Genomic DNA, 69,836 nt, shown 5'->3' with positions numbered 1-69,836 from the left:
ATAAAGTAAAGTTCGAGGTCGAGGATAACTATTGAGAGATCCGAGTGGCGGGTGCGTCAATTTCGCTTTCTTTCACGTGCTTGGCATGTGCGTCCGGTTAACTGTCAAGAGGGCAAAAAAGTCATTATGAAAAGAAAGTGACAACTCGTCTTTGACGAGTTGACCCGAAATACCGGCCTTCACAATCCGACATGTCGTGTCACTTGCCATTTTCATTTTTAATGAACGATTAGAGCGCGTATTTGCTTCAATCCGAAACCAAAACGCAGTAAAACATCGCCGTAATAACTTGAAATTGCGACTGAAAAACAATTGACTTGTGTTTATAGTTTCATCAGAGATTTAAATTTTTAGTTCAGATTGTAAATTATCAAAAAAAAAAAAAAAGGAAAAAAAGAAAATGGCTTCGGATCCTTCGCTTCAACCGGAGATCGGACCTGATGGTCTCTCGCGAGAAGCCCCTGTTATCGCCTACACCGAGAGGGTCTCTCTCTTATCTGTTTACGTGTGGATTTATGATTTATAATTTCTATTATTTTTTAATTAATTGTTAATGTGGCTGAGATTTTTGTGCTCTCTGTATCAGAAAATTGAAGAAGAGCAGCTTCAGTTGAGAAAGTACGTTCACATTTTCGTTTAATTAATATCTTTTTCCCACTGCAATTTGTTTTGATTCTATATCACGCTAGACAGCAATGTACTTAATTTGCCACAGCTCCCAGCTCTTGGTTTAGTTACAGTGAGTGTTGTAATGTTTGAAGATTCTTACAATTGAATATATATGCTTTATCAAAGTCTTCTTAGTAATTGAAGATAGTTGGATCTAGAGAAATGGAGATGATGTTTAGTCCTTTGTTTGGATATTTTGTCGGTGCTGAAGATTTTTATTTTTCGATTAGATGTCACATGATCGAAGGAGTTGAAAAATATTTTTATGGTTTATAGGAATTCTCAAATGCATCCTATTTATATAGCTGTTTTTCCGCTTTTGCATTCGGTGGTAATTATTATTTATTTGTGAGAAAAGGTGGTATCGGTTGGAAGGTTTTGGAGTTGGTTGTAAGTTGATGATTTTATCAGCTGTTGTTGGTAGTGGTGATATGGTTGGTCGTTGATAGAGTCGGGATATTGTACAAGCACACTGGACTTGATGGAGGTAACCCAAGAGATAAAGTATATTGAAGGTTATGGTGATGTTGACATTGATTTTGGCAAGGTGTTGTGGGCATAGAAGTTGTGGTAACAGAGTTGGTGCAGAAATCTTGAAAATAATCGATCGTGGTGATAGACTTATAGTCTGCTGACATGATGGCAATGACGGCAGGAAGGATTTTGTTGTGATTACATGTTTTGAGTGGTCAGTGGTTTTCCTGTTATATAAATTGCTTTCATTTATGCAATTTGATAGGAATTCAGTTTCTTTTTTGATTGAGTTAGCTCTGGTTGTTAAAAACTACGGGCTGTTAAGAAGTTCATTTCTTAAGAGTTATCTAAATCATTTTCATTCCAAGGTTCAATTACTATTATGTTGGATAGCTCTTGCCTCTGTTTCCCGACTGTGTCTTATATTCATTTTGCTGAATTTATGCTGATTCATGACCCTCATTTTTCTGTATCTTTCTTTTTACTATTGATTTGTGGAATGTCTTGCATGATCTTCTCTGGCACATGTTTTCAGATACCTTGAAGATAATTATTTTAAAACACGTGATGTTGAAAGAGAGCTGGCAATTATTTGTTTTGCTAGATTCATGCCCCTCATTTTTCTGTATCTTTCTTTTCACTGGTGATTCGTGGAATGTCTTGCATGATCTTCTCTGGCACTTGCTTTCAGATTCATTGAAGAAAATTATTCTAAAATACGTGATGTTGAAAGAGAGTTGGCAAACCTTACGATGGAGATGAAACTCACTGCTGGGCCAAAAAAAGCAGGTTGGTAATGATCATCATTACTTTTTAAAGTTCCAGCGCTGTGGAATTTTTTGTCATTAGTTTTTATGGCTGAGATACTCTGCCATTGCTGTGACGTATGGCATTTTACTTAAGCACTCGAACACTTGAGAAAGAAAATAGAAATGTCAACTGAGAGAATTCGTGTTGCCAAGCAGAAGGAAGAACAAGCACAGAAGGTTTGTCCCCCCGATTAAAACTCAGCTTATGTTATTGCCAAAAATATAGTTTCACCTTTTGGGTATGTCCTTGCATATTGACTGGGAATGATATTTGTTTGAACTCCACAAATTATTGTTGTGCTCCGTCATTTGGACCTAATTTTGGCTTATTTTCGCTAGATACGAGATTGCAATGCATGAGTTTGTATTACACGATTCCACATTTCTTTTGGATCCATATAGCCAGATTCCTTCTCGATTGAGAATCATTTCACTGAACTAAATATACCTTAATTCCAATATAAAGCTGTTTGACCTGAGAAGGGGATTTACTACTTGGTGTTATGATTTTATGTATTTTTTCATTTTCACTTCAGGTTTGGGAAGCAGCATCACAGGCTGTGAAGGATGAAGAAGCAATGAAGCAGAAGCTATGTGAAGATCTAAATAATCTGGTATATATTCGCTAAATGTTGATGTAGAATGTCTGTACTTTGTGAAATTACTTATAATGTTATTATGTATGATAGGTTAAAGAAAGCAGTAGCACCCAGTTTTCGAGACTTGAGGAGTTGAAAAGACGACTGGAAGCTTTGAACCCAAGTAGAGCATCTGCCCCTTCTCCTTATGTAAGATATCTCTTATTTCATTTTATTTATCTTCTGTGCGTGAATAAGTACGACCTAACATTCTGCACCAAGCTATGTCAGTGAGCATGGCCCTTTTATGAAAAAAAGAGTGATATTTGATGCTGACTTTGGGACTCTGAATTTTTTCTTTAATTCATTGATAATTTATACTGTTTCACCATTAATACACTTGCTTTCTGATCCTGTTCTCCCCCCCTCCCCCCCCCCCCCCCCCCCAAAAAAAAAAAACATCAATAGTTTAGTGATTTGCTTTATGTTGTGTGCAAGGAGATTATTTGTTGTTAACAGCTTAACACAGTGCAAGAAGATATTAATTAAGTAGTTCCCTTCACTCTCACTTATTTTAAACTTGAAACCTTTTTAGTAATTAACATTCGTGCTATTCCTCCTTCAAATTGACCCAAATCTCATCCGGAATATTTAGTTGTGGGACCAAAATGCCCACTTTGTCTAGTGACTTTCTAATTTGGCAACAAATTTCCATTTTCTTGTTTATATCATGCTCTTCCGGTAATAAAAGAACTTCACTTTTCATTGGCATGTTATTAGGAAGTTGTTTGAGATTTTGGACCTGGATTTATCTTTAGGATGGCAAACTGATGGGACCTGCACAGATCAGTCTAGTTTCAGACACTCCTGCCCTCCCACTGTCAGGAACGGGTGCTGGGGTGGCCCAAAATGCTACATCCAATCAAGGAGACGGTGGAAATGCTCCAGTTATGAGTGGGCACAATCAACATCCTACTGTCGAGGGAGAAGTAAAAGGAAAGAAGAAAACCCACTTTCAGGGACGAGGGAAGGGAGTTGGCATTGTGCCCGTGCCCAAGGGTAGAGGAACTGGAGCACCTGGTTGGACAGGTGCTGGCTTTGATGTGGATGGTAGATCTTAGAAGCATAGTGTCTAGTTTCTATGTTGAAGCCATGGTGCAACTAGACAGAAGTTTTGCTCATTTATTTGGTATATTCTTTAATCCATCCTATTCCCTATATTCATCAGTTGATGTTTTTTCTTGTGTTCTTTCAATCGGCTAAAGCCTGTTGATATCAAGAAAAAGGAAGGCCATCTGACCTTTTTGACTTTGCACTCTTTTTTTTGTCAGCTTTTGAATGTTTCAAGTACTGTATTTCAAGCAAGCAATTGTTCAAATATACATTTTTCCTTTTCATGTTCCTTACTGTTTTGTGTTGAATATGTGACCTGAATCTCTAAGACAAATTATGCCCTTCTCAAAAATCATAACAAACAGGGCATAAGCATGGCTCTTAGTTATTATCTTTAAAATTTGATGTGGGATTGGGGAACATTCTTAATAATTGACTTCTGAAATGCCACCCATTTTCATTAAATCTTTATCAAAACCTTTGTGCAGTATATTATTTTTACTGCTGATGAGACTTTAGCAATAGTTGAACCCTGCCTTTCTTGAACAATGAAAGAAGACCCGTCTGGGATTTTTTTTTTCGGTTAAAAAAAAAACAACAATTTTTTTTTTCAAAGTGAGCAGAATCATTCTAAATTGGGAAAGGAAAAATATCTTGTGCTTTCTTTTGTATCATTTGGGTTTAGAGTGACTGTTCCTAGATTCTGAAGTTTAGGACTGTTCCTAGATTCTGAAATTTAATGGTCTATCTAATCTTGTAATTCTATGATGTGACATGGACTGTGCCATGTCCAAACAGTTCTTTTTCCCTTCATATAGTTCTTAATGATAAAATTGCTTATATTAATGCCAAAGACAGCCTAAAGCAATCATATCATATCCTTGAGGAATGATGTTTTAATGGATTAGATCATTTGGAATTAAAGAATACAATCAAAGGCATAAGTTGGTTGTACTGGTTGGTGTTAGCTAGTGTACCGCAATATTGTTTGTCTTTTTCTTCTTTAGACGATTACAACTTATATATTTTATACTACACTAAACTTGATTGACATTCACTTTTGTATATTTTGTCATGTTTTATGATTCTTTCTTGCCATGCACATAGCTTTTTCTTTTTTCCTTTTTTTTTTTCAATCATAGGTTTAAGATGTGGAACAATTTACTGTCTCAAATTCAAAATTTGAAAGTTGTAAGTTCATGTTTTGGCACATAACTGAAAATGTCCTAAGATGTTGAAATGATGAAAGCAATGATCTTGACTGTGAAACCTAGCTTTCTTATCAGTCTTTTTCAAGGTGGCAATAAGAAAATGCCAAACAAAGAGACAGCTAACCTCATCTTCTTGTTAGGTAAGCTGGATTTTTCTCAATATGGACAATTTCAACAATTTTACGTACCTTAAGTGAAAGAGTGTTTCCAGTTTTTCTTTTAGAAGGTTACTGAATGTAAAACCTAAAGGATATGTACTTGCATGGGATGGTGAAATGAAGATCAAGTGAGACACTGGAATTATTTAATAGCTAGCTGCCAGTGGTCTACGAACTGAATTGGTTTACCTGGCGGTCTTAGCAGATGAGCATTGTACAATTGGAAACTATTGGTTGCAGGCTTCAGCTACCTAATAGATAGTTTTCAGGTTACTCAGATTGCCATTTATAGCCTAACTTATTTAGTAATTGAGTTATTGAAACCAACAATTGTCTGCTACATAGTTGTTGAGTTGCTGAATTTCCTACCTCACAGTATTTATGTATCAAGTATTTGAAAGCCTGGTGAGATTTCAAAACTACCCGCCAAATATTCTGAATAAAAGATAGCCTCCAACCAAAAGTTCTGCTAAGGCTGTGATACATTTAGAGATTTAGTTTAGTACATAATTGAACTTGTGATACATTTGGAGATTTAATTTTGTACTTCATTGAAGTTGTGGTACATTTGGCGATTTATTTTTTTATCTTGCCGAAAATAGAGTAGGAATCGAGTTGAGTCATTAAGATTCTTGAATCCTTTAGAGTTGCTTGTTTAGATATTAACATCTTAGTAGTTTCTTGATTACCAAGGTTGTAGGTTACCCATTGGATGTTAATATCTCATTAGTTTCTTGATAATTATGTCTGTAGAGCCCTGTAGTAATACCCAAATTACGCATTCCTTGTGTCTTTTGAGGGCTGGCTAGTGGGGTGAGCTTCAGTTTCCTACAGACAAATCAGAAAACATTTGTGGACAAGCTTTAGGTGTTTATCATTATGCATTAAAGACCTAGAAGAAGAGAAGGACATGACTTTAAGAATTGTATTGGAATTACTTAGACAATTGGTGGGTCAAGTTTCAGTGAAATCAAAATTTCCATTCATTGCCATTATAATTATTGGCAGCTACTCCCTGTTGATGAAGAGTCCTTGGCACTAAGCTACCACACTGCCACACTCCGCACAGATTTCTCCTCAGTTTCTGTGTCACATCAGTAACTTAAGTCTGTTTCTTAGTTTTGTGGTTTTGATTAAATGAAGTGATAATGTATTGTTCTTGAACACCTACAAGTTAATATTTGCCGAATTGAGACCCCCGACACATGTTTTGATGTTATTATACGAAATGTTGGAAGCGACTTTCCATATAGATGCTACTACAAAAGGATATGCTTAATTCCCATAAAAAATTAGGACCACTTGGGTTTTTTAAACTCAGAAACTCTCTAACTCCTCAAAGGACATTCAGAAAAGACGAGTTGGCCAATCAAGAAAGAGAATAGGAACATTTGAGGCCATGGCTGTGGTCCCTGACCAGTAGTAATCTAAGTATCACTAAGATGAATGCGGACAAGCCTCAATTTTGATAATTTTGATCTAGTGGGATTTTGATTATCTGTTGATAGGGAGGGTGAGGCTCCTTCACCTTCAGTATTACTGTTTTCTCCCGAAAAAAAAGCTTACATACCTCCGTCGGGGAAACCTAGACACACACAGTATACCTAACCTTCTATCACATGGTGCACATAGGTCATGGCCATGGCCCTCCCTCATTTGGGTCCTTCAAATTCGGAATCATTAGGACATCTTAACGTCAAGGTGACTTTATTTTCTTGTTTGTATTTTATGAGAACGACTGCATCCCACTGTTATCTCGCACAGCAATTCCCAACGGAAAAATTGGGGGTTTAACAAACTTACAGAAGTTTTTTTTTTTTTTTGGAATAATAATATGTATATTACATTCACATCTCTACTGATATTTATAATCACAAGTCTATTGTGGCACAATTTAAATTTTTACTCTCACTAAATTTAGAAAGATATTAACTACATCTCTATCTAATTATATAGGAATAAGATGAGTCTCTAAGAAGGGCTCGAACCATTACCCTCATTAATGGTTCTCACTTTAGTGAGGACAATGGTTCAACATTCGGCCAAAATACTTGAATGTCATTTTTTTTTCTTCCATCTGTACCAAGAAAACATTGCGACTATCATGAAGTTTGGTCTCTGCAATCACTTAATTCTCTGGGTTTCGTACGTTTTCCTATGCTGAAGGAAATACTTGGAGAATGGAGAATATTTTCAATTCATCTCTAGCCAGGGAACTGTGCTTGGGAATAAGTCGATTTCTCAATCATGAGGAGAGGGATGTTGGCGAGAGTTTTTGTCGCTGGGCTTTGGCGTTGGCAGCCTAGAATATCAGGCACAGTGGTCTATTCTAAAAATGCAACTGCTACCGCCTGAATAACTCCAAAATAGTAGCGTTTGATTTTGAAATAGGAACACAACTACTTGATTACCTGGAGGACTCATTTCAAAGCAGATCTTTTTGAATTTCTTCTGTTCAAACTGTTAAGGGGGATGTGATTTTTTTCCCCTTATTCTTTTCTTTTTTTAAGCACCTAGTTTTATTAGATGATACCGCTTGATATTTGAAAGACGACTTTGGCAGTGCTTTTGCATCTAATTCTCTCTAAATCAATCAATCCTAGGTAAATTCTCATGTAGTTCCTAGAGTTATATGCGTCCGATCCTTGTATTTTTAAATATAACCTTAAACATCAATGTTGTCGGAGTAATGGCAAGGATGTTCCGTGTTGTTTTCAAAAATACGAGAAACATTTATGAATTAGTGCCCAAATCTAGAGTTCGAAAGAATTTTGTCCGACGTTAGTGTCTTCAAGACGAAACGAAAAAAAATTACACCTCCTATAAAAATATGCCAATATTTTGCAATCAAACACCCCATATAAGCACTTTCATATGTTTGAATAGTTTTTGCTTGGGGGGAAATTTGGATGTTGATTGGACTAATAGCTTAATGACATGTGTAAAAAAAAGTCAATTAAAATAAAGTCAATACATTTGACTGAATGGTCATGAAGTTCTCAAAAGATAGAAGATAAACTCCTTAGGAAAAAGAATGGATTTGGTAAATATACCCAAAATTAATGGGTATTATCATAACTCAAATTTGGTGGTTAGAGCAAACACATGAACAATGCACAATATCACGGGAAAGAATAAAATATCTTTTTTTTTTTGGCTAAAAAGAAGGGGCCAATAAGAATAAAGATTCTTTAAGTAAAGTAATAAAAGAGAGTCACGTCAGCTGTCCTTTTGCTACCCCTAAAAAGTAATAGGACCATAATACTGAGAGCTTGTCATGTGTCTAGTCGTGGGGGCAAAAAGAGGTAGAAGGTTTTCTTGCCTTTTAAGCTCATAGGTGTCACAATTAAAAGACAAAAGTAAAAATATTAAAATAACCTCACCTAAAGAAGGTCGGCTAATAAATATATGCTACTTGTCAAAATAAACCAAGATAATCATCAAGTAAAACTGAAGATTTTCTCAAAATGATAATACTTTTTCCTCATTCAAAATAAACTTGTCTTCTTCTACCTAAGAGTAAAAATATCATTATTAAAGCTTCAAGGTCCCTTAGAAATTTGAAGCCACCATTGTATTACTCAAAATCTTACTTAAGCATCATAATGTAGTTGCAGGCCATCGTTGTCTCCACTCTAACCTCAATTTGTTTAATTTTACAGGTTAACAAAGCTCAAAGGTTAGTGATTTCATCTTCATTTTCATCTTATTTTCACCCCCTTCTCAAACACCCCAACTCCTAGTTATCTTCCACCATCTTGCGATAGCACACCTAAGTTTAGCAATCCTCTTTTAAACAAATTTATTTGTTTTAACTGGATCCACCAAAAGTCGGTTAAAATAGTATTCATACAAAAGATAAATGGTTCCCATAATTAAACTAGAGCAAAATAATAATAATAATAATCCAATCCTTTGAAAGCAGCCCAATCCCCCTCAGTACTCTGGTCAAACTTTAGGCAATAGCGCCCATCAGTAAGGTTAAATCTTAAACTCATCAAAACCAAAAACCACCACACTCCAGCCGTGCAACCCAAGTTAGTGGGGACAATGAGCTTAAAAAATTAAAAAGCCGACCATATTCAAATTTGATTCAATCTTCTCATAAAATTATGGTTTAAAACAGAGGATAAAACGTCATCTATAATCACATTACAGATCCCCAATAAAACACACCTCGTACTTCAAACGCCAGGGTGAGTGTGTACAGTGCGAATCACATTGTGTAAGCTGAGGCTGAACAGCAAGCACAATACACCCACGAAGAGAAATAGATAGTTATTATATTATTGTTACTTATAAGAGAAGTGCGTGGCGTCATCCTTTTCCATTTCTAAATTTCTTTAAATAATTTCCAATTCCCGATGAGAGTTGGTTCTGCATCTGCCTCTGCCTCATCTCATGGCCCTGGTAAAACTTGGGAGTGAGTGAGATATTAAATATAATTACCATACTAACCAAACCCACAAGCACCCTTTTTGTACTTCAATCCTGAAAATCAAAATGAAGCTGATTCATACTTCATGGATCCGCTTTTTTCGCTTCAACACCAGCGTCCTATAAAGCCTTTTCAGCTTTTCTTCTTCCTCAAACTTCACTCTTTCTACTACATTATTGATTCTTCTACACACTACACTAGTCCTTAATTCTTCTGTCATTTCCACTTTCTTTGTCTCCAAGAAAAAACTGCTTACAACATGGGCAAAGAATGGTATTGGGGTGGTAGCAGCAAATCCTCCACCTCCAAAAGAGGACGGGAAAAAGATTGTATTAGTAACAGTAACACTACTGCTACTACTTCTGGTTGCATGAGTGCTGTCTTTCAGTTCTTTGATTTTCACCATTTTCAGTTTCCTTTAAAACATCACCAGGCTTCTTCTTTCAAGGCCACCAACGATTCTTTTCTTCCTGAAGACCACTCTACCCTCAAAGGAGCAGAAGCTCCTAGGAATAGCTTGGAGTTAGAGGAGCCTCCATTCTCTTCATCTTCAACTAACTTGAAAGAAGAAGAAGAAGAAACTTCAAATATCCGAGTAAGTTTATTTATTTTATGATATGATATATTTATTTAACTAATTAATCTTTTCGGTTTCCTAGCCTAGCTATTTTTTATTTTATTTTATTTTATTTTAGCGTTTCCAAGATTCTTTATTTTGAAAAGTGAGTAATCATGATGAAAATAATGATATTGATATGTAATATACTATGTTAGTAATTAATCTTAACTAATCTTGGTTTTGAAAATGTAGAGGGGCATTCAAATCAAAACAAGTGGTGGTGGGGGGAAAACAAGATCATCATCATCAAAAGTTGATTCTTCTTCATCCTCCTCAGAAATAAGCTCATCTCCGGGAGCCAAGACTCCGAATTTGGTAGCAAGGCTGATGGGTCTTGATCTTCTTCCGGTTAATGAAAGCCAATCCCCCTCTTATCCTTCATCATCATCATGCCATGAAACCCCAAAGTCAAATATCCACCACCATTTTCGACCGAGACAACACCAACATGGCAAGCTTATAATTAGCCACAGACGCTCCTTGGACGTTGATATGACAACAGTAGGCACCCGTTCTTTGCCGGAGACCCCAAGAATCTCTTCGGCTCGAAGATCAGACGTTGATTATCACCCCCGCCTTTCACTTCAAATCAACAAAGAAAATGGTAATGCTGGAGAAGAGGTTGAGTTCTCACGCTTCTCATACTTGAGAAGGAAGGAACTCAAGCAAGACGACGAGTACAGAAGCCCAAGCCAGTATGCGAGGCAAATAGTGAACCAAGTTAAAGAAAGTGTTAGCAGAAAAGTTGGTCTTGACATAACAAACACTTTGAGAAGCAGCAGAGGAGCTGAACAAGCAAGAGAAATAGAGGAGCTCGTTAGTCAACTGAAGGCCAAGAAAAGTTATTCCAAGGTTTTGAGCAAAGTTGTTGACCGATCAAGCCCTGGTAAGCACTCAAGTAGTACTCCTTGCTCCCCAAGGCTCAGTAGATTCTTGGAACCAAAACAGAAAGTAACCACATTAATCACAACCACCAAAGAAAACATTACTCCTCATCAGCAGCCTCAAAAATTTTCGTGTGAGGCACAAGCAAGTAATGTTATTCAGCCACAACAACCCATCAAAGTTTTATCATCAAAGCCCAAGCTGCGGCCTGTGCAAGAGCAAGAAAAACAACACATCATCAATGAGCAAAGACCCGCCAAGAAATGTAAGAAAGCCACCGCCGGTGAAAGGTTCAGTACTTCAAGGCTTAAAAAGCCTCCGCAAACCACAGACATCATCAGAAACAGGCAAGAGGAGTCCTTCCTCCGTCCCTCAACAGCCAACAGAGCCCATTGCTCTGACAAAAATTGCAAGCAAACTCCATTGTCAAATGGCCTTCTCAATATCACAGTCCCCACTCTTCTCCCCGTCAAGAAAGACCCTTCTCCTCCGGCAACCAAATTACCTCAAAAACAGGTAACTTTTTTACTTTAATTTTTATAACTAGTGCAACGTTATATGGTTATTAAATTTTTCGTTTACATTTTTTATGCTGTGCATTATATTTTAATTTGCATGATCATGTATTTATCTTATTATTTTGCGGACGTATTGCAGGTATTTAGTGCACAAAACTCGAGACATAGCTCACAGTTATCTAGTAATACGTGCCAGACATACAAACAAGAAACGTCCGTCGCTGTCCAAGGCAACATCAAGGAAAGACTTAACGTTGCCACCACCACCACCAATAGCACCAACACCAGCTACCCCGTAGGAGAAGCAGAAGAAAATGAGTATGTTACTGGAATACTAAACCGTACGGGCATAAACAAAGACACCCCAGTGACACTCACCAAATGGTTCTCCCCTTTTCACCCTTTAGACCCTTCAATTTTTCATCACCTCGAAAACACGAACCACCCCATCATAATGTCGGGTCAATTGAGTCATCTTTGCAATAGAAAATTGATGTTTGGGCTGGTTGATGAAATTTTGGTGGATATTTTGATGCCTTATATTAAGATGAGGCCATGGGTCAGTCCAAGCGTCACTGTTGGACGTGGTCACATGCAAGGGTCAGAGTTGATAGACACGTTGTGTATGCAAATTAGAAGCTACCCCCGCGCTGATTGTCGGGTTCTTGAGGACATTGATGGTTTAATTGACAAAGATTTGCCGCCAATGAAGTCGCAGAAACGAATTGCATTTGAAGAAGAAGGCGAAGGGGTGGTGACGGAGCTCGAGAGGGACATTTTGGACACGTTGATACTCGAAGCTGCTGTGGAGTTTCCCGTTGGCCGATATTGGAGGCGAGATGAAACGGCGGCATATTGCGGGTGCAAGGGAAGGGGCGGGAACTAGGCAGCAGAGAGACAGGAAGCAGAGGGGTCACATGGGAGATTCACGTGATCAGATGCTAGTCGTCGGGGGGTTTTGAGGTGGACCCAGCTGATTGGGACTTGTAAAACTGGGTGTGTGTATTTAGCTTTGGTTTTTTTCTTCTCATAGAATTAAAATTTAAATTAAAACAAAAATGATGGGTCGAAGATAGCGACTGTTGGCCCTGACTGGACTCGCTTTCTGATTGGTTCTTAAAAGACAAAATTTGACAGAGGAATCCCATTCCCTCTCCTTCTCTCCCCTTTCGTCCTTTGTACATACGCAGCTTTTTCTTTTTTCTTTTTTTGTTTTCTTTAAATTGAAGAACTTTGAAAAAGTCATTAGCCATTAGGTTTCCTTCAGTAACTTGGTGTAATTGCTATCGCAATTTCTGTATAATAATTAATATTTTGATTGTTTCCCATGTATATTCCATTTTTTCTTTCTGGTATTTTCTTTTCTTGTTGGGATTACATTGGATAATAATTCTAAAGTTAATTGAATTTTAATTAATGTGATAGAGTAATCGTATGAATATGTAGGTGCACAAAACATAAGGTTAATTTATGATAAGTTATACATTTGGTAAGTCATATCATGTGTCTAAAAGTACAAAATTAGAAAAAAAATTGACAAGAATTAGAATGTAAGTCATACCTAGTCGAATTGTTCGAGGGGAACTTAATTCAATAATAGAGCAAAATTTAAGTGGAACTTATTTATTTCCCTCCAAAATTTCAGAATAAAAATAAACTTATCATATTCTCGCATTAACCAAAATGAATATAAATTAGATCTTATGAAAGTACCTTAACATTTTATATTTGTCTTATAATCCTTTTGAAGCAGTACAAAAAGCACTTTCTATCACATTTTCTTTCATTTTTCTTACCAATAAAATACTGACTTAAGTATCGAAGTATCTTTTATAAGTACCAACCACCTGGTGCTTAAATATTTAAGAGCTAAAAAACGAGTGAAAAATCAATCATTTCAGATAATGGATCAAGATCTCGGCACTTGAGTATTATAAAGAAACAAACTATAGTTGGGAGAAGAAAATTATACCATTGTATACAGGAAGAGTGAGTTTATGTTAGTCCTTGATGCTTATGTCACACTACATGGAGTCGAAAAATCAATGCACTGCCACCAATTTATTATACGAACTCGTGTTTACAACTTTACATCGTGGGGAATTCAGAATTTATTTATAAAAAAAAAAACAAATGCCATTTTTTATGTAATCATTCAATGATAACTTTAAATTGCTAAGAACGGAAAAAAAGATCTATTTTTCAAGGAACTAAATTATATTAATGAAATAAAACTTTTTTAGCCTAAACAATGTCTATCACGGGGTCCTTGTACTAGATCTCAAATCGATTATTATCAATTGAATGATTATTTATTGTCGTGATAGAAAGAGGACCACACGTTTTTTTTTTTTAATCAATTCCGAGACCTAAGCATATAGTCATGATGTCAGTTTTTCCATGCATTTCCATAAATCATAATAGCAAGCAAGAATATGTTTAAAAATCGAAAATTTTCAAAACAAAATAACATATTCAAATGTAAATTTTCACCTTTTAATATATATATGAATACAAGAAGTAGATGCCCATAAGAAGAATCCTACAGATTTGATTCTTTAATTTTCGTGGTAATTTGAGCTCATAAAGTAGTAAAAAGACAATACTCAAAAGATGGGTTTGCATGGAACCAGACACAACGTACGTGGATTTTAAAAAAGCACAACATAAAGTTACAACTACACGGCCAAATGCTTATGCAGACAGGATACCCCAAGTCAAAAATTTGCATAAAATGGCAGCAAAAAGAAGGAGCTTTACATCTTTTTGTCTACCATATCAAAATATTTAACTAAATTTGTGTAACTATAGGATCTAAAAATTGGCCGATGCTTTGTCAAACAATTGATATTTTATTATTATCATTTTTATTATTATTTTTCAAACAAATCACATAAATTATGTGGAGGAGTGGGCAAAACTTCCGAAAGCAAACTGACAATTTGATAATCGAATTGAACCAAACCAAATTCTCTGATAATCAGGTTCGGAACAGATGTGGTTCAATTGATTTTTCCTTGACCGAGCAGACATTTGCTCATGAACATATAATTTGAAAATTGAAAAGTCGTAGAGAATCAATTTATAGAATTCACTGTTGAATCAGCATGGGTTCTTAAGTTGGCCGCTTCTGAAATTGAATATTGATAGCACATTGCCATACTTTTCATTTATGATCACACCATATTCTCTGGTCTCCTTCTTTTCTTTAAATTAATAATTCATGGATTTAAATTGAATAAGGAATGAAGGACAGGACTAAGGAGGAGAGAAATAAAGATAAGGCAACACATACATGTAGGGGCATAAATGCAATGTGATTCCTTTAGATTTCGAGACCAAGTGAATTATTGCATATCAGGAGGCCCGTCATTGATACAATTGAGTGGAAAGAAGAAGAAGATGCAGAAGCAGAAGAAGACAAGAGAATAAATTGATATGATAGAGAATAAATTGATAAAATAATAATGTGATAAGAATAAATTGTAAGAAAGATTGATAGGGTTGTTGCACCATCATGAGCAATTCTGTTCATAGTTGACTCCCCATTTGTTTATATATGCTTCCATTTATGGACTCGGAAATTTAGTTGTAGACCTAATCATTAATACTTATTTCCTTGTTCAAGATTTAACCAAGGATCATTTGAAAAATATTTTTGATACTATGAAAAGGTTTTTGAGATGGTTAAAATAATTTATGCCTCTACTCTATATTATATGATGAGTAATATTTGGAAAGTATTTTAATTTTTGTAATTTGAAGTGAGATGACATTTATTCATTAAATGATGGGATGAAATGACAAATAATTTTATAAGTCATAGAAGTATTACTAAGATATTTCAAGGGAAGCCTAATATTATATAATGATTTAATGAGGATACAAATGAGGCTAAATAATTTTTTTTTTAATATACACACTTCTTAGCCGGTACGAACATTTACTTTTTTAAAAAATATATATATACGTTCAAAGTTAAATGACAAAAAAATATGAACTCTGGTACATTGAGGGCGGGTTTGACAGGTTCGCATTGCAGTTGCAATAGTTGATTTGCATGGATGATGAAGGCAAGTTTTGCACGAGTCATGGACATATGTGATGTGTGTGTCATTAATCTTTCACAAATTTTAAATAATTTTTTTACATTATCTCCTTATCCACTTGATGAATCACACTAATTAGAACACTGATGAATGACAAAGCATAGATTCTTTTCCTTCTCCGCTGTTAATAAATCTCTCTGCCATTCGCTGGACCTAATTTAGTGATAATTGAATCTTCACTTGTTTGATAGACTTGTACTCCAAGTACACTAGACCAAGCATTTAATTATGTACCTTTCTCTCATAAATATTTTTCATCCTCATTACCACGTACGCTCGTTGGATAGAACGGACCCATCTCGTTTCAATTCTCTTTAATTTAGAACTTACTAATTCAGCGAAGTTTGGTGATAATTGTATTACATTTCTATAATAGTCCTGACTAACCCCACTGGCCAGGAATCATTATTTTCATTTAGTATTCCAAAATTTTACATGGCTCCTACTGCTGCTTCAGAGATATATATATATAAAAGATATATATTATTTTCATTCAATATTCCAAAATTTTACGCGGCTCGTACTGCAGCTTCAGAAATATATATAAGATATAAATTAATGCATTTAGCTATGATACAAGGAACGTATATACCGATATGGGGCTTAAAACTTCAAATTGAAATTTGAACCTAGCTTGTAATTATGTGTCTTGCATTTGCACAAAGTACCATTTGTTAAGTAGTCGGTTTCTTTATCATTTTAAATTTTAGTTACATATATATAGTAAATTTTACTATTGTTATATTGCATGCCACATCAATCGAGATGCTGACTCTATATCTTAACGTTGTATGAATGATATTTGCTCAGTTGTCAAACTATTATACCAAACATTAACATTGTTATTTCCATGTGGTAGCCCGATAAGGTAGCGTACTTCTAATAACATAGCAGATAACTTGAAAGATGTAACAAAAGAATCGAAGGCATTCAAACATACAAATATTTTCGCATCATGTTTTTATATCAATGCCTAATATATTACGTTATATACATAGGAATACAGTATGCCAGCAGTTGTGTATATGTTCAAATAAGTAGAAACTGAGCGGGAAATTCAAAAGTAAATGCAAGAAGGTTGAATCACAACCAGTCACATGTGAAGCGGAAATGGGCAATTATGGCTGTTAATTATGAAGGAGAAGTGAAAGATCTGAGAGCTGATGCTGTTGACTGAGTCTATTAAATGATGTTGGAGCTTTTTGGAGTAAGAATTGGGCATATAGATCTGGCTTTTCCTATGCATGTTCTCATTTGCTTTCTGGGAAATGTGATACCCAAGTTTGTGAAATTTTGTTCCATTTGATCACCATTTTAGGGGATTCAATTTCAAGGCCTATTTAATGCTTTGTTTCGGGATTGATGGTAACAATGACATTAAATAGGGTAAACGCCATTAGTGCTGGATAAAAAGACGTTACATACCTAATCGGGTGATTGATTATATTAAATGATTAGTTTTTATATTAATTTTACATACCTACGTCTCTATTGACTACCACAAATTTATCATTAGATCCCTAACTCTTTTAATATTAAGGCTCAATTTTCCAACATAAGGGTTGCATCCAGTTTTCGGAACAGACACAATAGGCAACGATATAGAATTATGTATATATATGTTCGAAATTGCTTGCAAGATAGAGCTTCTGCGATCCCCTCTTGTTTTTATTAGTTTATTTGTTTCAAAATGGGAGATCAAGTCATATTCAGATTCAGTGTTTGCGCAAAACTTGGCAGATTCCACACTATACAATATTCCTGACGACTTATAACACTTTGAAAAACCCTAGAATCTAAATTGAATCTATCAGATTAGATTAGATTTCAATATTTACCCTTTTTCCTACCAAATTACAAGGGGTACGGGTACTAATTTTGAAATTCAAAGTGGTCCTGCACGTCCAGTTCGTGGGGACCTCTCTATTTTAAGTTATTAACAATAAATGGGTCAATTATTTTATATGAATATGATATGAGTGGGCAGCATATTGATTATAAATATATAAGAGACGAACAAAAATCATCAGACATTATTACAATAAATAATTGTAAGTAATGGGCTCTCTCTCATCTGCAGATATTTGGACTCTTACTCGAAAACGTGTCAATTATGAGAAAAAATGACCAGAGGGAAAATTTGAAGGAGCGTATGCTGCCAGGTTTGAGTGTACAAGGAAGCCATCAGTGAGTGAAAGATGAAAGACAAAAGTGTACAAGTACCCACAAAAAAAATAAATAAATAAATAAATTATGCTCTGCTATTTAGGTTTTAGAGTTCTCTAGAACATATTATAAACTTACATGTGTTTTGAAATTTGATTCACATCTAACGAACTATCAACAATTACTCTAATACAAAAAAAAAGAAAAATAACAAATAAATTAGATATTCATCCTATAAATACAATGTAACTGTGACATCAGAGTATCCTTTCGAAGTTTCTAAAGAACTGGTGTTTAGTTGTTACGGAAGCATCTTTGTCCCATGTTGAGACAATTTATTCTGATCTGAGTTTACAACGACGGAATCCATAGATGTCTGTCGGTGAAGGCCCAGCCCAATGCAAGATGATATGCATGCATAACATAAGCCCAAATGCCAAGAAGCCATCCCTTTTCCCCAAAGTCCCAGCCAATGCTATTTGTTAAACAAAATGAAGAAATGATTATGGTTTTGTCATTATGCTATTTGTTTTGAAAATACTAATGTTGTACCTCATTAACTCATTTTACATGTGTGTATAATCATTTCAGGTGCGGGTACCCATATTTCTTTTTATTATAGACACACTTTTAAATTGTGTGGTTTAAAAGAGTTAAAAATTTATTCTCTTAAACCCACGGATTAAAAGCGCATTTGTATAAATAAAAATAAAAATTAAGGATTCCAGCATTAGAGAATAACTATATATATATAATAATAATAATAATAATAATAATAATAAAAGACTAAGGCTCTGTTTGGTACAACTTTTTAAGTAGAGCTTATTTAAATAGAGCTTTTACTAGGGGCGAGACTATGTGTGGGTTGAGGAGGGCTACAACCCGTCCAAAATTCTAGAAAATTTACAAAAATACCATTGGCCTAGTTTACAAAACTATCATTATTTATACTTTTATTTACAATTGTAACCACTCCATTATTTACAACTTTGCTATGCGGCCCATTCATATAATTAAACTAAGAAAAAAAGGATTCTGTTTATTCAACAAAAATGACCCATTCATATGAATAAATTAAAAAAAAAAAGGATTCCCTTTTTCAAGGTTCCAGATTCCATAACGTGCATTCTCTCTTCTCTTGGCTTCTTCGTTCTTTTTTTCTTAGCTTCTTCAATTCTTCGTCTTCTTCTTGGTAAGAAAATTTATTTTTTTGTTTAATCACTTACAATATATTTATAAAACTGTGAGGTAGTAAAAACTAAATTATCTCAGTTAAAAGAACTATATAAGGGTCGCAACTACACTTGATTAGAAAAACTAATTGTATAAGATTAAATTATTGTTAGGTCAAATGGAGACCATAAATTCAATCCAAATATAATGTTAATTTGTTAATTAAACTTATTGTTTGGCTTTCGAATAGTGTTAATGTGTTATTGTGATGAACTAACGGTTCTATACTTTTATTAATTTGTTAATTAAACTTATCGGTAATTTTTTAATTGCTTTTATGTTTTTACTTCTTTATTTTTCGGGCATTAATTAATGTCAAACAATCAATCATTAAAGTTTAGAAAAACTCTTCTTGCAATTTTTTAAGAAAAAAGATGGTGGGTAGTCGTCAAGTGAGGTTTCATGTGATATTGATGATCCTAAACTAGATGAGCAACCCACATAGAAGTCTCGAAGAGTTGAAGCTCAAAGTGAAAATATTGCCTCATTAGAATGTGATCCGAAGTTATGTAAATCAATATGGATATATCCTGTTAATCAATAAGATGACATTAGGAGAATGTATATCAGCATGGGTCCATATCAACCAAAGTTAGAAGAGTTTCCACCTTCATTTGATGGGCAACAATTTCGTCGATTTCAATACACTTGGTATGCACAATTTCCTTAGCTTGAGTATTCTAAAGAAATTGATGATGCATTTTGTTTTGCATGTTTTCTTTTTTACAAAAAAAAAGTAAAATATCGTAAGTTTATAATTGAAGGGTTTGGGAGTTGGAAGAGAATTAATAATGGAGAGAGATGTTCCATTTTATATCATGAAGAGGGGTTTAATTCACATCATACAAAGTCTATGCTAAAGTGGAATGGTTTAAAGAATCAATCTCAACATATAGATAAGAGTCATGAATGTACAATCATCACAACAGATTTTATAGAATATATTGCGGCTTCAGACCTCAATAGAAGCTAGTAAATGGCTTGCAAAGCAAGCATGTGCTTTTAGAGGCCATGATGAGTCTATTAAATTTTCTAATCCTAGAAATTTTATTGAAATGATAAAGTATTCAGCAAGGATGAATAAAGATATTGCTGAAGTTGTCTTGGAAAATGCTCTGGGTAATGTAAAATATATTTCATCCAATATTCAAAAGAGCTTTTGAATATCATTGGCAATAGAGTGCGGCAAAAGATTCGTGAAGAAATTAGAGATCCAAAATTTTGTATTCTTGTTGATGAAGCACAAGATGAATATAAAAAAGAACAAATAACTATTATTTTGAGATATGTTGATTGTGATGGATTTGTTGGTGAACAATTTTTTGAAGTTGTGAACGTAAAAGAAACTAGTGCATCAACTCTTAAAAAAGAAATATATAATGTCCTTACTCGTTATAATCTTTTGGTTGAAGATTTACAAGGACAATGATATGATGACGATAGTAATATGCGAGGTGCATGGAATGGATTGTAAGCACTATTTCGAGAAAACAATATGCATATTACGTACATTGTTTTGCTCATCGACTGCAACTTGCATTAGTGAAAGTTTCCAAAGATGTGCTTGATGTATGGATTTTTTTTTTTTCAACTTTGAATTCCATTGTCAATGTTTTCAGTTCCTCTCCCAGCGTCATTCTGAATTGAAATCTATTAGGGATGCTGAAATTATTGATTTGATAGTCTCTAGGGAGCTTGAAACTGGTACAGGAGCTAATCAAATTTGTTCATTACAACGACCTGGAACAACTCGTTGGAGCTCTCATTTTACTTCGGTCAGTAGGTTGCTCAGTATGTTTGGTGCTATTCATAAGTATCTTGAAAAGATGATTTGCAATGGATCGAATAATGACATACGAAGAGAAGCTCAAGGTGTTTATGATGCAATGTCAACCTTTAAATTTGTTTTCATCTTGCATTTGATGAATAAGGTTTAAGGGATAAGTGATTAACTTTGTCAAGCATTACAAATGAAATCTCAAGACACTTTAAATGCTATACATTTAATATTAGCTAAAAAATAACTTCTTCAAAGTTTAAGGGAGAATGGTTGGGATACTTTTAGTAAGAGTATGATATCATTTTGTGAAAGTCATCATATTGACGTGCCTAGAATGAATGATCACCATATGAAAGGTATGATGTGTTCTTATCAGTAGAAAGATTATGTTACAGTGGAGCATTATTAGCGAATTCATTTGTTTAATGCTGTAATAGATTTTCAGTTGATGAAGTTAAATAATAGATTTACAGATCAGACGATGGAACTTCTTACTCTGAGCTCTGCTTTGAATCCTGTTGATTCTTTCAAATAATTTAATGTTGATGATATTTGTAATCTTGCAAAGAGTTTTTATCCTCGAGATTTTACTCAATCTGAGATACTTGCTTTGAGAAGACAATTAGAATATTTTCAAATTAATGTGCTTCATCTTATTGAGTTTCAGTGTATTTCTTCACTTTCTAAATTATGTCGAAAATTAGTTGAGACAAGAAAGTCTCAAATTTATTTTTTGATAAATAGATTGATTCGTTTAGTGTTGACTCTTCATGTTTCTGTTGCAACGACTGAACGAGCATTTTCAGCTATGAAGCTTATCAAGACACCACTTCAAAATAAGATGGAGAATGAGTTTTTATCAGATTATATGATTATCCATATTGAAAGTGAATTTGTAGACACTATCAATTCAAATTCAATAATAGATGAATTTAATTCTTGAAAGTATCGCAAGACACAACTAAAATAACACTTAATTGTAATTGAATTGTTTCTTGAATTTGATATACTTTCTTATATATTAATGAATTTTTCATTAAGCTTTATATTTTCAGTTGGGATAGCATTTGGACTTGGAAAAAAAAAAAATTAGCCCACCCAAAACTTTTTTTTGGCTTCGCCCCTGACTTTTACCTAAAAATTGTTATTAATTGTTTGGTTATCAATAAGAAATTTTATTAAAAATCTATGAAATTACTTTAATAGACAAGTTTTTTTAAGTTATGTCATGAAAAGAATAAAATAAAATTATCAAATAAGTAAATGATATTTTGAATATTTTAACATTTCAAAAAAACTTTTCAACCTCTACTCCCAAAAGCTCAAAATTTGAGTTTTTACAAGTAGAGGCAAAATAACTTATTCAAGTAGGTCAAAAATGTCAAGTTAAATAGTAGGTGTCTATTTAATATGACTTAACTAATAATCATAAGTGCTTATTTAATCTCATAAACTCTTATAAAAAAAATTTATTATTGTTTAATTATTTTTTAAATAAATTTTTGAAGATTAGATAAGATATTTTGCACTACTAGCAAATGCTCAAATTTTAGACTTTGAGATCGGAGATTGAATTTTTTAAAAACTATTATAATATCTAAAATACCATCAACTTATTTCCCAATCTTATTGTATTTTTTTTCATAATATAACTTTAACAAATCTGTCTAAAGTAATTTTATAATTTTTAATAATGGTTCTCATTGACAACTAAATAATTAATTTTTTTTTGGGTAAAAGCTTTATTTGTAAAAAAAAATCTACTAAAAAAACCTCTACTTAAATAATCTCTACTTAAAAAGTTATACCAAATGAAGTCTAAATCGGATAGCAACTCAAACAAATATATTTGATTTTCATTATAGGCATTTTGCATTTTCACATATTGTCTGTCAAGGCAAGTATTTGGTATTTTGATGTTACTGGGAGCATAATGCCGTATATATAATAGTGCAATCTCCTCAAGAAATGATTTTGAAATAACTGCCCAGCTATTCAGGAGTCACACTTATAAATAAATAATAATTTGGGAAAACATAAATGTACATTACCATACGATGCAGAATGACTATGATAACATATTTCAACACCAAAATCATGCACACAACTATTTAACAAATACTGGTCATGCTGCGCTATTTCTGTTTTTATTGGGTATTAATCACACCATAAATAATTCAGAAGAGCAATTATTCTACATGTTAGAATAATTAATTGATGTGCTACAACTTACGAGCTGCAAATGTCGTTTACGTGCCTAGAAGATTGCAGGAAGCCAATGCTGCTGGCTATGCGGCACGCATTTCAGGCAGTCCGATGAACAATTCAGTCTCGATGTCTGAACTCTGGCCACTTTGGCTGCAATTGTTTACAGCTTCTTTCCGTTGGGTCGATTGCTGCCATGGCTTTTGTCCACACTAATTTCAAAGCGTAACAATTGTATCATCAATAACTTCCCCCAAGCATCATACATTTACTATATCCTTATAATTAGTATGCCTCTACGAAAAGTATTAAGTGTAACATTTCATATCAAATGACCTAATTGGGTAATTTTTTAACATCATGGTCATGAAATTTCCAAATACATATGTATAAATATGTAGTGAAAATTATCAGTTGAGGATGTCCGTAAAAATTGAATCCACTCAAGACATCAAGAGTTGGTGATATAAAGCCCCAAAAAATTGTTGATTCCACTGCAAGAGCTATTACTTTTGATTACGTACAAGGTGTTGAATTTTTGTCTCTTAATAACTCTTGGACATTAAGAATTGTTAATCCAAATGTTAACAATTTGCACGCAAGGACTCAATGTATACATAACTCACAGATGTCAACCTGTTTCATTGAAACTCAAAAATTGAGCAAAAAGGAGATACAATGCTTGGAAGCAGTTGTTTCTTGCATATAAGATTACAGACCACGACGGTAATCTGTGTTGGCTTAATGTTAGTCGAAGGAAAATATTAACAAGTGTATTTTAATTTTGAACCAAAAACGTAAACAACTGGAGCAACGCCTGAGGTTTATGAGCATGCACAGAAATTAGAACTATGTGAAGAAAGGGATGAAACGTTCACCTTTATACATAACCTGGCATTGTCTTCCAGCAAAAGTCTCTCCTGCATTACAAAAACCAGGGGGAAAAGTGCTTAACAGTTGCAACCTAAACAGGTACTGTGCATTTGATAAAAAGATGCGAAATTTCGCCCGAATTTTTCGGGAACAACCCAAACACCATAATGGCTAAGCATTCATGTTCACATTTTTTACCTTTTCTTTAAGTTGCCCCATCTGCTCATTGAACAGCTGAGCCTGAAAAATATAGGCCAATGCAGTATTGTTAATTCTCAATCACCTCTTTCTTATTATTTGGACACTCAAAAGTAATAATTAGCTAGGTTGTTGCATGCCTTTCTTGCTCGGATGCTGCGCAAGCTTCGTTCTAGCTGGTCATCAAGCTCTTGGAGTTCCTCATTGGTACGTGAACCCAGGTCCTGTCCTAAAAGCTTCCTGTGGCTCAAAAATTAAATAACTTCAGAAACACTTACATAAAAAATATTAATGTGCCATTTAATATAATTGAGAAAAGTATCAGTTTAGTTAAGAACCGTTGAGAAACTTCAATATGCTCGATCTTCTCAATCATATTCGCTATTTCATGCTTCAATTGCTGCATGTGGAATATAAGTATTGTAAGAAAATCACTACACATGATGTAAAAAGTAAATTATCTATAAATTAGTGTAATAATCAAACAAGCTGTGAGCGACAGTTTTGTATTAGCTTTTATTTCCTTTCTCTTATGAAACTCAAAAGTGCATTAGTGGTGTCCACTAAGCAAGCAAAAGAGATAAGTTTTTAGTGCTACACATAAGTACTTCCAATCACCCCTATATAATGCTGTTCCAACTTTAAAAACCCATCATAAAACCCCTCCCAATTTAGATGAATGAAGAAAAAAGATAAATCCTGAAACTCCTTAGTTATTGAAGCCCAAAGCAAAGTAATTGGATGGACTGTATACCATAATTCTTCAATATAATCACGCATTTCCCTTCAAAAATACAGATGTTTCTTTCCTGCCATATCACCCAAAACAGTGCTGCCACTGTGCTTTTTCAAAGAGATTTAGCCTTTATTTCTTTATCAAAAACAAAGAAATTCTCCATAAGACAATCATAGGAACTAGGGATGACCCACAACATTTTGGCTTCTTTGCAAAACCTATTCCACGATGTTGAAGCCACAAAACAATGAAAAAATAAGATTAGAAGTTTCTGCACTTTTCTTGCACAACACACGCCAATAAACTTTTGTATTTTCCTGTCTAACAAAATGGAGTATGTTAAATCATGATTTGCAAAACTATATTACCAGAATGTTCTTTTCTATATCTATTTGAATCTTCGAATGAATTTAAACATAAGTCAATCTCTCTCTCTCTCTTTCATTCTCAGATCTCATTTTAGGCACATGCAAATGAGCAGAGTAGTCATTTTTGCCTGACTGCATGTAAATAGAAAGTGTCTAAATATTAAAAACCTTGTCTGATAATCATCAAGAATAAATAAACCATCGAAACTACCACCATCATGCAACCATGCCAGTATCTGGAAGTATTTGGCACTGTGAGGTCATGGCTTCTAATACATATGTTGTGGAATAGAATCATTAGCTATCAAATGTACAAATATTAATTGCTAAGTAAATATGAACAGACACATTATTTGTTGTATTCTTAAAATTAAACAAAAGTACAACAGTTTTTTTCATATGTCCTTGTGTCACTCCCAACATATTATACAGCTACTGTAATCATCACCACATAACACATTTTGATATGCATTTGGAAAACTGACTTTACTGGGTGGCTGTAATCTTCAAAACGTAATCACATATTATATGCAATATTGATAAGTGACTGGGGTTTTATTTGATATTTCTGTTTGGTAGTTGTATTTCAATGCAAAGTTGGTAAAATCTTTTGGTTATAATTTTATTTTGGAATCTAAGTTAATTTTACTTCAAATTTAATTACATGTTAATATACAGTGTTGATTAAGTGACTTAGGTTTCATTTCGTATTGGTGTTTGGTAGTTGTACTTTCAATCAAATTTGTTAAGAGTCTTTGTTAATGATTCTACTTTGGAATCTAAGATAATTTTACTCCACATATATTTGATGAAATACCTTTATTACTCTTATTAAGGGGCTGTTCTTTTTTTTTTTAACTTAATGATTGAATTTCAATAAGTCTATTTATTTTTTCAACTTTAAGAAAATTTTCAGTCATTAAATTATTAAGGTAATCTTTTGAACTTTTTTCTTAATCTAATAAGTCTGAATGACATCATCAATAGATATTTTCTAAAAATATCCCTATCTTATTAATTTACTTTCATTCTTACTTAAATAAAACTTATTAATTAGCTATATCATTTATCTCTATGACTTGTGTTAATATAGTAGTAGATTATTATTATTTCTATCTTTTTATTTTCTTCAAAATATTATTATTTATCTTCACTATTTTTATGAGCATTTTTCATATAAAACATCATGAACCACCATTAAATTGATTAACATGTTCTGGTTTAGAATATTAAGGGGTTTTATTAGCTTGAAAATGATTCATGTTATAATAAAATACTATCTTTTTTGTGTTCTTTGATATATTTACTATTTATTTAACATTCAAAATTTATAAGGGCCAAATATAGAAGTACTGATTTTCAGATTTTAAGTTGAAAAAAAAACAATTTATACTTATTTTAGAGATTCAGATAAAAAATAAACATGTCATTCATATTAAAATATTCAACTCTATTAAGAATTCATACTAATTCAAGTTTTTTCAGATTTCAAATTTGTCGAATATGTCATGAAAGTTTTATTATTTGTTTAAAAACTATAATACTATACAAAACAATAATACGAATTAATATTAGTAAAAATTAAAGCTATGATTGCCATAATCACCAACAATAGCGACCAAACATGACAAAGAAAGAGTTACGTGCAATCCAAAAATTGCATCCACACTTTATTGTCGTCGTCTAATAGTGGTTATCATTTGGTAGATCAAAATATGCTCTACCAAATGATAAAATTGTGACATATAACTCACCATTATTAGACAATGAATTATAGTAGAGTCATCAAGTTGATCGTATGGTGTCTTCATAGATTTTTGGACACTAATAATGTCATTGTTAGTTATATATTTAATCTTTTGTTTTTTAGGTTGTGGAATGAAAGAAACCAAAGAATCTTTAATAACAAAGTTGGGAAGATCCTTCACACTTATGGGACAAAGTAAAGTTATGGGCTTTCCTCTAGGCATCTATTACTACTGATTCAAAGACATCTCTTTCATTTTTATTCTACTTAATTAGGAAGCTTCTGTATCTTAAGAGGGATGCATTCTTAGTGAGCTAGTGTTTTTGGTTTTGGGGATATTTTTTTATCTTTACAGTTTTTTAAGTGTTTTGTTTAGATTGGGACTTCTCATCCTTATTTTGTGGATTTGTAGTCCTACCAATCCTTATAAATATTTCATATAATTATATACTTCATCTTTTGTTTCTTAAAGTACGGTCCTTAATAACAGTAGTGGCCTTACTAATAATAGTGGCCTTTTTCATTTTCAAATTAAATTACAATTAAATAATATTGTAAATAGATCATATACATCAATGATGTCATATACTAAATTAGAAGTATCAATTAATATATTACTTGATATAAAATATATCACTTGACACATAATGATATTTATCAAACACCTATCAACTTTCATTTTCTAGTTTGAGCTTTGATTTTCTAGTTTGAACTTTAATTTCACAAGTATGGCTCTATTTAATGTTACAACACCATAATACCAAACAGAGCATTAGTTTTGTAATTAAAGGTAACAAAATAAGAATATGTACTGCACCTTTTGTGGCCTAATTATGGGCTTAGTACAGAGGTACTAATTATCTTGATTTTAACATCACAAATATAGCCAATTCTAATTTGTTTTGCTGAAAAAACCAGTATATTTCTTTTTTTCAGTTTTGCTTAAAGTATTTATTTGAAGTGTGTGTATATATATATATATATTAACTGCTAACTTCTTTCGCAACTAAAAGGTTAGCTTCAATGTATTTAGTTTCAAGAACTTGGATTAATTTCTTTTCCTACATACATTTGCAATTGTCTTTCTACTAAATACATTGCAAAAAAGAAAAAATGCATTTTAAAAAAGTTAAAGCACTAAAGTGGTGTTTAGTTTGAAGAAATGAAAACAAAGCAAACAAAAGAGGAAGAAGAAGAGAGAGAAAAAAAGGACAGAAGCATAGAATTCAATTTCATTATTTGATTTGTGTTCAAATTTTTAGGGGGAAAGAAATCACAAATATTTTAATTGGACCAAATTTCCTTCAAGTTATTTTCTACAAAATTTCAATTATTTATTTGAGTATTAAAACTTACTCTTTTTTTTTCTAATATTTTGCACTGAACTATAAGAAAGTCTATCTACTCATCCACTTTCCTCAAAAAGCTATTACAATAATATTTTTAATGAATAAAGACTAAAAAGTGTATAAAAAAATTTAGTATATATAGTTTTCATCTGTTAGTAGCTAATAATTAAATAAAAAATTTAATTTATTTCATACTCATAATAGAATAATCTAAATTATCAAAAAAAAAGAACCAAAATATTTTAAATAAGTTTTAAAATAAAAAACAGAAAACTAGAAAAAGTTGTTAACTCTGGTTGTTGGAGCGTGACTGAGATGAAGACTCTTTAACATGTTCTAAATTTGTCGATTTATATTGCCAACCTAAAATTTCCAACAAATAACTAATATTGACTTTGGGATAATCATTTAAAATTTCGCCCTTGTGTGTGGCTAAAATGAGAACTTCTTCCTTCTTCGTCAGCCATGATGGCTCCATTATGTAGATCGTCAAACTTTAAATCTATTGGTGCTTACAATGTCACAAAAAGAGCGACTTGATTGGCTTAGGAATCCATTTTTTTGGAAATTTTAAGTAAAATAATAAAAATTAGAAGGAATAAATTTGGAAGATTTGGTTTCCGTTAGGGAAGAATTTGAATTCCTCACAAAGAATTCAATTTCTAATTTTAATGTAATTAGAGTTCTAGTGGAAATCAAATTCCAGCTAAAGAAGGACAACTACACAGGAAAGGAAAAAGAATTTGGATTACTTTCCTCTCGCTTCTCCTCACCACCTATCATACATCACCCAAGTGCATGTTGGATGTTGTGATGAATTTCCAAATAATCAATTATATGAGTATTTACTCATATAATTGTTTGAGTTGTTAAATTATTTTTATCAAATATAATTTGATTTGACTAGTTCTTTTAGACCCAATATACAAGCAATCATTGAAATAAGTATTAAACAAAATAAGAATACATTACCAAATAAATGATTATTTGAGAATTCAGCACAATTCCGAACATGCACCAAGTGCCTATGTGTGCGTGTATATATTTTCACACAATTTTGACCAACAAGAGAAAGCATTTTCAGTGTGCCAACACATAGGATAACTCACAATGATGTCCACAACATTTTGAGTGTTCTTCAAGTCTTTAAATACTGCCTTTTGCCTAAGGAGATTTCAAAAGTAATTAAATTCAAATATAGAGGTCTAACCTGCATGTATCGCTCCATTCCATTCCTGTCAATTTGCCTTTCTTCTGTGTATCTATAGTATCGTTCTAACGTCTTTTGCATTCTGAAGCATCCAAAACAAAGGATGGATCAATACGTCTCACCATTTTTAATAATTAAAACATGGAAATTAAAACAATGCAAACTCATTTGTTCTTTGATTATATGTTAGTAAAATAAAACATACTTCATATGCTTCTTGGTTTTGATATGCTCTAAATGATAATAAATTTCCTTCATAATCACTATAACATTGTCTGCTTTTCCAGTGATGTAGAGCTGGCTGTTGTTATGCAGAAGTCTCATGCTGAAACACAATCATTACTTTAATTTTTACATAGAAATTTACTGGACTCATTTTAGATTTTGGTCAAAGATGATATTAACAATTGATTTTAAATTTTGCCCTTCAATGATTGTAACAGAAACTAATAACCTCAGTCCAGTAAAACATCAAGTCTAGTGAAGGCTACAAGAGCATTTAGCAGAGGATAAGGATACGAGAGTCTCTACACCTCTAATATCTAATCATTCTATACTTGCTATTGAGCTCCCTAAAAGGTATTATCCGCAACTGCATTGAGCTTAAGCAAAACAAACAACTGATGTTATCTAAAATGTTAAAAAAAAAATGAGCTAGCTTATTGTTGCCTTGATAATAAATTTTCCGGTTTGCATATCTTACACATATCTTACTCAACTAAAGTTAAAACTTTATTTCAATCTTTTGCCAGCTTAGAAATGATTAATGTTTTTAACATTCAAGAGACATCCTTAAATAAACAAAATTTGTGCTATTTAAGGAGACTAGATGCTTGTTTCGTATTGAGGTATTGTATCCTTTAATTTACAGTTGTTGTAGAAAAAAGCTATAATTATTAAGTAAAAGTTAATAATATGTAATAAATATAATTTTTAAATAATAATTTTGACAAAATTAGTAAAGATATAATAGATTTTTCATCATACAAATATAAAATCAAATCAACTTATCTTCTAAATTACAGTAAGTTTACCAAATAGTTTACTGCTATAGCTTTGAAACTGTCCAACCTCTATCTCATACGGGGCGTAGACACTTTAAAATATCAAATATAATTAATAAGAATGCTTTATGGTACAAAGTAATAAGTTACATAGTGTGTTCGATATGTGATGAAAGCAAAGGCTTAGAAAGTTGAAGAGTAGAAAAAGATTGGATCCACCAAAACTTGGATTAAGACTTAAATTGTGACAATTAGATATTAATATACTGCAAATTCTTGCAATAAAGCTTAAAATTTATGGCTACTAGACCTAGGTTTCAAACCATTAACAGATTGAAGTAAAGAAAATAGAGGAAGAAGAAAAGAAAATCTCTAATACGAATTTCTATTTCACCAAAAACCAGCCATCAACTTCTTGGAACACTATCTATCTATATGCATACTGTTACGCAGAATATCCGTACAATCAAGTTAGTACCAATTTTCTATAAATTCTAACTCACTTAAGTTCTTACCAATCATAAATAAACTAAGCTGATCGTAAAGAACCTTTACAATCGACCAACCAAACTTAAAACCAATATAGACTTTTTTCTTTTTTTGATTCAGGTAGTACATATTATATCTACTGATATTATAATTATTGAGGTATTGGTATTTTAAATCCATGCAAGCATAGATGGAAATTGTATGTCAAAAACAATGAGATCTGCCTCAATTTTACAAAGGAAGATGTTAAGGCCCTACGAGTACTCAAACTCTCACCCTTATTGTTAAAGGTGAGGGACACTGTTCACAGGGCCACTAAGTGGTTTGCAAACCAATTTTAGGCTAGAATCAGCAGTAGTTATTCCTAAAACATTTTAAAACCTTGAATTGGATATCTTGCCAAAGCAGTACCATAGTTCCTATTTCAAATCATAATTTACCAAGTTTTAGATTCATTATTTAGACACAACTATGATTCTACGGAACTGATGAGATTTTGAATTATTTATGCCACGGGAGTGATTATAATACATAAAATGCAGGTGTCAATTGGTGAGGAGAAAATTAAGCAACCATTAGAAAATGTTGCAATCAAATATATAAAGGTCCATGCAAGAAGCTATTATAAAATTCAATTCATATTCTAGGATTTAACTTGAAGGTTCATACAAGCAACAAGGGTATATCCTCCAATACACTACACTATGATTATGATCATTAAGCCTACAGGTCAACCAAATATTTGCATTAATAAAGGTGAGATCTACTCTCAAATACAATTATTTACTAATGTTTTGAGAGCGATATGCAACACAAATGATCTCATTAACCACATGCAAAGTACACCATGCACAGAAGTCACAGAAAACAGCATGTAGTTTTTAGTCATGAATCCATTTAATACTACTCAATAATGCAATAAGAACTTTTAACTTGTTAAAGATACCAGTTGCAAAACTGGCTTGCCAAAATATAACTATATGAGCAAATGAGAAAAGAAAGCTTAGTGTGAAATTCCAACTCGTATATATTGAATGCTAAAAGAATATTTCTGCAATTTATATGTGACATGTAATTTAAACTTTTTTGTTGGAAATCAAGGTGCTAAAACCATTAGTACAAATTGTGGTCACATCCATTTTTCAGGAAGCTTTTGCAAACCCTAGATGACTTGGCCTGAGAAACAACAAGTACTTGAAGAGCATTGGAGCCGTAAATTTGGTCTGCAGGACATAATAATGAACCAAAACTAAATACTTTGATCGTGATTCATTCAATGAACCAACAATAATGAATAAAGAGAGTGGAATGGGAAGAGCAAAATCCATGAGAGAAGTACAAAAAGAATCTTCAAAGATTTTTTTCACAGAATCTTCATAGTACAAATGAAATAACACTAAATCAGTCAATTAGATGCAATTCATACCAAAAGGAAGACACGAAACGAGACAAGCAAAAGCAATTAAGAATCAAGTACAAGTGCGAGTTCAAGTACCCATACTTGGTTGCTAAAACACGCTTTCATGTACATACCAGAACCAATATATACACATATACATACCAACATAATAATCGTTTGATGCACATTACGATGCAACAAAACTATTTTTAAAAACAATTATTTAAAAAAAAATTCATTAATAAAACAATTATGGAGGAAAAAAAAAAACATACTCAGAACTTGAAAACTCATAGAGCCTTCCTTTCTGTGAGAAGATAATAACAGCAACTTCAGCATCGCAAAGAACCGAAAGCTCGTAAGCCTTCTTCAACATCCCATTTCGACGCTTTGAAAATGTCACTTGCCGGCTTGTATCATTCTCTATTTTCTTCATCTGAATTTTTCCCCTCACCATGGCCTATAACATAATATTTCCTCATCAATTTTTTCAACTGATTTATAAGTTACAACGAAACCCTAAACCCAAAAAATAAAAAATAAAAATAAAAGTAAAATATCTCACCAGTATTTGGGAAGTACCCGGACAACAGATTTTCGTGCAGAAATTTTTCTAGATAAAAAAATTTCAACCCAGAAACCAAACAGAAAATTCTACAAAAATGGAGAGGCAAGAAGAAAGAAACCCTAAGAAATGAGACGCTGAGGATCTCTTGTTGATGTATCACTTTCTTTACACACAGACCACAGGCATGATATTTTGTTTGGGGCATTATTGATCATTTTGTGTTCAACAACATCTTTATTGTCTTTCCCTTTCAAGGTATTGCCCCACAGAAAAGAAACGAAAAGCATAATGAGTAAAAAAAAAAACACCCCCAAAAATAAATAAATATTCAAATTGAAGGAAAGAAAGAGATAGATTCAGAAGTCGTTTGCATAGCTTGTTTTGGTAAAACTTAAGAAAAGGTTAAAGAAGAGAGAGAAGGTAGAAACAAAGGACCACCTGATGCTTTTCTAAGTCTCCGAAATGTGCCACGTAAGTGCAAAAAGACGCATTAAAATATTAATAAAAAATGGTAATAAATATATGCATTTTCGTCAGCTTCATCGTACGATGATGTGCGTGATCAACCAATAGATGGATGCCAACGTAACATGTGCGCGACAGTCACCTCGACGAATGGGGTGTGATAATGAATCTGCCACGTGCCCCACCCTTCTTTCTTTTGGGAGAGCGATTGCCGTTTCTTTGTTTTTCTCCCTATTAATTTTGTAGTTGCTTTTTTTAACATTATATTATAATTTTATAATTAAAATTCTGTTCGCATCAAACTTAAATATTACTAATATTTACAATTAAGATGAGTGGATCAAGAATTATGATCTTTTATCATTTGGATGTTTTAGTCCAAAATATATGATTATACTGAATCTACCTTAAAATAATTGGGAAATTGAAATTCTTATAGTGTGCGTGAAAGGAAATAATATTGTGATTAATTGAAGATAGAATTAAAAACAATATCATAAGATTAGAATTTAGAAGTTTGGTAGCCGACGTGTGTGTGGTAGATGAAGAAGGGTAAATGATTGGCCAAAAAAATAACAATTATTAATTGTAACTGAGTATTTCTATTAGGTGGTTACAGGGACCACTCTGCTTGGCATTTGATGTCTGTGTTTTTTTTCTTTTTCAAAGTCTTTATCTTTTGGGATCCAGTTATTGGATGTAGATCGCCATTTTTCACCTTTTTTTCCTTTTAAACTTACTTTATACATGAAAGACAAATTAGGAGTATCGATATCTTGGGATGGCAATGGTACACGTTAATCTATTTAAATCCGTTTGTCAAAATTTGTTCGTTGTGAGTAATTTTACGAGTTACAAGTAGATCTAATATTATAAATTAGAACTTCCACTGGACTGCAGGCAGTTTGGTATATGCCAAATATCCGGCGGACGCTCATACACTTTTTTTTAATTATTTTTTTTAAAATTTAATAATTTTGATACTTGTTATAATCATTATATTCAAATTAATTTCATTATATAATTATGGATTATTGTATACTTCTTATAACTATTATATAATTATGGATTATTATATATTATTATAAAGTTGTTCTTTCAATTAGTGTTAGAAAATATTAATCTTAAATCATTATTGTAGGAGTCATGTTGGATGGGTGTTAATGGTGGTGAATGAATTGAAGATCTTTAACTTGTGAGGCATGTATTGAATGAGAATATAAGATGATAATCGTTTTGGTATAGTGTGATACTTTTGCAAAATTTTGTTACTACATTTGGATACTAGTTTTTATTCTTTATTTTTTTTAATTGAAAGCACTTTTGCAGTTTGTTGGACTTGTGAATTTCATACTTAAATTTGAGAATTAGTGTTGGACATTTTTTTTTGGGATCGGTGTTAAAATTTTAATTTCTATTTACATTGATTAAATTTAGAATTAAGTACTTCATGTGAAATTTTAGGTTATTACTATAAATTTACATACTGAGTTACATAATTTAAATTTTTAGGTTTCATTAAAAGTATCTTTTAACATTTGTAATTTAAAATGTGGAACCCAGAAAAAATATGTCGGGTATCATTGCAAGTTTAGTAATTTTCAAAACCTGCAGTTTGCCACTTTTCTTAAAAAATTAAAACACACAGTGGTTTGCAGGTGAGTTTGGTAATTTAACTTTTGTATAAGTTTGGGTTTGATAATGGCACCACAGTATGTGGTACTCATTGTCATCCCTATGGATATCTATTTAATACCAAATATGAAAATTTTCAACACAAAAGAAAAAGAAATTTTCATCAAAAACATAAAATAGTTTGGAAGATTCATCAGAATAGACATAAAAAATAAGAGGGATGGGTAATAGAAGTCTGATATATGAGAATTGAATAGATAACACCACAATGAGAATGAATAAACAACACTTATCATTAACATACCGACCAAATAATTTTAATGATGTATATATTGTTTAAAATAGTTATTAACTGCTAAATAATTTGGTAGTCACATATTTTGACTACCCCAATTTTCTTTTATGACATTAATTTTTGTTCTGTCAAATGATAGTTTATCATTCTAGAGAATTTTAAGTTTAGAGAGTTTTCAAAACTTGGTAAGAGCTGTCATGCCTAGAGATGCTAATGATGTTTTCCCACTAAATTGTTATCCTTGTATTCAATTTCCTCCATCATTTGAAAATTCATTATAACTTGTATATAATTTTTAAAAGAATATAAAATTAAGCATCAAAATGAAGAGAGAGAGAGAGAGAGAGAGAGAGAGAGAAGATCGTGAATAAAAAATCATTTAAAAATATTTTTAACATTTTCTTTCATTCGTTGGACATTTTAAAAATTTATGATATTTGTATGAAAGATAAAATTATAGATATTTGTGATTATTTTCCATCAATTTATCATTAATATAATTTTAATCTAACGTCTCATAGTCTAATATAACTTACTAATCCAATCAAATAGTTATTGGTAATTAAAACATTTCTTAAATTAAAGGGCAAAAAATGGAAAAAAAAAGGATTTTACAGTGCATTACTACAAAATCACATGACAATATTTTTACTATTTACAATGTGATTATTATTTTGTTTATTAATCCTCGAAGCTATTTATCGTCGAGTCAGTGATTTTCAGCTATGACCAAAAGAGCACGTCGTATAGGACTTGGACCGGATCATGGGATCATGTTATCACGTGCCAAACACGTGGTGAAGAAAGTAGTGGGGGCCATTTAGATGGCAAATGAAACGACGCAATATCTAGCATTCAGCCAATGCACCAACAACAACAATACGACAAACTCAACTAATTTTTGAAACCCTTCAAAAGCCCCCTCTCAAATAAAACTAGGGTCCAGCTATCATGCAACAGTTGCAAGTGACACCAATTTTTATTTTATGTGTTCTTAAATTTCATTTAACCTCTTATTTTCTTTTTTATTTATAAATTTATGTACTTTAACTAGTAATCTTTTAAAATGTAATTTTATTTTAATTTTATTTTTTTACATTTATTTATAAGTTTATGTGCTTTGGTTGGTGACTTTCTAAAAGATAATTTTATTTTATTTAAAATTATTTATCTTTTTAAAAAGAATAAATATAATAATAAGCTTATGACTAAATAATATTAAATTAAATAAATAATATTAAAATTTTATTTTAAATAAAATAAATAATATTAAAAATGATATTATTTTTTTAATATTATTTAGTTTTTTAAAGAATAAATATAATTATAAGCCTATGATTAATAATATTAAATAAAAGAAAAGTAAAAATATTACAAATAATATATATTTTTAAGGCTCTCTACTGATTATTTTATTTTATTTTATGTTATTTAATTTTTTGAAAGAATAAATATAATAATAAGCATATGACTAAATAATATTAAATAAAATGGAATAAATAATATTTATTTTTAATGAAATAAATAATATTAAAATTTTATTCTTTTAAATAAATATACAATATTAAAAATATAATAATAAGCATATGACTAATTAAACAATATAAATTGAAAAACAATTTGGACTTATGTGCTAAAAATTTCAACTCTTTAACTTGTTTATAGTTTTAATAAACACCAATAAGTGTAATGTTAATATTCAAATGGACAAATCTCTACCTTTAAAACTACATTTTCACTAAATCCAAAGGTTGAGGACTGAGATGAAGAAAAGACAAAATATAGTGGTACCTTGCAACTGTTGCAAGATAGCTAAGTCCAATAAACTAATAGTAATCACATAATTAAAACTAAAAATTCTGAAAAAAAAAATTACTAGATTTTGCTGTTTATTTTCAGTAATATATCATTATCTTCAATCACATCACAAGTGGGTCGAAATTAAGAAAAAGCTTTATTAGATAATAGTGTTGACAACTTCAAAAAAGACTTAAAACGATAATAGAATTTTATAATAATTTGACTGGTAACGTCCACGTGAACAAATTCTTTATTCTTTTACATTCTCTATAATATTAAAAATATTAATGTTGCATGTTAAAAAAATCTTGTACATGACAATAATATAACAGTTACGTAAAACGGAAGCAAAGACCACATGTTTCTTACATTATTTTTAAAAAATGCAAATAAGGAAGAAAGATTTACTACCTAGACTATTAGTCATAAGAGCACCTGTTTCTTACGGCAAATTTGATATTTTATATTATTAAGATAAGATAGTCAAATAAAATTTAGGGAGATTGTCAATTTCACTCTTGCAGTAATTAACATATATTATTTTCTCCTCTATTTTTTTTAATGGCCAAAAACCCCGCTAATAGCATAAGTTTACAATATTATCCTTATTTTCAACTACTCTTTTATTTATATTTATTATAAATTAAATAAATCACATGAATAGAAACTAAATAAAAAATTAAGCATTAAAAATAAGAAATATATGTTTTGATATGAGCAAAAAAATTAATAATGAAATTTTTTTCTTGTACTTATTTATTTTGTGAAATTTTTCTTATAATAAATATATAAGAAAATTATTATAAAATGATAAAAAAACTATTATAAGAAAACTTGAATGAAAAATAAAAATTTATTATAAGATAAATAATAAAATATTTTGCTGATACTTTTTACATTTAATTTTAGAATATTACACTATGTTTATTATAAGAAAATATTCACAAAATAAATAATTACAAAAAAATTTATTATTAATTTTTTTGCTCACATCAAAACATATATTTCTTATTTTTAATACTTAATTTTTTATTTAGTTTCTATTCATATAATTTATTTAATTTATAATAAATGTAAATAAAAGAGTAGTTGAAAATAAGGGTAGTATTGTAAACTTATACTGTCAGTGGAGATTTCGGCCATTATAAAAACAGTAAAGGGGTAAATGGTATATGTTGATTACTATAGGGGAGAAAGTGGCAATCCCCCTAAAATTTATCTTAATGCACCCTTAGTGGTCAAAGATAGTTAAGTCAAAAATATTATTAGAAGGACTTGTTTGATTAATTGTTCAAATATTTTTGCTAACCTGTATATTTTAAAATAATATGAACTTATTAGAATTATTTTTTAGAAGTGGAGTGGATTTACAAAAAAATAATAAGGTGGGAATATCCTTACACCTAAAAAAAATCAAAGAGAAAAAAAATTTATAATAAAAAGATGTTATAATTTATCACCTAATGTTTTGAGTTATTATCTTTTGTAAAAATTTTTTGATAATTTATTTTTTATCACTTAAAGTTTTGATTTTTATTATTTTACTACCAAACCGTTAACTTCATTAATAAATTACTGCTATTACAGAGATCGTTCAAGAATTTCAACATATATAGTATTTTAGGCATTTCACAATGTATAATATTTGTAATTTTATCAATTAATTATTTAAAATATATAAAAATAATTAATTAATAACAATATTATTTATTTTTATATAATTAATTATTTATTTTTTGAATTTAGAGAGTTAAATTACACTACAATAGTTTACAACCAAAATAGATTTTTACTATAATTTTTGTTAAAAGTTATATTAACTTTAACAATTTATTGATAGAATGATAAAAACTGAATATTAAATAGGAAAAAGTAACTGTCAGAAATTTTTAATAATAAAATGTTATGGGAGAAAATATTACGTGGTAAAATGATAATAACTCTAATAAAAAATATACACGCAAAGACAAGGATGCCCTCACAGTGGTTAGAACAAACAGTAGATTGACTGTTTGGGGGCGGTTGGTTATAATTTTCTCTTGAGTGATTTCTATTGAAATGATTAAAAGTGGGCTTGGGCCTAGGCTTGGGCTTGGAGCTTGGGCTGGACAATTCTATATTTAGGGGAATCCGAATTAGACAGAAAATCGAAAGTGGTGTTGTATGGCAGAGGCAGGAAGAGGAACAACGAAGAGAAAAATGGGCGAAAGAAGAAGAGAAGCTGACGCCAAGAAGTCGACAACAACAACATCAAATTGGCCAATCATTAAACCCAAACAAGACCTTCGGGTTTCTCGCCTCAAAGACACAGATCTCTTCACTGTAAGATTCCGATTCCATTTTTCAAATTCTACGTGCTGCGGTGAATCCTCTGTTGAAAAGTTTAATTTTTGAGGCAAATGTCCATTTGGGTTCGCGTTATTCTGTAGCAGGGATAGTTTTCTTAGAATCTTGTTAATGAATTTTCATTTTGTACCAGTGACGTTATTCTTTGATTAAGAAATCTAGTCTTTGTATGGTGAGTTCTTAACTTTGCTGTATGTGTAGGCGTAAGAATGTGGGGAGGTCAAAATTTTATATTATTGGTCACTTAGTAATTAAGATGTAATATGAAATGAGGCCTGTAATTTTGTAGTCCATAGAGTTAGCTTTGAGCTGGAGCTCAAGCTTCAATATAATTTGGAGCTTGGTCCTTTTTGCTTCATTTTGCGGACGAGTGGGGTGGACATGCATGCTCTGGTCCTTTGCGATAGGATATTGATTGACCTGGAAAAATAACAGAGGGATTTCCGTTGCAATATGGAGATGGTTGGTGGTGGGGAAAGAAAGGGTAGAAAATCAGTTAATGAATTGTGAAAACATAGGCGATCAATCAGGGATGAGATAGGGAATTCGGTCGAGTTTACTAACAAGAAGCAGGGAACGTGTGGAGAAAACAAATTATATGGAGATTGAGATAGCGGAAAGAATTTTTAGTATGGATTTCAAGCATTAATTCGGAGGATCAAAGTTAAAAATGGTCCTTGGAGAAGTGAACGGCAAGGAAATTGACTTGTTGAATGGTGAATGATGTGGAATCTGCTCTTTAGATTAAGATCTTTATGTAGGCACGAAAGGTTTTCCTGGATATATGGCTAATTTATATTACATTGAGAATGTCTTCTTTTGAATTTTCCTGTTCTCATAGTTCTTTGTTTATGTTATTAAGGTGCAAAATTTCTTTACATCTGCTGAATCAAAGGGATTTGTTAAAGCTGCTGAAGCAATGGGTTTTGTTCACCAAGGGAGCCTTGGCCCATTAAAAGGTGAAGCTTATAGAGATAATGATCGAATTTCTGTGAATGATCCTGTTCTTGCCGAGACGGTATGGGAGTCTGGACTTAGCAAATTATTTACTGATATTAAAATTCGGGGGAAGCTTGCTGTTGGCTTGAATCCAAATATCAGATTCTACAGGTTCATTGAATTTCTTCCTTGTAATTCGATCTCAAATTTTCATATGGATCCCTAGTATAAGGAACTTGCTTAGCTAGTGTGCTAATCATTTCCATACCTCCAAACGGTGCAGATCATGTTTGTAATCTTAGAGTTAGGGGTAATCTTGATTGGCCTAGAAAGGAATGTTTTAGACTTCATACTAAGAGAACCCTTTGTCAAAGAGAATTCTCCATTATAAGCTGCCCATGTAACCCATGAAGTCACCAACCTTGATTTCTTTTAATATTCAGTATATGTTGTTTTTTCTATATTCCAGGTACAAGGTAGGTCAACGATTTGGACAACATATTGATGAAAGTGTTAACCTTGGGGATGGAAAGCGCACCCATTATACTTTGTTAATATATTTGAGTGGTGGTTTAAAAGCCAAGGCTAAAAATGATTCGAGTATCCATAATGATTCGTCCCCGGAGCCTCTTGTTGGAGGAGAGACTGTCTTCTATGGTTCAAGGAATAAACTTGTGGCCGAGGTGAATGTGTTTCCCTTTTCCCCTGCTCCTCATCACTTATTTTTCATACAAGCACAACCATTTAATCTTGTCTTTCCCATTTGCATTAGCCTTATGTAATAAAGTTGCATTTTCAATTTTGCCTATTTGTGCAATTTGAATACTGTAGGTAGCTCCTATTGAAGGAATGGCTCTCATACACATTCATGGTGACAAGTGTATGTTGCATGAAGCCCGGAATGTTATAAAGGGTGTCAAATACATCTTCCGTTCAGATGTAGTTTTTGCTTGAGGACAAGTCGTTATTCAAGTCAAGCAGGCTCGGCTTGTTAACTACCATCCATAACTCAGCTTGCTAGAACTTTATTTTGGTGGCGTGAATATGAATCTGAGTTTTTGAGCGACTGATAACATAACCTCTGACAAGTTGCAGTGGGGTGGAGTTGAATTTTGCAACTAAACAGTCAACAGCGAATCAAGTAGAACAACCTCGAATTTCCCTCTTTAAATGATAGTCTTTAAAGAAAGTTTCTGCAGTTTATGTTTCGTGCAGATGCTGTGTGCCGCTGCCTTTGCCCAACAGTAGTGACTTTATGTATGGACTCTGTATTACCACGCACTTTAAAAACACTGGTGTTACCATGTTGGCATGTGACACAAATTCGCACAAATTGTTTTACAATCTGTCAATTTATGGTACTTTATATTGCTCAATTCTGGATAATAATCAATTACATGATCGACATCGATTTTACATTACAGCAATTCAGCAATACTCAATAAAAAAATAAGGGGAGGAAAAAAAAAAGTGTCTTATTACTGCTCTCTCATCTCTCTCTCAGGCTTAATTATAATTAATTAACCACTCCGCATTTGAGTCTCACTTCTCCATTTTCAATAATACCCACATTTCCAAGCTTCACCATAGAATTCACGAACTCTTTGAAGAACAAACCCTGGTCTATGGCAAACGATTCAACAATCCACTTGGTCCTGAAATCGCCAAACAGAGATTGATCTGATCCAAACACGCCCTTACCTACCGTAAGTTGTTTGTAATAGTTGTTATCAAAAGCGGACGATGTAGAGTCCAAGAACTGTCCAGCATTGCGATCTTTGTTTGGTTTTGGGCATTTGCTTCTAAGCTTTTCGGCGAAGTCAAGATCCATAGATGGGTCAATGTCAAGCAGTGAACTGAAGTTACGTAGCCTGGCTTCAAATGATGAGCAGTGTGAAAACCCTAGAGTGTGGCCACCTGATAAAGCAACCAAATCTTGAACTCCTAAACCTCTTTGTGCAAAACTTTGAATGAGTTGTGTCACGTTGAACGTTGGTGCTGGTAAGCTTCTTGTTTCGGATGCTTTGGACACTCTTCCATCTTTCCTTCCTTTTAGAACATTCCAATAAGGTCCTCCAGACTATCAAAAATAAACAAATAAAAAGATATAAATCAAGATAATATATCATATATAATAATTCAAGAAAGACAGGGCGAAAAAAAAATAAAAAAATAAAAAGAAACTCGGTGTCGAGTAAGGTCGGGTAAGTGGATTGAGTAATAAGATTACATAATTTGTAAGGTCAGGTGTATGAGAAAACACTCAGAATTCTAGCTTATGCAATTTCTATGTTATTGGGGCATATTGAGTGCAATTTGCACGTGATGTATATATTATACAGCACGCTAAGAAATTGAGCATCACCATGGTTACTACATCCCTTGATGCAATGGCGATTATATCGGCGCAAGAAACTGTGTGTGGGCAAGCCTTTTCAAGCTCAGCTTTTGCGTCATCAATCACATAAAATGATCGAACTGAGATATTCGGAGGGCCATCCTTTTCAGCTTTGTTTTGCGGAGTCGAGTCCAGCAACACCGACGCATCACATCCCTATGTTTCATACCATAATATCATCATTTGAAACCATAGCAAATTAGAGGCCATTCAATTAATTTTTGGCTCGTTAATTTTTCAGAGTACTTAAAGAGGAGAAGAATTAATTAACAATCATACCCTTATGAAACAATCGTGAAAGAACATCCTGAGGATGCGAGCTGGGACTTTCGGGTCATGCATTGAAGCATTACGAACAGCATCTAAAATGATTTTCTCGGCTTGCGGGCACGTTTGATCATAATAATGTGCATTCAGTGCTGCCTCTGCCTGCCCAAGTGACACTAAGAGAAGCAGAATAATTGCACAGACGAGATTCTTTGCAACCATTTTCTTTCTCACTTTTGAATGTGAAGAAATAATAATGGGAGATGATAACTAAAGCATACGGTGAAAGTGTCATTAGATGTATGCAACTATATATAGTATGAACAGTCCATAGACACAGACATTTAATATTTTAAATGTTGTGGATTTTATTTTCTTCCAAGTTACTCAATATACAACAGGAAAAAATTAAAAATTAAAAAAAATATTTATGTTTTTGAAGAAACTGGAGCGGCTAGCTTAATTTGGCGTGCTTTGAGACAAAGTAATTACACCTTAGCACTACCTAATCTACAATTTATACAATATATTAAAAATTAATACAAGATTAGGAGCCCGATCGTTGTGTTAATTAGCTGGTATCAAGTGGAAAGGCCATATATTATACTTAGAAGATATGTAATCAATTTTCATGGCTTGTCCGATTGCATATTGTGATGAATTTTCTTTAAATCGAACTTGATATCTCACGTGAATTTTCTCTGTCTTGATATCAAATGCAGTCTCATGTAAATTTATATCTAACAATCATTCGAAAAATAGAATTAAAAGTGAATTATTATTATTTTTTTTTAAAAAGTAAACAATCTACCAATTAAAATTAGTGGGTGTTTTGTATTATAAGCCTGTGGTTGTAGAATTCATATTGGACAATGGAGAAATTACTTATGAGCTACGTTGAAGACTCGAGTGTGAGTGAAATGAGTAAAAAGGTAAAAAAGAAATAATAAATAAATAAATAAAGACCAAATTACAAACAAATATTTTTGTGATTGTTAGCTTATATCTATCAGGTTTGTTGATGCTAGTACAGCTGGTGAAAGCTAAAGTACACAAGTAATTGAGTACCTTACGATAATATGTTGGTAGTGGCAAAATAAATAAATAAGTAAAATCAATAAATCATGTACTAGTAATATCATATATATTGTTTATTTACCAAGAAACTGAAAGTCAGTTATGAGTGGAGCTTCTAACATCCCATGAGAACTCTTATGAAATTCTACTTGTTACATTTATAACTCTTCCATTAATCACAATTAACAAATAGAACAAAAGATACAACCGAGTTTTAATTAAATTGAAGCATCTTCTAGACTGAGTTCATTAAATTCAAGATATATTTTTCCGTAAGCAAAATAAATCATTAGGTAATTCATTTCCTCATTATTTCAAAACAATTTCGAGTTTATAAAAAAATTAATTATATCATACATTAAAATTTAAAGATAATAGCATCAAAATTGGGTGTAAAGACATTTTAATTTAATTAAATTCAATTTGTCTGTTTATGTAATTTCAATTAGTAATGTAGAAGAATGTTTCCAGATATGGGATTTTATAAGGATTGTCGAATGAGTGCAAAAAGCTTAACACCTTAGTTATATAACTATAGAACTGCAACTTATGTGGCCCAATATGGCCTTTGTTTTTCTGTTGACTTGGCCCTTAGTTAAGCTTAGGCCTATTAAATCGACACCCCAATCCGATCCACAGCTTCTCCTGGGCCTTATCCTCATCACCCACCCATTAACTTCTATTAGTCCCCCCCCCCCCCCCCCAACACAACCCAAAAAAATAAACCTTATACTTAGTATAATTTATAAACTACAACGAGCAAGTGACAACTGACAACAGTAATACTTAGTATTTTCATTTAGTATCACTATCAATTTGTATGTATTATAATTTTCATATAGAGTTGTTTTGTACAGATAACGTGATACCTCCAATATACAAACAACTATTATAAGTTTTCTCTTATATGCATCCTCCTTTATACTCTATTTGCAACCCACAAATTTCCTTAGATCGACATAATTAAATTTTTTTCGCAAAATTGATGCGACATGTTTTTAATTTCTAGCTCTCTCAGTCTCTTACTTCAATTACCAATTTACCATATAATTTCATTTCTATCATTATGTGTTACGACTATATTTGGCGTCCATTCTTATAAATTGCAAAGAAGTTTATCAGATAAATCACCATCATTTTCATGCTCAAGTTCATGTAAATTCAACTCCCATTTCATTCAAATGCACTAATTGGGTATGTTGAATGTTTTAACAATAGCTTAAATTTCTAAATAAAATATTTAAGTAATTAAATATATTCTGATGATGCATCGTATCCTCATCTCAAGTTTGCTTCTAGGATAAGAACGCAACACGGAACAACTGAGGTTATCAATAATGAATCCACGTGTCAGTTTTGATTTAACTAAAAGGTTCCAGAAAACAGCTAGTCACCGACGCGTGTCAGTGGGGCCAGCCTGGAAAGCCCCAAAAAAAGTAGACCCTACGGCTAGGTAGGGACCATCAATTAAAGATGGCAGGATAAATAACAGAAAAAACGGGTGGGTCCACAACCCTCGGACCACGTGCCGTCTTCACGTGATAACAACTCGTGGCCCACATTGAACCACTCATCTTGGTCCACACCTTTCTGGTTGACCCCCCCACCCCACGAGACGACCCACCTTGCACGTGCAATTCCGTTATCACGTGTTCCAACTTTTTAAAATAAACATATTTAAATGGGTAATTTTTAAAAACCTTCCCTGAGGTTTGAGGTTGTTGTAAGTAGATGGTGAAAATCATTTTATTTGTAAAAGGCCCTCTACCGTTAGTTAAAATTTTTATTGACTAACTGTTGACTTTGAAAAGATAATATTACCCTCAATATTTATAATTCTAAATATTTACAATTTCATAAGTAATTAAAACAATTATTTTCACCATGATCAAGTTATTGATATTTCCTTAAAATCTTAAAAAAATAAAATTACAAATCTTAAAATAATTTTTTTTAAGTTTGTAATAAAATTACAAATCTTAATTATTTGATATAAAAATGTAATTTTTTAAAGTTTGTAATAAAATTACAAATCTTAATTATTTGATATAAAAATGTAATTTTTTAAAGTTTGTAATAAAATTACAAATTTTAATTATTTGATATAAAATATAATTTTTTTAAGTTTGTAATTTTATTTTTTTAAGATTTTAAGGAAATTTTAACTGACGTAAACTATTATTGAGGATAAATTATTATTGGGGGTAATATTATCTTTTTAAAATCAACAGTTAGTCAATGAAAATTTTAACTAATAGTACGAAAGTTTTTACAAATAAAATAATTTTTACTATCTACTTACAACCGCCTCAAAGCTCCGGAGAGATTTTTAAAAATTACCCATATTTAAATAGGATAATAATATCTAGTCCGGATTTTGATGAAACCACAATTAAACACACTCTTCTTGCAATTATTTTCATATTGGCCCCCTCATTAAGACTCCGCTAAAAAGCTGATTTGACACGAGTAATGCTGCATTTGTTAGTAATATTTACTGAGTTGACATGAGTAATGCTCCGGTTGCAAGCGATATTTAGACTTTCCATGCCCTGTAAAGTCGCGAAGAGTCATTTACTTGTTGATGTTTCTAAACATTGAGGGAAACCAGATATTATTTTGCCAAACGAGGAAGAAAAGATAAGAAAGGCAAAAGAAAATGTACAAAACGAGAGGGGACTTGAATCGATATTGTGATAATAATCCGGATGATGGGTTAACAAAAAAGGAACCTTGTTCCGTTCTTGTTGTGCATTAGCCGGTAGCTACATGCCTAGATTACAAAAATCAGCCCTTAAATCCTAAATATCGAATATTCATCACAAGTAAAAATCTAAGGCTTTGAACAGGTAGTTTGCTGGTTAGAAGTAGTGGCAGCAGCAGGCTTGCCAAGAAACTGAAGCTCTTTCTTATCATAAATCTGCAAAGAAAAATCTCTAAGCATCTGGGTAGTTGAAGTTGTGGTGGTAGCACTGTTACTAACACTAGCACTCGTCGTAGCAGTCGTAGTAGTACCGCTTGACGAACACGAACCCAAGACACCATCAGAGCCCTGCCCTTCACTTGATTGTGCTGTTGCGGATACAAAACTCGAAATGGGTCTAGTTTGAAGATTAAAAATGGGCGTTGCGGCTGCGGGAAAGGCCCATAATTGAGCTTGATTAGACACAGTGCCGCAACTGACAACGCCAGATTGTGCAGCTTGTAACATGAACGCACCCATTGGCCATAACGGAACAAAACCTTGTCCGGCACTGATACTATTATTAATATTATTGTTATGGTACGACGTCGTTGTGGGTGTAATTGGTGCCAGCCCGGACGAGAGTGAGCTTTGGCTGCTGCTGCTGCTGCTGCTGTGCTGTTCGTTAATATCAATGAACTCGCTGTTACACGGTCTCTTCCGCCGTTTCCTCGGCAGTTCTTCGCCGGCAGGTTTCGCTGGAGACGTTGTGGGAATCTTTAACGTTCCGTTAACGGAAACGGCGATAGCGGGGACCGTGCCAGTGCCAGTGGCCTCAATAATGGCTGGCTCGGCGTGTTCCAGTAACCAACGGATGGTTTCACCGTCGGACTTGTGACCGAGTTCGCGGGTTAGTTGAAAGATCCTGGCCGCACACGTGGCGGGCATTCTAATCCTACGGCCGCGGCCTTCGACCTTGGTGTGCCGATCTTTGGAAGGGCGTCTGGGTACGAGCTTCTGCGAGCGGCTGATTGGTGGTGCTGCGGGTACCATGGGGACTTGAACGAGGCCCATTGGCTGCAAAGCAGAGTGATCGAATTCTTGATTCTCTGGGTCCGTTAGTGCCTCTTCTTTCATTGGGACCGTTGGTTCTTGCTGTGGGTCCATGATTGATGTTTCTGACCGTGAGAAATTTTTGGAGGTGTTGCTGTTGCTCTGTTCTTCGTTGTTGTTAATTTCTTCCGTGTTGAATAAACGAAAAACAAACCTATCAAGAAAACCCAAAATGGTAAAACCCAAAAGTAATCAACAAGGAATTGGCCGAGAGGAAACAAAGCTATCAGGCTATAGAACCCTAAAATAGTTACTAATATGTAACAGAGAAATGGTACGTTGACTGTGTTTTGAATCTTATTTTTTGAAAAATTAATAGAGAAAGGACATGGAAATAGATTTTTATTAAAAATAAATACAGAAAAGTAACAGTGGAAAGAGAAATAAGGGGAGCGGGGGGGGGGGGGAAGAGAGAGAGAGAGAGAAACAAACCCTAGAAAACGAAGAGAGCCCCACTTATCCTGCTGATGTGAGTCCGAACAAAGAGAGGGACCCTCCAGTGCCTATTTATTTATAGTGGAAAACGCATCGACGGCTGGAAAAGTCACGCCTAACTCAGTGTTCCGGTGATGTTGACACGTGGTGGATCCCATCTTTAAAAAGTCGGCCCCTTCAAATTGAGAAAGCTTAAAATAGATCAGATATAATACACCTAATTGTATAGTTAAATTTAATATGATAATTATTTATATGTTAAATTTTTAAAATAAATATAAATATATATTATAATATTATTTATTTTTAACGTGGCTGACATAATATCTCTAATTTATTAAAAATTTCTCCATTAAATTAGATAAAGTGTTGCGTTGGTGATTTATCTCTTGAAATTTTCCCAATTTCTGTGGACTTGAAATTTTTTAGGTGGAGTTTGGCCATTATCACTACATTAGGCAGTTCCAAGAAAAATATCCAACGTCCTACCTGTTAATGTTTGAACGTTATTAGTGCAGTAACATGTAAAGTTCCTATTTGGGTATTATGGGTCGGCCAGAATTGATTCTTATTTAAAAGTTTTGCCGAGTCGGAGCAATCAAACAATACTTTGTGGATTTAGAAAGAACACTAAAATTATTCGTAATAACAATATGATAATAATTTAATAATGTGACACAGCTTTGGAGATGGAGAATTCTGATCACGCTCATTGAGCTATTTCACCAGTAATAATATTTGTGTTTCAGTGTATGCTGTCTAAAAAGCTTTACCGTCTTTCAAGATAATGACAAGCGATCGGTAGAGGCAGGCAATGGCTTTGTTACCTCCAGATGTCAGGGATGTTAATTAACTGGCACCATTTTCACAGGTTGCAGCATTGGAGGTGTTCTCCTTCTTGGCGTAAAATCGCCGAAACATTGAATCAACTTCAGTTAGGTAGCAGGTGCCCGGTGACAGGAGGCTACTGTCCTTGCTTGTCACAAAGTCCTTTGCCCCATATCTGTGCTCCATGAGCTTCATTATGTCGACAAATTTTTCAGGAGGAAACTGCAAGATTACTACACTAATTTTATGGAAATGTCGTACATCAACAAGAACGAGGAAGAATACAATATATGAACAATGCCTAATACCAAAATTATTTGCAGTGGATGATCATATATTACAAGCATCTTGTAGTAAAGCAAATGATAAGAGAAACTGAAGGCTGACAATACAGCATAACTCTTTAACAGACTCACGTGTTTAGATTTTCGACCACTATAGTATGAAAACTGGACACTATAATTTCCATGCATGCAGTGACCAAAGGTGAAAGGAAAAGAAAAAGATAGTAACTTCCTTTTCTTTTAAATTCCAGAAATTGATTATGTAAGCATGCTTACCACTTGGTTTCAATAAAGAGAATCTCATTGTCCTACTGTTTCAATGCTTTATGTTACCATCCAAACATGACCTTGAACCAAAAACAACATAAAGGACCAGCAGGAAACAGTTGTAGGCCTTTGCTTGCCCTACAAGGGTTTCTAAAATGAGCCCAGATTTATATTATATATCTGCAAAAGGAAGAAATACCTCATGTCTCAACTTCAGCTTCCCGGGAACATCCATCACTTTCACAATGTTTGACAAGCTGAAAGGACGATGGCCTTCTTGAAGTTGGAGTGAGAACATTGTAGCAGTTAGACCACTTCCATATGAAAACATTATTACCCGCTTACCTTCCTGAATCCAACGGATACAACAACATTTACGAAGTATTCCTAATAAAAACTTCCCATTCTCAACATATGGAAGGCAAACTACACATAAAAGATAGTGAAAAAGGTCAATACCAGAGAGCTATGCTTTTCGTGAAGAAGGGATGCAAATGCTGCATAAAGAGATGCAGTGTACATGTTACCGACTTGTTTTGGTATAAGGGTGGATGGTTGCACCTTTAAATCATAAAGTTGTTTTGCAACTTGCTGGCTTGCCTTTGATTGGATCAGAAATTTGATCAGTGCAAATTTCACCTCAAGCAACCATGAGCCCACAGAGCACCAACCCTATTAATGGGACAATCAGAATGGTAACTCACCTTTTCAAGATCCCGGCTCTGATAGCTCTCAACATCAGATAGGGTTGAATAAGGGGCTAGTTTTTCTTTTGCGATCTCATCAACAGAGCTGATGTGCTTTCCAGAAAATATTTCAAAAAACTGATAAGTGTTTATCAGATAAATCTAATATCTCATGAAAATGGTATCTGCATCTTAAAGTCTAGGAGAGCTCTTTAGATTACTGCCAAATATAATACTCATTTATGGTACTCTATTTGATGTCGTTTATTAGTCCCCAAAGGAAGATTAGTTAAGAAATGTATTAAATATCATCTTATAAACGGCATGGGGAAATTACACAGCAGTTATTTCTTTTCTACTTTTAGGAACAACAACCTTTGGTTTCCTCCAAGCCAATTTAAATGTCCCATTACTAAAATCGTGGTGTTATAATGCAATTGCAGTGCTAATAGAAATTAAATTATTGTTAAAAATATTAGTAATCCATTTTATCAAAAAGCATTCCAATATGTTCTACATGAGATTGGATAAATACAAGCAAACCAGAGTGAGACACAAAACCTGGCATTCCTTAAGAAATCATTAAAGAACAGCCGAGCAAAACTTTTCTGCACAAGCTGCAGTAAAAGTTTCAGAAAGAAGATATTAGTTAAGAATCTTAAAGTTTTAATTTGAGATGCTCCACAGCATTTAATAACATCCCCAAGAGTGGGAAACATCAATACCTTGTTGTATGGAGAGTGAAAGACAAAATAATCAACATCCAACATTGAAAATTGCCTACCCTCCAATTTCTCAAACCTATGAAAAGCAGAATTTTATGAGCTTCTAGCAGCACAGCTAGATGAGAACATCTTCCTTCCAGAGAGAAAAGAATTGTAAAAATTAGTGGTTATTACTTCTGACAGAAATACTTGTAGCAAGAATCAAGTGCCATGAGATAACAAGTTTGTGACAACTTTCCATCAACAACCTACAACCACAAATACAAATAAAATTATTTAACCATACAAAGAAAGTTCCAAGTGACAAGCACATCATAATCTCGTTGTACTAGTATATTTAAATAGCAGTAGCTCCCAAACAGCTAGTGCACTTTGAGTCTATTAGACACCCAAGTTTCCACTACAAGAATAGAAAGTCTTATATTTGTATAAAGTAGCAATTCTCACATAAACACATAAAACATGAATAATATCAATTGCGCATTTATCTTTTACTTTGTCTCAATAGATTTGGTAATCAAACAAAAATCATACACAAAAAGCACATTAACAAATATAGTTTCTTCCGCTATATCAGGAAATAATCACATGCAAAAATACAAATGCAGATAACAAATCCAAGATCTTTATAATAAGAGAAAGAGACTGATAGATTAGGGGAAAGCATTACTGGATATTCACTAGCCAGATTGGGCTTGTAAAAATCATAGGCATGAGACATATGACTGCCTCTAAGTTTGCTTTCAAAAGCAATAGGAGCATCAGGCCCTATCAACATGGCGACGGCAGCTGCTCCTCCGGTGGGCCGAGCTGGCCCTTCAGCATAAACCTGGAACAAAGGCATTTTATTAAAATTAAATCAACATCCCTATGACTAAAGAATCAAATTGTCAAGTTCGTGCATTACATTAAAGTCAAATAACTAATAGCCAATACTCCTAGGCTTCACTTTGGATTAATTAAAACCTAGTGCTACTTAAAATTGATGGTTGCAGAAAATTTGCAATAATGAAGGGGAATTAAAACCTAACACTGATTCTTTTTTACTAGAAAGAGAAACTTTTTCACAATCCGTAAATGGAAATTTTCATTTCACAAAGATGCTAATTCTCTTTGATATCTAGCATTAAATTGACCTCATTGATGTACTATTTGAAGAACTGAAGAACTTCAATTGAATCAGAAAATTCCTTATTGGGAAAGCCAGGAAATCCTAGTGAATCAATGTGCAGAATTTTAGTTTAGATTGAGTAACTTGGGAAGACTAATGCTGGTACCCATGATAGAAGCTATCAAAGTTTCCATAACAGATTATCTCAGGATTGCAAAAGATGTATTCTCCCGTAATTAATATTGGAATTCAAATGTCAATAGAATGAAACTTAAAATAGTTCAAATTTTCTTCATGACTTCAAACATTTGGATACTAGGGTTCATGCCTCATATGATTCTTCCTTCATAAGATAAGAAATATTAGTAGGTTTTACAAGGCCGCAATTCAAGAATCAACTAACACTAACGTAGTAATTTCTTTCCTTTTCTAGACTTAATTTTAATGTGAAGAAGTGATTCTAGCCGCATTTCCAAAGAAATCATACCGCACTATCTGTGCATACAACTAGTCCATAGCGTCCATCCCATGAAGCACTCTCCACCCAGTTCACACAATTGAATAAAGCTGCAGTTCCTCCATAGCAAGCATTTGTTGAATCAACTCCTTCAATGTCAGTATTTCCATATTTCTGTTCCTTATGAGAGTTAGTGTAAGGTGCATAACTCACAGGAAAACCAAACTAGGAAAAAACAAAGATACTACATATTACAGCGAGGAATGACATAACTGTTTATTTCATGTCATGCAAAAGATTCTAGGATACACAATATAGTAAATTCAATGGGCAGGTAAGAGAATACATGTTATAAAAACAAAACAATGCTCTGTTTTCAGTCTAAAGAGGAGGAAAAAAAAATTATAATTTTCATCTTATTGAGAGCCATTATACATCAGTTTCTTAAAGGTACTTCAAGACTAATAGAAAGCATTACAAGTATACTCCTTCTGAAAGCTCAGTCAGCTTGCATTAATCAACCCTAGTATCCCATAATGCTAACATATTTATAGTCACAAACTCCTTTTTTGGGTAGTAAATGTAAGACGTTGGATTTGATAGCTGATGTCATTATATTAAATTTAAATCCAGTTGTTCTGCTATTCATACCTTAGGCTTATGCCAGTAGTTAAAGAATTTGTTCACGACAACAGAAATTCACCTTAAATTACTATCAAGTGCTGAAAGTTATACTTAACAAAAAGATTACCTGAATCTAAAATATAAAATTTTTAGAATAAAAAGGAGAAATACCTCAAAAATTTGCATTAGGAAGGTCTTAATTGATTTGCTCTTGTCAATGACAGTCTCGCTGCCAACTTCAAGTCGTCCAATTTGAGTTGGATCAATTTTATATTTCTCAAGAAGGGAGGTAACAACTGTCAAACTGAAAGAAAACATAGACGTCAATGAATAATGAGAGTCCTGACCAGCAGGTTTTTTGGCCATAAAAATTAAGGGTAATAAGGCTAACACCACAATCCCCTTGTTGCAGGGCCTTTCAGACAACAATGAATAAATGAAAGTGCAGTCAGGTAAAATTTTGCAATTCAAACACACTACGCAATATATGATCGAGTAAATAAGTAACGATATTAGATGCAATTCAAAGTCCTTCAGAGTCCCAACAACACCTAAAACCATCAAAATCGACATGTTCAAATAGTATGGCTATGACTGAAGTTCTAGCAACAACATCACAATCAATGGATAGTTTCACAAGAAAAGGCCAAAAAATAAAAAAGTTTTTTCTTTTTAACAAAAAAGCTCTAACATTTTGCCACACTGTTAAAAAAAAATTCCTATAATATAAATAAACATAATTACACATTTCTTCATGCTTATAACCATTAGATTCTGCAAACTTTCCTAAAAAAAGGGAAATGATTGAATCAAAATATTTTTCTGTCCTCAGATACATTCGTTCAGATGGTGAACCGTTCACTTGGCAGGTAAACAGAAAGTATGGCTGTAATACAAGAATGTTCCGAAAGGGATGCCTCAAACAACATGACTAAAAATAATTAACACATTCAAGTTGTACTAGAGCCTATGCTCATCTTTCAGGGTGTTAATTGTTAGTAATAAACTAAGCACAAGGAAATGATAAGCGAGCATCATTAACCTCATTGAGATGACATCTTCCACCTCTGAACAAAATGCCATGCAATCTTGTCCAAGACCTACAGTATATTTCCCTTTGCTCACCCCATCATGAACCTCTAAAGCTTCCTATAAATGCCAAAAGAATTAGAACAAAGATAACTCAGTTATAAGAAATATGAACCACATCACTCTATCTTGAAAATATTGACATAACAAAATAAGAAGCAAAAATGTTTTTTTTGGGGGGGAAAAAAAAAAGCACCAATTGGTCATGCAATGGAACTATCTGCTAAATAATATCACATGCACAAACAAAAACATCTAATAACCTCCAGTTACTGTGGAAAGTACTTAAAATCTACTATTATTACCATGAAAAATGCTTTATATAAAAAAAGTACATCTGTGTCTATTTAGTATTATTCTTGGTAAAGTGCTCTTGCAATAATTCTTGGTAAAGTGTCTATTTAGTATTCATGATAATTAAAAGCACCTTTTATGTTAAACGAGCGTGTAAAGTGCTTTATGATGTAATAATTCTTGGTAAGTGCTCTTGCAATTCAACTTTTAAGTCCTCTAACAAGAAAAAGATTTTAAAAGCGCTTTTTTTTGGAGGGTGGGGGGAATGCTCACAAAACACACCAACAAAAAACCTTACCAGTTCCAATGTTTCAGATACTTTCTAATACTCTTTCTAATTTGGCGAACATGAAACTTTTTCACTATTTTATTAAAGCTACTTAGTTAAAATAAATAATTACAGCCCCCATTCAAATGATCATGATTAACATCATCCAAGCACACACATTTGATTCGTTTTTAAAAAAATGAAAACTAAAACAACACAAATTGAATTCATTTTAAAAAAAAAAAAAAAACAAAAACAAAACAAAATTCAAACATTTTCTGATGCAGAGTATTTTCAAATATTCAACATGCGTAATCTTAATTCTTAAACCATAATGGAGCTAGTTTACGCAGTATTTAGAAAAACTTCAACGCAGCTAAGGGATTATTAAACAAGAAAAAGAGAAAATTTTGCACCTGAAGAACGCAAGTAGGAGGGAAGTAAATGTCCAAGGCGAGGATTCCGACATTTTTCGGATGCCAAGAAGTCATTTTTCCTTCACTTTCTCGGAGTTGATTCCCGTTTGGACACCGAGAATACGAGTGAGAAAATCGAGAGAAATAACCAAAAATAAATAAAAAAGAAGAGCGACAGAGAGAGTGTGTGTGTGTGTGTTTAATTGCTTGCGCGACTGCGAGTGCGTCGTGAGTGAACGTGTAAGTTAAGTGTGTGTGTAACCAAGTCGAACTCGAAATGCGCAGACAACGTGGTACGGTTTAAAGAACGGCGGGCGCAGTTCAGTATAGGACCGACCCGATTCAAATTTTGACCCTGAGGTTAGTAATATTTACGACGAATTTTTATTTTTATTTTTTTTCATCATTATTTAACGTTATTTATTATAAATTTATAATGATATAGTGTTCATCGTTGCTATGCAAAATTCTACCCAACCTGCAGATTAAATTTAATAATTATTTTTTTGTTATTGAGTATATTAAATTACAATTTATTTTGGTAGGATCGCTATAAGAAAAATGCAAAAAATTAAATAAATAAATAAATAAAGGTTGGTAAAAATCTTGTGTGTGGTGTTAGCGCGGTGTTATAATGGTGCGTTTGGGATTGAGGTTGTGCATGTGAAAATTATAGTATTAAAATATTTAGTCAATAGTAACTGTTGTAATTTAGAAGTTATACTGATATGATTTTTTACTTATACGATAAAAAATCTATTATATCTTTAATAATTTTTTTAAAAAATTATTATTTAAAATTTATATTTATTACATATTATTAAGTTTTATTTTATAGTTACAGTTTTTTTCCACAGTAGCTGTAATTTAAAAATTACAGTACTTTAATTCTAAAGAGGACCTAATTCATTTCGTTAATGTTTTATTTATTTATTTATTTAATCTAAATATCAATACCCTTACTAAAATAACTTTATTTATAAATGTTTGAATAAATGTTTGAGCGTAGAATGAATTTGAACCTTCTTATATAAACTAGTCTACCTGAAAATTTATTAGACTGCTAAAAAGTATGGTTGGCAAATGACAATTTAATGTGAGATTGGCGTTATTAAGTTGTTGTTAGCTGTATGGTTGAGCATTTGCCTAACTAAAACCTAACAAATTTTTATGTCATTTTCTTTTTCAAATTAGATTTTTTTGGGAACAAGAAATATTACAATTAATAAGAATGGTTCTGGGTAAGTTAGAATAGTTTCCACTCTTTTTTAAAGGTGTATTTGGTTTTTTTTTTTTTTTCATTCACTTCGACATTTTTTAAGACAACAAGTATTTGTTTTTCTGAAAATGGTACCAAAAAAATATCAAGGCTATTCAAAGAAATCATTTCCAATCTTGCAAATTTTCATTTTTTTTTTTTTTTTTGCATTAACAATTTAAAGTGTGATTAATGTTGTTGGGCTGTTGGTAGCTTGTTAGGTGAGCGGTGAGCCTTTGCCCGTATGCTAAACGTTTAGTATCAACTATCCAGATTGGCCGGAGAGTTTCTTGGTTTATTAAATAATGCTACAAACTATAGCTGCTTGACTCCAAAAGTCTCAATTATTAAATAAATGACATGGTGGTGACATATGAAAATAAATGACATGGTGACAATGAGTGAGGATCTTACTTGACTCAAAAAGTCGAATTTGTACGAAAAACGATCAGTCATGCCTTTATGGTTTGACTAAGTAGTAATTGATTAGGTAAACACTCATTGTTTTAAGAACGAGCAAAAACCCTCTGGCATTAGCTTTTCCAGGGCCTACACGTGTCATCAGCAACAGCAACGTTGGCAATGAGGTTTTGGGACACAGGACTCAAAATTTTTAAGAAATAAGTGATAGTTATGCATGTTGTGAGAATAAATACTTATAGAAGCTGCATGCTTGTCAGCATTTACAATGGCAAGGTATTGTCGTCGGATCGAGATTTTCTTCTGATCTAATCTTCATTTAGGTAAATTTTGTTAATATGATTAGTGGTTAATAAATTAAAAAGAAAAAGTAATTAAATCTTAATTATCCACTAATACTAAAACACAGGTGACACAAAATTTGTAAAAAATAAGAGTATGGTCCTCGTTGTTTATTTTAATTTTAATTTTAATTAATTTGTCTTTTTTATTTTAGTTTAGGAGTTGATTTTATTCAACTTTAAATAATCTTGAAACTACATTTGGGCCTGCATTCCTTTTTTCATGGCTACAAGGACTGGTTCACTGATAGAGGCACGCGGGCCCAAATGACCAGTATGTTCAGCACAGCTTTTGATATTTGAAACTTCAATGGCTTACAAGTCATAAAACTAACTTGTACATATTTTCCGTAGAAGGCGACTACGATGGTGGTAGCCATGTTATGTTTGATGAAATGCTCGTGAGAGATGAATCAATATATAGTACTGCCTCATGTAGCTCCAGAACGTGGGTTCATGAATTTTCAAGTTCCAAAAACTAGTCTTTGTTGAAGGTTCATATATATACTAGTCTTCTTAAGATATTAATTCTTGTGAGCTTTCAAAGATTTTACCTTAGGAGTCAATTAATAAATTGCGTAGCGTAAATATTTAACTCTTCCTACGTCCTTATCTAATAACGACCAATTATAAACTTATCTTTTACTTTGAAAAAGCTCAACTAAAAATGAATCCTAATTTCTTGAGGCTTGTTTTATGTCTCTCTGCTGATTACTTTTCATAATAAGTTGAAGGGCTTTTTCATGGTTTGGTTAATGTCTTTGATGCAACATTCTCAAAATCTGTATTGTATAGGATAAATAAATATGGACGATAGAAGGCGTTGCACGTGTCAAGGGCATGTCACATTCCACAAGCTATATAAAGGGCTGCATACTGGGTATTAAAAAAAAAAAAAGAACAGCAAGAAAAGAAGAAGAGCACAAAGACTGGAAGAACAAGAAAAAGCATAAGATAAAGAGCATAAAGATTAGTCGAGACAATAGAAGCAGCAAATACACATTCGAGAAATATCCAAGAACATAAATTTTAAAGTTAGCAGGACATATTCAAGATCTTAAATTGTAAAGCAAGCTTCACAATTCTAAGTCAATACAAATATTTATATATATGTAGTTTCGTAAACCTCTTCATGCTTGCACAACTTTTGTGTATTTAGCTGCAAACTTTCACCCTAGGATTTAGCTTTTGGTTTATATGCATGTATGCTAATATATTATTATTTTACAAGACATCTATGGCGCAATCAGGATTAAATTAGTATAGATGTTTGATATGTGAAAGCTAAGTTCATCAAATTTAAAATTCATTTTGTGCCCGAAGACCCAGGTAAGGCCAATCCCTAGGATCCACCTTGAATAGGGTTGAAATATTTAGTTAAATAATTTTTCTTAGACTTCTATTTTACCAGTTATGCTATGAATTTTTTCTTTTGTTTTTTCAGTTGGTAGAAGTTCCTGTTTTCACCAAATGAGTTCAAGAAAATTTAAGATATCAGTTTATATACTTACATAGTCGTTGTTGAACTTACTAGTTATGGAAGTATAAAAACTATAAAGAAAATTAAGGTGAAAGTTGAATTAAATGGCTTGCTACTAAGATCACTTGTGCATTAAATATTCCCAAGTGCAGAGTGCCTGCTTTAAATTGGAGCCTTGTCGTATGCAATGAGGGCATTCTGTAACAAATAGGTACATTGGTGGTGTCATCTGTATTAAGCAAAATGTGCAGCCATGTATGTTCAAATATTTTAATTAAGTACTGACCTGGGCAGGAAAGTGTACAATAAAGTGCATGCATCATATATCCTGTGCAGGATCATAAAATTACTTAGAGTTTCTGTACACTCAAAATCAGAAAAGAAATAATTTGACACCGTTCTGTTGTTTTGGAAATTTGCATTCTCAGACTTCAATTGTCTTCTGATCAAGAGCTGTGTATCTCCATCTGGCCTTCTCCACAAAGTCTGCATCCAGAAACTGAGCAACAAAAGCCCATAGCCTGTAAACGTCTTCAAAATTGGCCAGATACCCCAGTGAAGCGGTAACAACAGTGATTCCCAGATTGGCTTTGTCTTTCCTATTGTTATCACTCTTGCTCTTTGCTTCCCTGTCTGTTTTCTCAAGGACATTGTCTTTCTCTTTTTGATACTTGTCTGAGAACCAAATGTGATGTAAGGATCCATAGCTAAGCGAAATGTTTTCTCGATCAGCAAGCTTTTGTACGAGTACAGGTTCAATCTTTTCTCTTTTCCAATCAAACACATTGAATGCCAATGCAGGTCCTCTATCAAACCGTATCTTTGGTCCATATATTTTAACTAGGGCATTCCCTTCTGTGTTGGGATGCTGAAGCTTCATCAAAGCATTCACCAGCCAATTGATCAAGCACCTTCCTCTCCTACTAATCATTGTCAGTCCCAATGAATCCACCTGGTCCAGACCCCTGCATTCAATCTCTGAGCCACCACCTCCATTCGTATTGGCATTTTTCTGTTGGATAGAATCAGCTTCAGCCCTTCGTACCTCGGAGATTTCTCCTTGTTCCAATTTGCCAGACTGCCGCATTTCAATGGACATAGGTCCTGAGAAAGTGTTTGTTGCAGCTACTTTTTCTTGCTTAGACTTAGATGTCTGTTCAGGTTCTGTTTCACAACTTGAAAACTCGTCCGTTAACCAGAGCTGCTTCTTTGCCGGTAGAAGGCTGACCATCCCTGAACTCGTGTTATCTACCAGAATTGGAACTGTAGATTTCTTGACAAACAGGCATCCGAATCCAGATGGGTTCTCTCCAAAAATCTGGTAGAAGGAACAAATAAGGAAATCGGGCCGAACGAGGGAGAGGCCAAAGCTGTCCATGTCTTTAGGTCCCAATGCACAAGCATCAATCAAGATGTGCCAATCATTTTCCTGCGCAATCCTCATCCACAGATAAGGATATCTGGCTCCAGTCATTCTAGAATGAAGCGGGAACACGAAAAGCCCCCTCTGCTTTTTCTTTTTCCCCTTGCTCACAACCATCTTTCTCAATTTTTCTGAATTAATCCTCAATCTTGGCCATGAGAACTCGGCTGACATGACTCTGGCTCCTCTTTTCTCAGAGGTCCTTATCATTGCCTCCACCGCCTCGCTTTCATAATCATAAACTGTCAGAAGATTTTTAACGGACATGAAGGGGTAAGATTCTGCTAGAAGTTTGAAAGCAGATGTTCTGTTTGCTGTGAACACCATACCGTAATCATTTTCTGAAATATTCAAAAAGTCCATGATCCTTTTCTTCATTGCGGATTCCAATCCTGATTCTTGCCCTCCATGAAGCAGCTGTGTCTTCAGATTCCCTGTCTTGTATGACACACTAAAGAAAGGAATATCCAAATTTTGAGAAGGCAATGAAGGCCGTAAATGAGAAGGAGAAGATTCCTGTTTATGCAACTGGTTATAGGAAAACAAACCAATACCGAAATAATCAAGGCAGGTATGATTGGAGAGCGAGAGCTGATAGTACTCTTTTGCTCGTATTTGGTCAATTTGATATGTATCAAAGTACTGAGGGTAGGCTTTTGTGAATTCAGTTAAAGATTGTTGCAAAGATGGGAGAGACTCATGGTTGGTGAATTGAGTGTCTGGGAAGATGGAGGAAGCAGTTACTGCTGCAAAGTCGCGGCGACAATCCGCAGAAGTGTTTCTGGACTTGGAGACTTTGTGGAGGGGATCAGGTGATAAGCTGAAGAAAGGAGACGGACAGCAGCCACCGTGGGTGCATAGACATGCTTGTGAGACCTCTCTCAAGCAAGGTGACTGCATTTTCTCTCTTTCTTTCTTCTTGTTTCTTTCAATCAAATTTCATCGCTTATATGGAGCATTATTATTATTATTATTTTGTCTTTATTGGCTTAGACAACAGCATCTGTTTTACTTTGCCTTGATTGCTTTCATACTTGCTGGTTGATGTGGGCATGGTGTAAACCCATTGAATAAGTCTGGTTGATGTGGGCATGGTGTAAACCCATTGAATAAGTCTGGTCAAATTTTGCTCCTCATGACTCATGAGCACTTCACAGTCACCATAGTGCACCATAGTGCCATACACTCAAGAAAGTCTTGCTCAAGAGAATTCAAATTGATCATAAAGTTTGTCTAATCACAAACAATTCCCGTGTTTACTAACATGTTTGTGAAACATGAACAATGGCGATGATGCATGTGTTTAGAAAATCTTAATGATAAATTGTAAACTATACGCCATTTGGTATCGTGTTGCTCTGAAGTTTTAAGAATCAAGAAAAAGTTAATAGAGGTTTGGTAAACACTACCAATTGTCCAGTAAAAATTATTCGTTATTATTCTTATTTATTATATTTTCAATAATAGGAAATGATTAGTGATATTGCTAAAGTCAAGTAACAAATATCTTACTAAATACTTGGACAACAAACCTTCTAAAACAATAAAATAGAATAGAATAAAACAAATGGAGCCTAAAAGGAGTAGCTGGCAAGGCAGTTGTAATGGCTATTCTTTGAAGGTAATATCTGAGTTGTGTTGTTTGATGGGAAGGAGGCGAAAATTGAAAGCAACAAGCAGAAGTGGACGACAAAAGCCGCTTTTATGTTGGCCGGGCAATAGTATCATTGCTGTACAAAAAGAGCTTCTTTATCAATTATAATGCTTCTCAATTGCTTCCTGTTGAAGGTTTCTGAAATTGCTTGTATAAAAATAATGGCCATGAGTGCTGTCCTATAAACTATCAAATGATTCCCTGCCAAATGTCATATCTTTTCCTATAATCACTCCGAAAACTTTAATTAAATGGCTTGGTTATGCCAAAATTATTCAATTCTTCTTTTTAACAGCTATTTTTGCTAGTTTATTAGTGCATATTCAGATATGATACACCCGATTCTAATATATATGTATTTTTAATCTTCATCGAGTATTTAAATACATATAGAGTATACCCACAATCCTGCATTTGTTTGGTACAAAGCCCTACGTGTTTTATTAAAAACTTGTAATTCTCTGTTACACTCAAGTATCTGCTTCCGACACCCTAAACTTTTTCATAATATACATAATACTATATTATAAATTGGGAATCAAAGAAAATGAAAATACAAGGGATTAGCAGTCAAAATTTTATTAAATGGAGAGCGGATGTAGAAAAGTTATACAATAAGTATCCTCCTCAAGTATTATAGTAAAACTTCTCAATAGTCATAATATGATAACTAAATTAATTTTATTATTATGTGGAGGTACAATTTTCTTTCTTTCTTTCTTTCTTTTTGAATGAGATGAAGTTATAATCTAATATCTTTAGTGCAAGTGAGTCTGCACTATATTGATAATTAATTAATAGAGCACGTTAAATTTAATGTAAGGACAATCACAAATGAGATAGGCATAACTTAAAAAATTAGTACATAATTATAAATCTATTTAGTGTTTGGATTAAGTAAAGTCATTTTGAAAAGTCTAAGAAATAAATAATTTTTTTCAAATAATTTAAAATATATATTTTATTCCATCTTAAACCTTAATGTAATAAAGCATATATCTCTACAATATACCAATTATTATTATTATGGGATCTAGAAAAATTATCACTTATTATAATGTAGAGTTTATTTTTATTAATTAAAATTAAAATTTTATATGAATAATGTGAAGACTATTCCTATATAAAGTGTCATTGTGGAGAGACTTTAATGTATAACTTATTGATTTAGGCTATTGATTTGGAAAAAAAAATTTTTGGGACCAAGCATGTCTAGAAATTATGATGACAAGAAGGTCAACTTTTATTTAAAGTGAGGTTTGACTACCGATTCTATGTGAGAAAAAGGCAAAGGTGGGGGAATAAAAAAAAAAAAAGTTCGCATGGCATGGAGGACAAAAATAAAGAAAATAATTGATAATATCTATAAAGTTGAGTTTTGTGACCATGTTGGGCCCATCTTTATATTCAGTAAATGGAAAAAAAATAAATAAAACAAAAAACATGCTATTTGAATTGAATTTCTTTTACTTATTTTATTTTCAGTCAGTAGGTAACAATTATTTTGTATACCCCGTGTAAGACCCTCATATTAGTGGACTCGTTCTTAGCACAAAAGTATTCTATAATTATTTCAATGCGATTCACACCTACCAAAGTCTCATCAAACGGAATTTCTAGTATATGATAAAATATTACAAAAGGATAAGAAAGTGCTCATTTTGCTTCAGTGTGTTAACGACCCCAAGGCCGAACAAAAATCAATTGAGAAATTAAATTTGTTATTTTTATTCTAGCTTACTGTTGTTTATATTTTATTTTTTTGACCCAACAAGTTTTGTTTCTTTCTATTATGTCCCTGAAAGAAATACTTTTTATTAACCGAAGTTGGCTGGTGTGAGTGGTTCGGGCGTTCGGCACTCTCATTCCTTAAGAGAGGTCAGGAATTCAAGTCCCACTTTCGTATGGAGTCACTACTTTGGCCAGTACTTTATTTTTTATGAGCTGACCCGGTGTGAGTGGAGATTAATCTGAATTGTGGTACAAGTTTAAATGTGCTTCCAATAGTTGGGGCCCACTCAAGACCACTTCGTGGTTCAGACAAAAAAAAAATACATTTTATTCATTTACCACATAAGTAACGGGTAACATAGCAATGAAATAATCTGCATATTCCCTCCCACTTCTTAAAGTCATTAACAAGACTTAAAACTCTAATATACATCCTTCAACATGACTGAACCAATGCATAATTCCATTAATTAACATAAATAATTAGCCAACTTCAAATCCAATTTTTAAGTCTTCAGTTTATAATTTTTTTTAAAAGGAAATCCTGTCTCTGTCTTGCAGAATCCTCAACCCCATGTACCTGCACCACAAAACAGCATCCAATTCTCAGTAATATCTCATCCAAATCAATTATAACAAAACAAAACAGTTTCTTCTACAATTATAAATGATCACCTTCCGAGCATCATACAAGTAGCCTGAGGATTCGTTCCGGGGGAATTATAAAACGTGGAACCATCAATCACCCTCAAGCCATCAACACCGAGAACTTTGTAATCGCGATCAACAACTCTATCAACTTGGCAGCCGCCATGGTAATGCCAAATGGTCATCACAGTGTCCCTGCAGAACTGCTCCAAGGAAATTGAAGCACCAACGACGTGTCTCGGTCTGAGGTTTGTGGGAATGTTCACCATTAAATCGATCAACTCCTGCACCGACACGTCGGGGTATCGGAACTTGGAGAGGGCCCTGGAATTCAAAACGTCGATGATTGTGCGCATTCCCTGGACGCATCTTACCAAGTCTTCGGGTTCCTGGAAATAGTTGAATGTTACTGAAGGGTTATCGTCTGCGTCCAAGGTTCGGAGGCGAAGGTGGCCTGTGGACCTCGGCCCCATTATCTTTTCTACTATGACTCCGGCTCTTATTGTTCCATTGAGATACGAGTTAACTGTTTCTACTGCTTCGGCCACTGTTTCTGGTGTCACCAATGAGGGTATGTCTGTCTGCATTTCACATTTCACATTACGACTTGTTAAATGGATTTACAAAACACACACACCTTAGTCCTCAGTAAATAAATAAAACTTCTTTTTACAGATTGAAGTCTAAAAAGAGGTGTATAAAATGCAAAAACTGTCAAAGTTGCAGAGGCCAAATTCTAAAGATTGTTTACGTAGGTTTAAATTGAATAAAATCCATTCTATTTAGTTCTTAGGCAATTCTGCCTAATAAAAAACTCTTTGAAGCGCAGGTTTGATAAGCGATATCTCAAGAAAATATAATATTTAGTAGTAGCTAAGATTTATTTTCGATGATAATTTTTGTGTTAAAAAAAACATTAGAAAATGAGTTTGGTTGGATTTTTTTTTTTTTTTGTAAAAATTATTCTCGAAAGCAGAAAAGTTATTTTTAAAATTAAAGTAACAAATTATTTTCATTTGGTGGGTCTGACTGGGCCGAAAGTTTTACCAATTAAAAACCTCAAATTTTGGCCCAAATGTTGGCAAAGCTTCTGAGACTCATAACTGCAAACACTATGGAAGCAATAAGGACCTGGCGGATTCATTAAAGAAAAAGAAAAGGACCTTATTTAGGAACGAGCTGTAGTCTCTGGTTAGCCCTTGAGCCCAAGAGGGAGCAAGGCTTAAACCACTTGCTGTTTCAATGTAGCTATCAAACCTGGTGATGCCCACAACTTGAACCAATGAGACCTCAACAGGGCGAGCAGAGGGAACGAAGAGGGCATTCATCGGATTATCGGACATCCCTTGGCCCACGTTAGGCTGGTCCACCACCACTCTGATGCCACGTTTCCGAAGCTCATTGGCGGGTCCGACGCCGCTCAGCATCAACAGCTGTGGGCTTCCGATTGCACCAGCTGATAAGATTATCTCATTCTTCCCTCCATTGTTTAGGCATGCTCTATGCCTTGCTCCAACATGATCATAAAAAGTTACACAGTGAGCCGTTGGCTTTGCTCTCCCTAGAACAAGGATCAAAACGATTTAAACAACACTATAATATCTTATATTTGCTAATTCTTAAAAAATCAAGTTTATATAACAGTAATCTTTAACTTGACCATAGTGAGCGTTATAAGAAAGATAAGGGTCCATTTACAAATTTAGAAAGAAGAACAATATGTCCAGAAGTGGCTGTTGATGCTGAGATAAACTTAATTTGTCCACTGCCCCACTATAAAGTAAGGCCCCAAATTTATGTTAAGTCTATTATTTTATATTTAAATATATATATATAAATTCCTAAATAGGTGCTAACTCAATCATGATTATGTATTTATTAATTTTTATTTTATTATTTACTTTATAATTATCTTTTCCTAAATAAATTTCCCTATAAATATATCTTCAGAATTAACAGTTTTAGTCCCTATAAAATCTCTATGTAATGTTAAATTAATAAATTTTAATTAAAACTTTGTTTATTCCCTTTAAACCTCTATTTAAAGAAAAAATCATTTTAACAACATTTTTTTCCTCAAACAATGACACAGTAAATGCATTACTAGAAACAAATAATTATCGATTTATTTTTTATGCTTTTTACAACCATTAGTCACTGCTTTAAGCCTCAAATCATGAAATTTAATTTGTGATTTCATATCAAATTTTTAGGTTTTATCTTTCTACTCTATTCTTAATTAGTTTTGCTATTTAATTCTCTCTTATTTCTTTATGAAAAATATTATCATGTTAATCAGTTATTGTTGTCAATTTCTACAATAATTGTTCATTGTTTGTTGTTTTTAATACTGGTAATAATGTTTTAGAAAAAAATCAATTGTTTATTTTTTCTTCTTTTCTTGGCCACTGGTTAATGCTTAAAACCTAAAACCATCAAAGTTAATTTATAATTTCATCTCAAATTTTCCGGTTGTTTTCTCTATATTCTCCTTTTAACTAGTTTTTTATTTAGTTGTCTTATTTCTTTTTGAAAATATATTATGTTCATTGGGTGTTGTTTTTATTTTCGAAAATAGTTTTGTTTTTTGTTCATGAGGTTGTTTATATTTATTTAAGATAGAGCTACATTATGTTATCATTTGAGAAAGAAATGTTAGCAAAATTTTAAAAAATTAATTAATAATTTTATATATTAGAAATATAGGAAAATTGATCTTAAATGATTAATTTTTATAATAAAGTTAATACATATGCTTTACCTTAAATTTTTAAGAAGACCTATTTAAATCAATTTGCCTAAGATCTCATAAAGGGTTGAGCCACCCCTAAATATTTTAAGTGCTTCAGTTAAAGAACGTGATCAAAATAATATAAACCTATACTTAAACTAATAGAGGTACGTTGAAAATTGATTCAAAAAATTCTCAAAGTTTTTCAAAAAATAAAATAAAAATTCCTTTAGAAATTAGAATATTTTACCATGTTTGAAAAGTTGTTTTAAAACTACCATTCTCAAGTCTACAAAGCGTAAATTATACACACACACACACCCGAAATTTTCGTTTTCATTTCACAAACCATTTGCTCGAAAACAGTTTTACAAAACTTGACAGAAATTGAAGTATTTAATTCTCTTAGTACATAGTTATAACAACTCTAAAATAAACCCAATATTCAATTTGTATATGTTGATAATAAATTTAGTAAATGTATATACGCATGAAGAAAAATCTTAATGGTCTACAGACAAAAAATCACAGTTTGTTGTTTAATTAATTGCATAGCCAGCTTCTATATATATAATATGTATAACAATTAGTTAGATGCAAGAAAATTAATGAGATCACAAGATCAAATAAATTTAATTTACGTACCAGTCTCTGTAAACTTGATCCTTTGCACAACAGCACGCAAATAAACTGTAAGTTTCTCAGGATCAGCATACTCTAACAAATCAGCAGCACTGTGTCTATGTCCATCCTCATCAAAGATTGTCCCACTAACCTTGGTCCCATAAATATGATCAAACGTAAACCCATTGTAGGGCAACACCCCCGCCTCAAGCAACCCATCTCTCACGGCGGATTGCCACTGCAGCATCGGTGGCTCATGCGCCACCTTCTTTTCAACCCACTCGTAAGAGCTGTTCACCAAGCTCTCTGTCCAGCCCACTTCTCGCACGTATCTCAAACTCGCCCGCGTGTAGAACCCCGCGTTGATGACACTCCCGCCGCCAAGGACACGCGCACGGGCGTTGTACACACCGTCCTCGGAGATGAATTGTTGTGAAGGTGATGTAGGTGAAGGGTCCAAAAGGGTGGTGGCAAAGTTGCCCGTGTCTGTAATATTAGGGTTTTCATAAGGGGAGCCCCCTTTTTCGAGGAGTAAAACGGTGGCGTTTTGCGATAGGGTTGCTGCTAAAGGACACCCCGATGTTCCTCCTCCGACGATTATGTAGTCGTAGTACGAGATTAGTGGAGCTGAGGTTGCATCTTTGACAAACGTATAGTATGGAGCTGCATTATGTATGTTGAAATTAGACAAATGATGAAAATTAAATTAATAAAACACATATATGTGTCGATAATTTATATATGAAAAAAAAAATTAACAAATTAAAATGCATACCTTTCTCTGCGAAACAGAAGCCGTGAAACAAGAAAATGATCACAGCAAATCTCCAAAACTGCAAGCCCATAATTTTTATCTAACTTACAATTCTAAATTGTAATATCTTTAACTTACTGACAGATATATGGAATCTTGGTCTTGATTTAAAGAACCAGAAACAAATCTACCACACTTTAAAATGCTGGCCATGCTCCCAGCTGTCTAAACGGTGCAACATTCTTTTTGTGTAATGAGAGTCCCCAGTTTTAGACTTTAACATGGAGACATAATCAAAGTTATTGTTCAACGACATTAATTTGTTGCCCATATTCATATAAAGATTCAATGTTATTAATTCTTAAACCGTGTTACAATGCTTGACGTGTGACATTAAACCAGTCCTTTAATCTCTCTCCCACCCTCTACTTTCCAAAACAAATTGATTAAGCGCCTAATAACGCTTGACAGACATCATTTATTCCTCAGTTTTATTAGAATTCAAAAGCCGTATATGTTTATTATCATTTTTTGAAAACAAGGATTATTATTACTGAAAATCAGGAAAACGAGTTTCGCAGCTTTAATTGATTTTGTGTTTAATTTTTTTAAATTCAGTACAAATTTAGAAAAAAAAATTACAAATCATTCGCCAAATTTTCTATAACTTATTTTCCTCAAAATCGTGCTCCTAAACAGTCCCTACTCAATATTTACTTGTGCATATCCTTCTAGAAATTTAGATCTAATGCTAAGTTGAATTGTGCTCACTTTTCATGATGTCATGCGTGAATATGTAAACAATATATGGCTAAAATTTAATTTTTCATATATATAATAACTACCAATTGCATGTCTCTTGAATGTAAGCATAAATATCAGCTCAACATTGAATTTAAATCCACTTTTCTCAATCAACTACGCGTCCATTTGTAATATATGGTTAAGATTTAATATACATACGTACATATATATATATATTCTTATTCAAGAACTACGAATTGTGTCCTCTCTAGAAGCCCAACACAAATATATGTTCAACACTGTATTTAAACCCAACTTCCTCAATTGGCCACGTTTACATTTGTAATATATGGTTGAGATTTAATTACGTAACATATAGAGTATTCTAATCCAATAATTCTCAAATATGTCTCTCTAGAAGATCATCACAAAGCTCAGCATTGTAACAATCTACGGTTAACATTTAATTTTATATATACATATATAAGGTCAGCACAAATATCAGATCAATATTCAATCCAAATCCAAAAATTTTAAACATTGATGACATGCTCTCCTATCTTTTTATTTGCTCGTGCACGTAACCTTTTTCTTCCTACAATTGAATGACCCATCCTCCG

General features: G+C 32.9%; 9 protein-coding genes across 14 annotated transcripts; 3 read left to right on the top strand and 6 right to left on the bottom strand.

Moving 5' to 3' along the window:
• Positions 1-211: 211 nt before the first annotated feature.
• LOC102609618 (uncharacterized) lies at positions 212-3,931 on the top strand. Its single transcript, XM_006490228.4, has 7 exons — positions 212-484; positions 587-618; positions 1,835-1,932; positions 2,047-2,129; positions 2,489-2,566; positions 2,642-2,740; positions 3,349-3,931. Exons 1-7 carry the CDS (start codon positions 401-403, stop codon positions 3,649-3,651), a joined length of 777 nt encoding a protein of 258 aa, XP_006490291.1. The 5' UTR covers positions 212-400; the 3' UTR covers positions 3,652-3,931.
• A 5,247-nt stretch (positions 3,932-9,178) lies between these two features.
• On the top strand, positions 9,179-12,795 carry LOC102631005 (uncharacterized). Its single transcript, XM_006490399.4, has 3 exons — positions 9,179-10,045; positions 10,262-11,470; positions 11,612-12,795. The coding sequence occupies exons 1-3, from the start codon at positions 9,710-9,712 to the stop codon at positions 12,356-12,358; spliced, it is 2,292 nt and encodes a 763-aa protein (XP_006490462.1). The 5' UTR covers positions 9,179-9,709; the 3' UTR covers positions 12,359-12,795.
• A 10,093-nt stretch (positions 12,796-22,888) lies between these two features.
• Positions 22,889-33,085, bottom strand: LOC102577938 (SOC1-like protein 2). The gene is made up of 8 exons (NM_001288842.1): positions 32,904-33,085; positions 32,614-32,798; positions 29,447-29,528; positions 24,375-24,436; positions 24,177-24,276; positions 24,037-24,078; positions 23,844-23,885; positions 22,889-23,177 (listed from the first exon to the last, which is right to left on the bottom strand). The coding sequence occupies exons 2-8, from the start codon at positions 32,793-32,795 to the stop codon at positions 23,049-23,051; spliced, it is 639 nt and encodes a 212-aa protein (NP_001275771.1). The 5' UTR covers positions 32,796-32,798; positions 32,904-33,085; the 3' UTR covers positions 22,889-23,048.
• A 6,154-nt stretch (positions 33,086-39,239) lies between these two features.
• LOC102610224 (uncharacterized) lies at positions 39,240-41,738 on the top strand. The gene is made up of 4 exons (XM_006490230.4): positions 39,240-39,423; positions 40,310-40,557; positions 40,856-41,069; positions 41,218-41,738. Exons 1-4 carry the CDS (start codon positions 39,265-39,267, stop codon positions 41,338-41,340), a joined length of 744 nt encoding a protein of 247 aa, XP_006490293.1. The 5' UTR covers positions 39,240-39,264; the 3' UTR covers positions 41,341-41,738.
• LOC102631310 (peroxidase 66) lies at positions 41,720-43,341 on the bottom strand. Its single transcript, XM_006490400.4, has 3 exons — positions 43,064-43,341; positions 42,752-42,940; positions 41,720-42,466 (listed from the first exon to the last, which is right to left on the bottom strand). Exons 1-3 carry the CDS (start codon positions 43,271-43,273, stop codon positions 41,903-41,905), a joined length of 963 nt encoding a protein of 320 aa, XP_006490463.1. The 5' UTR covers positions 43,274-43,341; the 3' UTR covers positions 41,720-41,902.
• A 3,447-nt stretch (positions 43,342-46,788) lies between these two features.
• Positions 46,789-48,502, bottom strand: LOC102610528 (transcription factor TCP19). Its single transcript, XM_006490231.4, has 2 exons — positions 48,357-48,502; positions 46,789-48,078 (listed from the first exon to the last, which is right to left on the bottom strand). Exon 2 carries the CDS (start codon positions 47,976-47,978, stop codon positions 46,962-46,964), a length of 1,017 nt encoding a protein of 338 aa, XP_006490294.1. The 5' UTR covers positions 47,979-48,078; positions 48,357-48,502; the 3' UTR covers positions 46,789-46,961.
• On the bottom strand, positions 48,387-56,038 carry LOC102610839 (hydroxymethylglutaryl-CoA synthase). Of its 5 annotated transcripts, XM_052433697.1 has the most exons (13): positions 55,409-56,038; positions 54,384-54,490; positions 53,513-53,645; positions 52,748-52,942; positions 51,820-51,978; positions 51,324-51,397; positions 51,150-51,225; positions 50,986-51,041; positions 50,443-50,530; positions 50,198-50,338; positions 49,938-50,087; positions 49,187-49,409; positions 48,387-48,534 (listed from the first exon to the last, which is right to left on the bottom strand). In XM_052433697.1, the coding sequence occupies exons 1-12, from the start codon at positions 55,481-55,483 to the stop codon at positions 49,209-49,211; spliced, it is 1,455 nt and encodes a 484-aa protein (XP_052289657.1). In that variant the 5' UTR covers positions 55,484-56,038; the 3' UTR covers positions 48,387-48,534; positions 49,187-49,208. The 5 variants fall into 5 exon arrangements, with proteins under 5 accessions (XP_052289657.1, XP_015389513.1, XP_015389514.1 ...); XM_015534027.2 differs by lacking the exon at positions 48,387-48,534 and having other exon boundaries at positions 48,958-49,409; XM_015534028.2 differs by lacking the exon at positions 48,387-48,534 and having other exon boundaries at positions 48,958-49,409; positions 52,748-52,897.
• A 3,127-nt stretch (positions 56,039-59,165) lies between these two features.
• On the bottom strand, positions 59,166-61,715 carry LOC102611145 (molybdenum cofactor sulfurase). Of its 2 annotated transcripts, XM_025092287.2 has the most exons (2): positions 60,660-61,715; positions 59,166-60,572 (listed from the first exon to the last, which is right to left on the bottom strand). In XM_025092287.2, exons 1-2 carry the CDS (start codon positions 61,228-61,230, stop codon positions 59,332-59,334), a joined length of 1,812 nt encoding a protein of 603 aa, XP_024948055.1. In that variant the 5' UTR covers positions 61,231-61,715; the 3' UTR covers positions 59,166-59,331. The 2 variants fall into 2 exon arrangements, with proteins under 2 accessions (XP_024948055.1, XP_006490296.1); XM_006490233.4 differs by having other exon boundaries at positions 59,166-61,714.
• Positions 61,716-64,026: 2,311 nt separating this feature from the next.
• LOC102611629 (protein HOTHEAD) lies at positions 64,027-68,918 on the bottom strand. Its single transcript, XM_006490235.4, has 5 exons — positions 68,494-68,918; positions 67,740-68,381; positions 65,527-65,924; positions 64,391-64,944; positions 64,027-64,295 (listed from the first exon to the last, which is right to left on the bottom strand). The coding sequence occupies exons 1-5, from the start codon at positions 68,561-68,563 to the stop codon at positions 64,247-64,249; spliced, it is 1,713 nt and encodes a 570-aa protein (XP_006490298.1). The 5' UTR covers positions 68,564-68,918; the 3' UTR covers positions 64,027-64,246.
• Between the last annotated feature and the right edge of the window lie 918 nt (positions 68,919-69,836).

This window comes from Citrus sinensis, chromosome 9 (assembly GCF_022201045.2).
Source record: "Citrus sinensis cultivar Valencia sweet orange chromosome 9, DVS_A1.0, whole genome shotgun sequence".
Lineage (NCBI taxonomy): Eukaryota > Viridiplantae > Streptophyta > Magnoliopsida > Sapindales > Rutaceae > Citrus > Citrus sinensis.
This window is presented reverse-complemented; position numbering and strand designations above follow the sequence as displayed.

Excerpts from the sequence above, each read along its gene's own strand:
- LOC102631005 (XM_006490399.4), top strand. The coding sequence starts at position 9,710 with ATGGGCAAAGAATGGTATTGGGGTGGTAGCAGCAAATCCTCCACCTCC. Across the intron at positions 10,046-10,261 it reads AAGAAACTTCAAATATCCGA|AGGGGCATTCAAATCAAAAC; the intron begins GTAAGTTTATTT and ends TTGAAAATGTAG. Across the intron at positions 11,471-11,611 it reads CCAAATTACCTCAAAAACAG|GTATTTAGTGCACAAAACTC; the intron begins GTAACTTTTTTA and ends GACGTATTGCAG.
- LOC102610224 (XM_006490230.4), top strand. The coding sequence starts at position 39,265 with ATGGCAGAGGCAGGAAGAGGAACAACGAAGAGAAAAATGGGCGAAAGA. Across the intron at positions 39,424-40,309 it reads AAGACACAGATCTCTTCACT|GTGCAAAATTTCTTTACATC; the intron begins GTAAGATTCCGA and ends TATGTTATTAAG. Across the intron at positions 41,070-41,217 it reads GGAATAAACTTGTGGCCGAG|GTAGCTCCTATTGAAGGAAT; the intron begins GTGAATGTGTTT and ends TGAATACTGTAG.
- LOC102610528 (XM_006490231.4), bottom strand. The coding sequence starts at position 47,978 with ATGGACCCACAGCAAGAACCAACGGTCCCAATGAAAGAAGAGGCACTA.
- LOC102610839 (XM_052433697.1), bottom strand. The coding sequence starts at position 55,483 with ATGACTTCTTGGCATCCGAAAAATGTCGGAATCCTCGCCTTGGACATT. Across the intron at positions 52,943-53,512 it reads TCCTAATGCAAATTTTTGAG|TTTGGTTTTCCTGTGAGTTA; the intron begins GTATTTCTCCTT and ends GTTTTTTCCTAG. Across the intron at positions 51,226-51,323 it reads TACAAGTATTTCTGTCAGAA|GTTTGAGAAATTGGAGGGTA; the intron begins GTAATAACCACT and ends TGCTTTTCATAG.
- LOC102611145 (XM_006490233.4), bottom strand. The coding sequence starts at position 61,230 with ATGCAGTCACCTTGCTTGAGAGAGGTCTCACAAGCATGTCTATGCACC.
- LOC102577938 (NM_001288842.1), bottom strand. The coding sequence starts at position 32,795 with ATGGTGAGGGGAAAAATTCAGATGAAGAAAATAGAGAATGATACAAGC. Across the intron at positions 29,529-32,613 it reads TATGAGTTTTCAAGTTCTGA|AATGCAAAAGACGTTAGAAC; the intron begins GTATGTTTTTTT and ends TGGATGCTTCAG. Across the intron at positions 24,437-29,446 it reads GAATGGAGCGATACATGCAG|CAATTGAAGCATGAAATAGC; the intron begins GTTAGACCTCTA and ends TTCCACATGCAG.
- LOC102609618 (XM_006490228.4), top strand. The coding sequence starts at position 401 with ATGGCTTCGGATCCTTCGCTTCAACCGGAGATCGGACCTGATGGTCTC. Across the intron at positions 485-586 it reads TTATCGCCTACACCGAGAGG|AAAATTGAAGAAGAGCAGCT; the intron begins GTCTCTCTCTTA and ends TCTCTGTATCAG. Across the intron at positions 2,741-3,348 it reads CATCTGCCCCTTCTCCTTAT|GATGGCAAACTGATGGGACC; the intron begins GTAAGATATCTC and ends ATTTATCTTTAG.
- LOC102631310 (XM_006490400.4), bottom strand. The coding sequence starts at position 43,273 with ATGGTTGCAAAGAATCTCGTCTGTGCAATTATTCTGCTTCTCTTAGTG. Across the intron at positions 42,941-43,063 it reads TTCACGATTGTTTCATAAGG|GGATGTGATGCGTCGGTGTT; the intron begins GTATGATTGTTA and ends TATGAAACATAG. Across the intron at positions 42,467-42,751 it reads CAAGGGATGTAGTAACCATG|TCTGGAGGACCTTATTGGAA; the intron begins GTGATGCTCAAT and ends TATTTTTGATAG.
- LOC102611629 (XM_006490235.4), bottom strand. The coding sequence starts at position 68,563 with ATGGGCTTGCAGTTTTGGAGATTTGCTGTGATCATTTTCTTGTTTCAC. Across the intron at positions 68,382-68,493 it reads CTTCTGTTTCGCAGAGAAAG|CTCCATACTATACGTTTGTC; the intron begins GTATGCATTTTA and ends TACATAATGCAG. Across the intron at positions 64,296-64,390 it reads ACTTGTATGATGCTCGGAAG|GTACATGGGGTTGAGGATTC; the intron begins GTGATCATTTAT and ends TTTGTGGTGCAG.